Here is a 70701-nt window from a genome sequence, read left to right as displayed (position 1 = left end):
CGAATGTTAGCTGTGGCCCTAGCGAATCTAGTGACGACGTTAAGGTGGACATTGTGGTCGGCGGTAGGCAGCATCCACCGCAACAGCAGCAGCAACAGCATGCTTCACATCATCTGCACCAGCAACAACGATCCCCATCGGGTTCGTCGATTTCCCTGCCAAGCCAATCGGGTAAGGCAGGCGCCGGTGCCGGTGGTGTGTTGAATGGCAATAAGTTTAACGGCACTGAGTTCCATCAGAGCCGCGAGGATGTTAATATCATAGTGAATAAGCGGAAGATCGAGAAGTCGCGGATTTCCCCGGACAGCAGTGTCGGTTCGCTCGAAGGCGGTGGATCGGTACGTTCGGCTAGCACGCCAATCCATCAGAATTATCATATGCATCAGCACGGTGCTGGCGGTGTTGTGGTCACGGGCGGATATCAACACCACCAGCGTACCGGAAGCAGCGGCGTTGCGCCAGCAGCCACGAAGCATCTGCACGATCGTAGCGATGCGGAGAGTATTGCAACCACCACTAGTCACGATAGTCGCGAGCAGGCAGCAGCCGATCTGGAAGATGAGGTTACCTTGCGACGGAAGCCACTACCCTCGCTGGATCTTCATGATGAGAAAGTACCCACCGTCCCGGTTGGAACGACAACCTCCGGCACGTCCAACCTGGCTAATGCGGGTGGTGCTGGTGCGACAACAACACCGGCGGGTGCTACGACGGCCGGAACTGGTCCAGCCGCCGGAACTGCCGCTGTCGGTGGTAACGGTGCGGCGGGTATCAAAAAGGCGAACCGCAACTTCACCAAGGAGGAACTGCACCTGCAGAATCTGAAGAAGAAAACACGCAAACGAACGCGCAAGTTCGAAATCGATGGCGTGCAGGTGACAACCACCACGAGTAAGGTGATTTATAGCGATGAGGACAGCAACACGCTGTACGACGACCACCTGTTCCGTAAGCAGGAGCTCCGTGAGCTGAAAATGCTCCAGAAGCAAGAAAAGAAGCAGTTTTACGATCTGCAGGGTAAGGAAGCGATCGCCAAAGAGCAGCAGGAGAAAAAATTCGAACAGGAGCGCCTACAGCTGGAGCGAACCTTCGAGGCGGACATGGACGTGTTGGCACGGCAACATCGGCAGACGGTGGAGAAGTTCGAGCAGCAGCAGGAAGCAGAGCTGCGCAACACCTCCAAAAAGATTCGTGCCGAACAGGAGCGAGATCTTAAGCTGGTACGTAGTGAAGCCCTCCCATCGTCAATTCTAATGTGTTTAAATAATAATGCTTTCGTTTCATTCGACAGTTCCGCGACAGCTTAAAGCAAGAAATACGACTGCTAAAGCAGGAGGTGGACCTGCTGCCAAAGGAAAAGCGAAAAGATGAATTCCGCAAGCGAAAAACGCAGATGGAATTCGAGCACGAGGAGCGGGAAAAGGCGTTCCTGTCGTCGCTGTCGGAAAATCATGAACTGGCCCTGCGAAGGATCAGCGAGATCTATCGCGAAAAACTGTCGGCCACCGACAAGGGCTACTTGCAGCAGAAACAAACGGTAAGAAGCAATCGTGGTCTATGCATTCGAATAATGCTCACAAAGGAAAGCACTGATCGACATGTTTTTCTCCCAAAAGGCATTGAGAACACGCGAAGCGATGCTGTGGGAGCTGGAGGAGAAACATATCCACGATAAACACCAGCTGGCAAAACGTCACGTAAAGGACATTTGCTTTATGCAGCGCCACCAGATGATTATACGGCACGAGAAGGAATTGGATCAAATCAAACGGTATGTTGGGGAGGAGTACATGCTGACAATTGCAACGAACACAATGCCAATAATATGTTTTGATTTTCTTTTTCCTAAACAGCATGATCACCCGAAAGGAGGAGGAACTGCTGAAGCGACAGACGATCGAGAGGCGAGCACTGCCAAAGAGAATCCGCGCCGAGCGGAAGGCTCGCGACATGATGTTCCGTGAGTCGTTGCGCATTTCGATGACCACCGATCCAGAAGTTGAACGGGAAAAGTTGAAAAAGGTAACGAATTGCAGCTCGTTTAGAAGCGTATTACTTTCTCGTGTACTTGTTATTTAACATTTTCCATCGTTCATCCGTTTTTCTTCACAGTTCCAAGAGCAAGAGAAGAAACGGTACAACCAGGAGCAACTGCGGTTTGAAACCAAGCACAGTAAACAGCTTGAAGAGCTGAGAGCTACCTCAGACGGTTCGATTAAGTGCGTATCATGGAATCTCCATAAGAATTCCAAGGCATAAAATTACTGATTTTATTTATCTTCTTTCGTTTGCAGAGAGCTGGAGCAGCTACAGAACGAAAAGCGAAAGCAGCTTCTAGAGCACGAAACGGCGAAGCTTCGCGAATGCGACGAAGGATTGCAAAAGGAGCTGCGTGAGTGGAAGGCCCAACTAATGCCCCGCAAACAGGTAGGTGACCGATAGCGGAATGGACATGCTGGAGGACATTTTAGTGGTCTCAACAGCTGATTGAGACATTACAACGATGATGCAGAATCATTACAACATCGTTACCTCCGTAAATTTTTCACCAGAAACGCAAACGACTCTTTCAATTAGCATTAGTGATTCCGCGAACTATTTCGCGTTTAAATTCGCAACACTCGTGACTGTTAGCTATAAATCATTAACAAGTTGCAAAACAACATTCTGAAAAACGATTGCCGAAGGATAAAGAAGCTTCCTTTGTCAATCGTATCAATGTTTAAATGGCATATAAAAGATGCAATGCTCTGTACATTGAATGTAGCATGTTGTACGGGTGCGATGTGAGCAGTGAAACTAATTGGCTTCTTTAACAGGATAACCCCGTTTTTCCAGCGTATGGATAGTATTTTAACGTTTGCTGTACAGTGAAGCTATTTGAACTAACCGTAACCGAATGTATTTTTCTGCTCCCTCTTCTTTTTTTTCTCTTACGCCTGCCAAATACACGTACACGAATACACAAACTTACACGACATGTATCCTTGGATGGATACACGGTGCGACGAAAAACCGATCCGCTTTTGCCCCCTGTACCTTCCCGCTCCTTCCCCTTCCCAACCAACCTCGACCAATTCCTCCGGGCTGACGGGGATAGGCCATTGAGAAGGACCTGAGCCGCATGGTGGACGTGCTCGAGGACCGCTGGGGTCCGGTGGATCGGCGCGAGTTCGATGGCGAATTTATCGTGCCGCCGGAGCTGCGCAATCGCACCAACTCGCTCAATACGCTCTCGCTCCGGTTGCTGAACATCACGCGCTCCCGTACGTTCCTAACGCTTCCCACAATGGCGAACGGTGGTGCGTTCGGTGTTGGACCCGGTGGTGCAGGTGGTGGTGGTGGTGGTGGCACTAACCGGAACAGTATACACAACTCGGTGCCGGATCTGACCCGGTCCATGCCGAACACGCCCAACTCGGGCCACAAACTTTCGCTCGCCTCATCGTACGATTCGGTGCTGGAAGAGAACGAGGGCGAAAATCAGCCACCGACGATGGTGAGCGGACGGAATGGTGCGGCTGGTGGCAAGGCGGGTTCTGCTTACCAGAATTCGTCCGCAATACGGTACATCCACACCAACGATCCGGTGGTCAGTGGTAACGTTCACGTGCGACGTAAATCCGAGGATATACTGTCCGGGAAATCACGAACCACGCGCATTCCAATCAAATCGTTCCTTCACTCGAACGTTGGAGCGGCTCGGGAAGAGTATGGCGGTGGTACGTCGTCCTCGTACTACACCGGAAATGGTTACCGCAGTGGACCGCCAATGTCGTACTACGCCGACTCGAAGGATCGCGTTGTTTCGATACGCGTTAACAACCAGGCGGTCAACCGAAAGCCAGCGAACGTGTTCGAGGGCATGACCAACCGGACAAACGCACCGACCGGTGGGACAATGCCACGCCGGACGTCCGCTGGTTGGGGATCGACCCGGTTAGGCGAGAACACCTTTGCCACTGCGTCCGACGCTAACATCAACCGGTTGACGACATTTAGCTCCGCTCGTGGAGGACTTCCGCTCCCAACCACGAACGGGAATGACGGAAGTCGAAAATCCGGCATGCCGGGTTTGAAATTGTCACCCTCCACACCGGTGTTGCTAACACCGAGTAGAGAGGACGATACGGTTGTCTAAAATCAAGTCAAAACACCAAATGATCTTTTGTTTGTTCTCTTCATCGTGCCAAATGTATCGTACGAAGAAGCACATTGTCCGTTTCCAGATAACGGATCCGGTTGTGTACAGCTGTTCCGGTTTCTAGTATTGGAAAATTCCGTTTCTACCACCGCTCGTCATTATCCCTACCATCCTTGCAATCCTCGAATCCCGCTCTCGGGCGCACACACACATACACCCAGACACACACTAGCATCGAGAAGCACGTTTTTCAGCGTGGAAAGGACACTAGCTCCGTGGAGTTCACTATCAATACTTCTGCTATGCTAATCTAACTACTAACCGCTTAACCGACGGATATCTACTAACCACTCGTGTGCGATGGGAAAGGATACGCGGCACCTCCTTCTCTTACACCGCACCCACTTGCACGGCAGCTGCTGGTTGAGCAGGAATAGTTTGAGAGTGTTTGGAAGAGTTTGAAGGGTGAAATTAGCTTCCAACTTACTCCCGACGCGTGTATGTAATGTGTAAGACTTCCCAGCCGAAATTCTGGACCACAGCGATTCTAGCAGTGCAGCGATCAAGCGAACATGAATGTCCTTCGTAGCATGCATCCTTCTCCACTGTGCAAACACCGCTCCTATGACTTCTCCTTTCGACACGCTCGATCGTGAAGACACTACAATAACAGCGATCTCTGGACAAGGATACGCCGATCACCGGCGATGATTTCTTCCTTTCTCCACCCGCATACACACATACATCTCTCTTTACCTTCTTGCTGCTTTACTTCCGCTCTTCTAATGCGTGCCGTCCGTTTGCTATACGCCTTCGAATGTCGAATCAGGTTGGTGCAATTTTTTCTCCTTTTTTTGTTGTTGCACTTGAACAAAGCTGTTCCACCTTTCACTAGGCGTTTTTGTTCGTTTGTCGTTACTTTTTTTTACGTTTCTTCATCTGTGGTTTTGTATGATCGCGAGCTCTAGCGTGTTTGTTCGTTTCAGAAATGTTTTCTGTTATTATGTTGTTGCATTAACGCTCATCCAAAGGCTAGAATTTGTGTGCTAATTTATTGTTGTGTTGTTTGAAACATTACGTTTAGCTGTTGATGGTTGATCATGTTTTTTTTTTGTTAAATGTAAATCGTAAGCGGTAACGTGCAATTTCCGTAAGTGCGTATCAGCGGGATCAAGGATATTGTGGTTGCAAAAAAAAATAAAAACAAACACGCAATTCTCTTCATCGGTGACAAATCATTGCTTCGACGTGCTGCAATCGTCGTTAATTGTTGTCGTCGTACCCAGCGTGTCTGGGGAATCATCATCATTCTCGCTGCAGGTGGAAGCCTAACCCATTGCTCATTTGTGCTGATTTATTTTCATTGTTCACACCTCGTACGCCTCATGTACGCACGTGCGCGCGCAACCTACGTATGCCTTAAAACGTGCGGATAGCTGATGCAGTTGCATTGCTGGTGCACTTGCACCACGTGCTGTATTGGGGTAACGGTCGGTGCGTTCAGAGTACGTGAGAGTGTTTTTCACACCTTCCACGCCACTGCAAAATTGATTGCATTACGTTTCTTTAAGGTTGTCATCTCTGAGCTAAAAGACATACATCACACATGCGAAAGTAGATTAAATGTTAGAAAATTTTGTTTTACATTATTCGGCTAAAGATAAGTTAAGGACGGGGAGCTATGAAGCACCTGTCTGTACGTTCAGTTATCGTAAGAAACCTTGCCGTAAGTGAGCTAAACCTCTTGAAACTCAGTCGTCTTCCGCTCGATTTCGAGTATCCTTTTGAACCAGTCCGATGGTTAATTTTGTGGCCGATGGCAAAGACACCGATACGGGTCGCTTCTGCACCCGTACTTGCATTTACTGCAGCGTCTACCTTTCCGATAGACGGGTCGCTCGTACAGGTTACCCTCGGAGTAGTTGCACACGAGATAGTACTGCGTTACAGACGTTCCCTGTCGGTTACCGTGGAAGCGAACCATCGCACATCCCACGTACTGCGTGTCGGCGTGTATCATCTGCGTGAAGTGACCGATTCCGGCCCGGATCGAGTGTTCGTTGTAGCGATCGAGCTGTTTCTGGTGGCCCTTGCTGTACTCCAGGTACCAGTGGCGTTGAAATATGTCCAGTGCTTGCGACACTGTGATGTTCACTCCGTAGAACCAGTTGATGGCGAGATTCTGGCCGACTGTGCGGAATTTGCGTGTATTCCTACACTCATCGTGCTCAAACACGCACGTGCGTGCATTGTATTCGGCTATCCGCGCAAGCTTATTGTCCCAGTGCTGTGAGATTAATGAGATAGAGTTAGAAAGGATGCGCCCCGGAGGCTGCCAACTTACCAACTGTTCCATAGAGCTAGCTTCCGCGAATCGACGAAAGTATCCGCACGCCAGGTTGTTTCGAAGCCTGTTGTGGAACTCCAGTATTTGCTCCCGATAGTTGAGCTTCATCTTGATCAACTTTGGATCGGTACAGGTTGCCGAAAACTGTCGTCCATTGCATGCAACATGGCGTGTACCGGGAGTCGGACAGAGATCCTTTGAGGCGGCACAATGATCAAACGCTTCTACCACCATGCTACCGGTGGTTGTAAGCAGTAGCGCCCAAACAGCTAAGATAAATCGCATCGCGCTTGTTTTGTGAACGTCTAGGCTGGAAAAGCCCTCCCAGGAGTGAACCGTTCTGGACGGGTTCTGTCACCGTACTGACAGCTTTGCTGTCGCACCGCTTCGTCCTCGAGTGATGGAAATTGCGCGTGAGATACTCGCTATTTCGCGACAGGGACAGCACTTATGGCAACCTTTTGGATTATAAGCGCCCTCCGCTCGATGGTGCTATCGTCATTGGGGCACAACCGCGGCGGTTGTCGATAAGATTGATAGTGGCGACGCGTGGTGCAACTCGAGAAGCGATGCCGCGTTTTGTCAGATCTCCGAAGGATATGGTACACGATCACGGACAGCGAAGAGAGAGAGAGAAACAGACAGAGAGAGAGAGAGAGAGAGACTAGACAGCATAGAGAATAGCACGGCACTTAAAATTCAAGATCAGTGATTGGTATGTACCGCGTATGAGCACGATGGAGATATCGGGTGGCAGAAAAAATGGCACTCCTTCAGGGCTCGTCAAATTAATTCCAATCATTTCCGTCGTAATTACATCCACACGCCAGTTTATTCATATTGGGGTAATTACAATATGTTATAGCTGTTAGCGAGTTTGACAAATATGCTACAATGAGGCAGATCGTATAAAATAGTAACACTGAGCAGTTCAATTGTGAAAATTAAAGAGAAAGATTAGGTTTTTCTCTGACTTGTGCCAAAGATGCAATTAATCAAAATTCAAAAAGCAATTCAATTAATAATTCATAAACATGTGCCACGAAAGCATGCACGTAATTTATTTGCGTGTTTTTTTTTATTATCAATCGATCCAAGAGACGATGAGCCAGCCGGTATGATCGTGTGATCATGTACACACTTTTTTGATCGCTATGATGATTGCGGAGCATATATGCCCTTTTTGACTTGACGTGCATGAAATTAACATTCGTCTTGCTGACACCACTTCGTAGGACAGGTTTCAGGGATTTTGAAATACGTACGGTAACGCTGGTAAATACCTATCATTAGATTTGGAGGTCTTCCGATCGATCCCATGTCTAGGGCTGGTAAGACTGCTTGTTGACGTAAGCGTCTGGTTTGGAATAAACATTAGTCAATAGACATTTATTGAGATCTATCATAACGAAAAATCGTGTGTTTGCTGCTGATATCTTTTTTTTCTTTCTTCTATCTTCCATTTTATCATGACCTTGTTTTTCCTATTACAAATATGTTTTAATCATGTTCTCATGTCCATCTAAAAATCATATCTCCGCAGTGTGCTCTTATCGGTAGATGGTAAAGATAGTGTGTATATGTGATGAGATTGTAGTCGCCAAAGCATAACTGGTGGTTGGTGAAAGTGTATTTAATTACTAATTTTATACATGTTTTTTTTTTCATGTTTAGCACTTGCTAAATCACGCCAACATTTTTTATTTGCACTTTTGCCGTTACTTATGTTGTTTATTCGTTTTTTGGACTGTAGGAGGGTTGCGTTTCCAATGTTAATGTTTGGTTCTGGAGGCAAAAAAAAACAATAATCATCAATCTTTTCGTTTGTGTAATTTTTAATTAATTTAATTTTTGTGTGTCTCACCGTCCATCTGCAGCGTCTCGAGGAAACGTTCGCTCAACAGATAGAAGAGATGGAACAGCTGTACGGCAACAGTCTGGTACCGATGCCACCGCAATCACCCCAGTCGCACGATCCGCATCAACATCCGCATCCGCACGCCCACCATCATCATCTGCTGCAGGTCGGGGGCTCCACGCGGAGCAGCATTTCTTCGTATTCCGATGGATTGGGTGCATGACAGGGAGCGGCGGGCTTCAGGGCACGGTACAACAGTATCAGCGGCAGCGGTACCGGAACGAGTGGCGGTGCGAGCAGCATCGGCAACAGCTACCGGAACAGCAGCAGCTCGTAGTGTGGTCAATCGAGGAGGGCAACTGCCCGCTTCCTTTATGTTGATGCTGGGCGAAAGATCCTGTGAAAGCTCAATACACTGATAGGGAAGTGGTGGCGGCGGTTCCTGTATGCATCGATTCCGAATCCTGAAGTTCTGCCACCCATCAACTGCGTGGTGCATTACAATTAACTGGAGTGAAGGAGCAAAGGTAGCATTTCAGTGCAGAAAACAGCACACGAACCTTGATCATTCAAATCCCATGGAACAGCGGTGTTTGAGTAGGGTTAGGTATTCTCTACGATTTTTTTTAATTTACGGAGAATCGAACTAGCAAAAGAAGTGTTGGCAGCCAAGACTGTGGTATGATAAGTCGGCGTTTCGAATTTCTTCGATCAACGGAGAAATGTGTGTAACGGCAGCGATTGGTTGGTAGAAAATTCAACTTTGTTAAACATTGTACATTTTTATTGTCTAGTGTTAATTGTTTACAGCTAAGTAGTCACACATCCATACACGTGCATACGTACTTGGAGAGTATGTTTGGTGAATGTTTGCAGATATGCAGCGCATGGTTTTGGGAGGATTTGTTTTTATTTAACATCCTTATCATAGGCCTGGCAAGGGGCCACCATAAGGGCGTAGAATGTGTATTAAATTAACAAAAAATCTAACCTATTTGCACCGAAACAAGTAATCAAAATGGATAGGATTGTTGTGTCATCAATACTGTCTATTAGCTTCAACCATGCCGTACCAGGAATCAAATGGTTCCAGTGTTAACGCAATAATACCACACCACGAACGGGCGCTGTTGTTTGCCAAAATGTTTTATATTTTAACCCATGAGTTCTGATGGTATGCTTCGTTTCAACGTGTGATGGATACCGTGTTGGCAAGTTTTCAATTTCCACGTGCTCGCACTGCATTGGATGTGGAGTGCGATTTCTTCTTCCAGTAGATGTTAAGGAGTGGAAGCACTGCAAAATGAAATACGTTTCAAACCGACATCGGCCACATGTCGAACAAAGGGTGGTTTTGAAAACACCAACAGCAAGAGGGTTGTCATTTCAGTGAAAATCACTGGTCCGAACAGCATTATTAGCGTGAGTTGTAAATTTTTCCTTTTTGCAAATTCGTTACATTAACATCAGCGCAGTAGAGCATGTGAGCTAAAATGCATGCGTGTAATTAATTTCGCCCTTTAGTTTAGTAATAAACATGCGTACACTAACCCGTGGGTCAGGATATAAGTGCAGTGTATGCTTGCAAGAGTTGTTCGGTTGCAATTGCACATGGTAGATGCCTGCACTAGCACATCAACGGATGAATGAGTTTTATTGAAAAAAAATCTAGAAACATCAAAATTGTTGCTATAGAGAATAAGCAAATACCATCACGGATGAAATGCGTTTGCATATATTTTTTATCAAAGTATCGCGATAGGAAATACTAGATGCCTCTGTAGATATGCTCAGATCAAATGACAATTCTACGTCATTACGCTTTATGAACAATTTATGATTTTGTCCTTCGTTCCATTTCAATAGGCGTCGTGGGATACACCACCATACAAAGCAATAAGTAAATCATCTTTGTAAAGCGTGTTTGTGCCCATTCAGCTAGAATTTAATTTCATTTTCCGCTGTTTCGAGGGAATTTCTTTTAACTATAAGTAGTCACTATTGTACAAAATGTTACACATAAACACGTGCATACTTTCCGTTCGGGATTATGTTGCCCGAAGTGTTTGCGGAATCCTAGTATAGTATTTAATCCGGAACCGCCAAAAGAAGAACCCCAAACAATCTCGGATGATCGAAACATGTGTTACGTTCTATCGGTATCCCGATATTTGCCCGGAAAGCAAAATCAACCCTCCACGGCTTAAAATCCGGCGTGGTAAGCCAATATTAAACTGAGTGATACAACCTTGTAGGACTTTCCGTGATGCTATACGCGTATAGGCAAAAAAAAGTGTAAGAGTTACAAAAAAGATAGATAGTTTCATCAGGATAGGATTGGCGATGGAAATGGAAAAAAGATGATTAGTGGAATGCGAATGGTTGAAGTTTAGCAACCTTGCACAATGATGGTTGTGCACCAAGTGCTGGCGCGAAATATAATGCTGAAAAATGTATTGTAACTACCAGATATGCATAAAGATTAAGGATTATAATAAAATGTCTTATTTTTACTTTAATGTACACCCACGTGACGGCTTTTCTTTTATTTGTCCTATAACTCATATTAAGCGATGTATGTTGATAACAGTGGAAGTAGTCACCGATTTTAACAATGAATAATGAATATTGCATATAAAAATTATAACGGCTTAGAATTCGATGATTATAAAATTTAACCCTCTTGTTCCATGTGTCATTGTTTGACGTCTGTCAAAACGTGCAATGTGCGCGATTGTTTTGGTTGGTAATAACTATATCGTAGATCAACTGGAGTCTTTATTTTACGGATATGAGTACCAATCCGTACTTTTTCTTTAAAACACACTTATAAGAGCACTGCAAATTGCACATTTTTTGCAAATATGCGGGGATACCTCCCGATGACAATAGGAATCTTGAGTGTTATTTTCGGTTGTTCGGTGATAAGGATTGAGCATTTACGACAGTTCAGTCAATACTTTAGATTAATTGATTAAATCTAGCGATACAGGGCACAGCTATCTTTTGAGGGTTGTTAAATCATTGTTGAAGATAAGTTGAACCGTTCATGTGCCCACGTTGCAGTTTGCCGATATAAATTCACGGATGCAAATAGGCGTTTCGATCTGCAGGTGTACTGTTTGTTGTAAACAAACTGGATGCGTGGATTCTGTAACTTCCACGTTGTGAATTACCGGAGTTTGGTTTGCGAGTTTGATAATAACGTGCTTGCTGCTTGATTCCTACTGTGCCAAAAGAAGTTAACGACCTAAAAGAACAAGGTGCGAGTTGGGTGCATTATCAAAAAGAGTACTACGCATAAACATAAGACATTCGTTATCTTTCGGCTTTCAATACGTGGAATCCGTGACATTTGGGCGGAACAACGATCTGAGTTGATGCTGTTGTTTTGATCAGAGCGCGTCACATTAGCGACGAGAATAGTTTGAGCGGTGCACCACGGGAACCATCGAAAAGCCAGTAATGGTGCAGCGCACATTAATATCAATCGTATTTAGAAATTGGCGGCGGCAGATAGTGCTAAACGTCGGGGTTAGCACCCTTTTATGGCTTAGTTTGATTTCGTTCGTCTGGAGTGGAGGTATGGTATTTCAGAACTTGTGAGTTCAATCAAAAAATTACTATTTTACTACTATCCACCGCTAGTATCTTTACTCCATTGATTACTATTGTGCTTCTTTTGCATCTTTTTGCAGCCAATAACCTTCACATGAACGATGGCGTGCGGACGCAGGACATTATCGCAGGGGACGTGTTTTTTGAAATTCTAGAACCTTCGGCACTCGAGTACACGTACCGTGTGCGGCCAGCGAAAGACTTTGGTGGAACGTTTGGAGTATCGTTCAAAACGGCACGAGGCAAACTGGTGCCAGCGATGCCGGCTGATGCATGCTCTTCGGATTTCGTAAACGCCGATGAACTAGTTGGCAACATTGCACTCGTTGAGCGCGGGTATGTAATCAAAATCATGTATGTTTTAAGGATTGTACTAATTTGTGTACTAGAATTTGATAAGAATCTTGCATGGTGTAGTTTGTATTCAATTTGATTTTAATGATTGTTGTCAGCTTTATATATTTTCTGATATCGCATTTTGAATTAAATTCTCTTTTCTTTTAGTCATTGTTCGTTCCTAACTAAGGCTATCAACGTAGAGAAAATAGGAGGTACAGCAATAATAGTAACAGAGTACGATACAGAAATCGATGATTTCGACTACTACATTGAGATGGTGCATGATAATACGGAGCGAGATACGGACATCCCGGCCGCCTTTTTGCACGGAAAGAATGGAATAATTATACGGCGAACGTTGCAAAGGTTGAACCTTCCGTATGCGATAGTCAATATTCCTGTAAACCTTACATTTATACAGCCACATCAGATAAACCAGCCACCTTGGTTGCCTTGGTGAATGGAAGACACACCCCCGACGTAATAAGCACTTGTGACATGCGAATGCGAAAACTAAGGGAAATAATCATAATCGAGTAAATGAGGAACAAAACTGTACCAAGAATACTTAGGAAAATGGCGGATACAGAATTAAAGGTGGTGCAATTGCTGGTACAAATCATGTGTTACTTAGCGATACCTATAACGACGAGCAATCCAGTTTTGAACGATTTTGTTCCAACGGACACTGTAAGGCTACACCAATCAGCTATGTTTTGGGAAAATTTAGCTACTCCCCGACCAATGCAACCATTCTGGGCCAGTACCGGATTGTGTCCACCAGAACCACGTAATGCCAGTGGAGGATTTTTATTGTCGCGAGATTCTCAAATGAACTTGGACCTGATAGCATCACTCACGAATCGGAGTGTTAGCCATGTACGAATTCATTGGCTGCTAGAGCTTGTCGAAGCGTAAGTTATTTGAAGTTATTTAATTTTTTTGCTATGATTTGAAACGTACCACAAGGTGTAATATAGATCATTCCATTCTTTAAAAACTTTTTTGGAATTTTCTAACACTAACCCTCTGGAATTATAACCCTAAACTGTGTTCAGTAGTTGTGTTGTAGTCTTTTATGTTGTTTGTACCGAAGGACTAGCAAAATAGTTTAAATTGTGTCTTCTAGTGTGAATCGCGACTATGATTTATGTACATTTCCCTTCTTAGTCAATGCAACAAAACACCATCATGCCCCAGATGCGTCATAATAGACAGAAACAAAAGATTGTGATAACTTTGTTGTAAAATATAATCTTTTACTGAAAATTAGTTGATTAATTTAGAGAAATAGTTTGAAAGAAAGCATGCACTTGCTTTTGTAAAGCTAGAAACAAGTAATCTTTTTCATTTAATACTAAGTGCTATTTTCTATATTATATATTAACTTCCTTCCTTGCAGTTCGTTTAAGAATGATCATTATCAGTATAATTTTACCACATTAGACATGTTTATGGATAACCTGTATAATATCGGGCTATATCCTGGGTTTGAGCTAATGGGCATGCCACAGGGTTCAATACATCAGCCGTATCCGGATGCTTTTTGGAAGAGTTTAGTGCAACAGTTGCTTCGTAGATATTCAGGTAATGTCGGATAATTGTGAATAATTTTTGTTGTCTAATCTCTCGAAATTTGCATCAATCCAGGTCGTTATGGGATACATTATGTTGCCAATTGGAGGTTTGAAACGTGGAATGAGCCGGACCTGAGAAATTATAACATGCTGAACTTCACCGTCAATGGTACGTGATAATACATATTTTTTATATTCAAGAATATTGTTAAACCTTACAGTACTTTGATTATGATTTATTTCAGACTATTTGTCGTATGTAACTGCTATTCGATCGGGCTTGGACGCAATGGGAAAAACGCTTTTCTCTGCTGAATCTGTGAACGGAGCTAGGATTCAACGTTTCCCTTTATACGGTCCCGCGGGCCTTTTCAAGTCCGAGTTACAGCATCCTTTTTGCTGGACAGCAATGGCGCTCTGCAATACGCAGGATGAACGTCGATGTCCTTTCGACACCGTCACGTTCCATCGAAAGGGAAGCGGCCGATGGGCATCGGAAGTTGAAAGTAGTGGTCGGCAACTGGTTGAAGAGCTGCTGCATCGTTTCCCGAATGCAAGACATCTTAAGTTTGCTAATGAGTAGGTTGATTGAGTCTGAGAGTATGTCGAGTGATGCAAAGTAACTAATGTCAGATTATTTCTTTATAAACCCTTCTAGTGAAGCGGATCCCATTGCCAGCTGGTCGACTGCCCGCCCATTTCAAGCAGATGTACGCTACGCAGCTATGCTTTTCTCTATCGTCATTCAACACTGGTCAGCGATTGCCAAGGGAAATGTATTTGGACGTTATCTACGGTTCATCTCCCATGATAACGCATTTCTGAGCTATTATCCGTATGTGTTCGAGCAACGTACGTTGCTTGCTCGATTTCAGATGAACCTCACCGACCCGCCGCATGTACAATATATTGTGAAGCCAGTGTTTTCCGCGCTAGGAATGCTAGCAAAGCTAGGACCATTTGCTTTGCCCACCAGGACGCTGGAAGGAAATGTGTCTTATGTGGCGTCGTTCGATAAGCGTATGAAATATCTTTGCCTCTTAGCATCACGCTCGAACGATAGCTCACCGATGTGGGTGAAACGATCGTATTTCAATTTGTCAATTGCATTGGATATGATTGACGATAATCGGCCTCTTTTTTCGGACACCTCAAAAATAAGTTATCTGGTAGAAGTGCTCCAGCAAGGATGGAATGATCCTTTTCGATTGTGGCGATTGCAGGGTAAACCGGCTTATCCTTCTGCATTGCAGTTGGCCGCCATGCGTGCGGTTCAACTTCCCAGTGTTTTCCTAGGAGGACCTCGGATTGTCCAACAGTATAAGGAGAGAAACATATCTCTATCCTTGAATTTACGAGGCCCATGGATTGTCAGTGTAAGAGTATGCAGTAAAGATCATCAACGCATCGGACCAGTTGAAGGACTACGCGTGAAAATAGTATACAAGGACGAAGCATTAGTACTTTGGAAATCACCGCTATTAGGAGAAACTAGGTGGATAATAGTTATCAATTGCTCAAATCTTGTTTGATGTATAATATTATTAACTAAAGTGTATTGCTTTGTTTCGCTACAGGTGCATTCACCAGTATGAAGTGTGGTTTAAACCTATTGTTTCTTCATTTGACCACCCGCCGACGATGCAATGTAAATGGCATCAAATCAACGTTAGAACCCATACTCCATTTATGTTTTATCAGCATACCAGCAACATGAGTATATTTAAAGATCGCTTGATTGCGCATCGTCAAGGTGTGTTCTAAATTAACTCTACTAAAAGGCCGCATAATTGAGAAAGTCAATTTAATAAATTTTAGATAACAATTTTACTAATGATAACTTTGTTTTACCATTCATGCAGGTTGTTCTGGCGGTGCAGGATATTACAAAGTACGCAGCATCGATTTCTTTGGTCGACGGAGTCCATTTTCAACAACAGTGTACCACAACCCAGAGGATACTACTTGAATCGTATTGTCGATGAATACAAGGATATTGTCCAAGTATCCATTTCTTGAGGAAGACGGAGGAAAAACGTTGAATTTTCCGGAGGGGTGCCATGAGCTGTAAATGCGTTTGCTGCATAAGTCGTATGCTTCGAACAATGGCGAAACTATTTGTGCGTTCACGGATTATTAAAGTTACAATTATTTAACAAATTGTCAAATGAAAAGCGCACGTTGAAAGGGAAAGTCACGATGAAAATGAAATAGTTTATTCATTACTAGAGTTGTAATTAGTAATAGAAGAGCGTTATACATATAAAAAATTATAGAAAGATAGCGAGAGGAAAATTTTGGTTCAGCTATTCACGAAAAAATTAATTTTTCAGAACGTTCCGAATGTGTAAATAATGAATCCCAGTTTGTAAATACGATAACTAGAAGACTTATATAAAAGATTTAGGACTAGAATAGGCAACCAGGAAAATGCCAATGTAAAATGTAATATAAAACAAGAGAAACTGTATATAAATAAAATTACCATCTTTACGGATGGATTGCACGTATAGCTGTGTGAATTGAAAAGCAAACTCGTCGTTTATTAAACTGAAAGAAAGAAAAAAATTCAAAATATCCATAATTTAATTGGTTTTACATCCCTAATACAAAACAGCTAGTTAAATACAAATAAAAGTCCTATTTAGCTTTAATTTTACAAGAAAATCTTTTCCTGCTTGATACAAAGGGTGGAAAATGTAACTTTTCCGGTGAGTGGTATAACATGTTACAAAATGCTGCTTAAACTGAATTTTTACACATTTATTTATTCTTACTTATCAAAAAAATATATATATAAAATTACCTAAACTACCGAAAACACGGAATTAGCTTTGTATGATACCGTCCATTCGTTATTTTTCACTCACGACGCACGAAACCCAGATTCTCCCAGATTCGCTAAAAAACGTCTCAAAACGAAAATTTTCGAAATCAGCTTTGCTAACCAAAACCGAAATTTGGTACCAGGAGAGCATGCCTCGAAGAGGTTGCTACCAGCTAGGTTCCCCAGCGCAATCAGTGATCTCGTTCCTATGCATAAACAAATATATTGCCATCTCTCTCTAGTGTTATCGACACATATCGCCGCTCTCTCCAGCGCGTGAGTATCCGTCTTCTATCTCTAACGCCTACGATCGCCCGGTATTGTACGTTCACTACGGGATGTAGTTATGTCTTGGTGGTCATAAATTATGAGATTACAATCGGATTTAAATTACCTGTAAACATAAATTTGAACATAAAACAGCACAGAAAGCTGTGTGAGATAAATGTTTGTGGCGCAAAACAATGTTTACAAAACCATTGAGTATGTCTATTGCACGAAATCAAATGAAAAACAAATGGAGCTTAAAACTAGTATCTTTTTATTATGCATTGGACCATAGTGCATCGATGATCGATTAGTCCAATCACGTTGCTTCCCTAGAACGAGAGATATATAAGGCGATAACGTAATTTTTGGGACGATCTTATTCCCCCCACGCCCACATAATATTGACTTCCGCCATTTCTAAAATTAATATATACATAAATAAAAGCCCTGCGCGCTTTTATTCTGGGCAATTATGCAAATATTCTAAAAAGCCACCGCATGCAATCGAGATTTTGAGAATGCAGCGGACAATGGTAGAAGAAGGAGATCATACAGAAAAGAAGCTGCATTCGTTAGAGCTTAGCGATATTTGCTTAACCTGATCCTTTATCGATCAGCTCATCCTCATCCCTCAGCGCACTGATAAGTCGAATGGTTATAAAACTTTAGCTCAATGTCGGAGTATTCTAAATAGCTGTTAATTGACTTTATCTGACAAAGACTGGAATGTTGTTTTAATTTTGTTTGCATTCTATTTCATACACTGTAGAATATGTGATGGGTTCAAAAATGGATGGCGCTTGTTAGTTCGCCACCGGGCTCGTTAGTTCGAAACAAGGTAGTACCTTCAATAGGTAGTAGCATTAGTATATGCGAAAATATAGATCAGCAAAGTTCCAAACAAATTAAATCTAAAGTTTTAACGACAATCGATTAAACGAGCCTGTGATTTCAATAAACAAAATAAGCCACATGCATGAACTCATCTGACCGTAATTTTTGATATGTGCTTAAACGGCCTCTTAGTATAGTATAGTAAAATAAGGTATTTAGTAAATGTTTATAACTATACTATCTGCTCAAATTGACACGATATTGTTTTTGATTATACTTTCATCAATGCACCTACCCGCAACCATAATCTTGTATCAATGTAAGCACGGCGGTTAGTCTAGTGCACTTTCCTTGCGGTTGGTTGAAAACCACCGAGTATCCATTTCGCGGAAAACGGAACTCATGCAACCACCGTTTTCCATCCATCGGAGCACGAACAAGAGACAGTTCCACACACGCCATCGTAACGCATCGTTTCGTGATCACGGTGAAACACGACACTGAAACACCGGCGATGACTCATCGAGGCTGTTGTTGTTATCCTCGCTAATTATTATTTGCTCGCGGCATCGTGGTGCGCCGGTGTCGTATGAAATTCTGCAATATGGCCCCCTCCCCTTTGGCAGAATGTCCTGTTTTGCGTTCTTTCTATCGAACAGCATGACCCGGAAAAGGGAGCTGGTGGCAAGGAGCTTTTAATGAAACCAAAGGTTGGGGCTAGGGAAGGTCCTGTTACAGCTTTGGATTGACAATAACCACAATTAGGAGGCTAATTATTGCGATCTATTCGGCAATAACCCGCTTTAAAGTTACCAAAGGCTTCCCTGTGCTGTATGCTTCAGCGTTGGTGCTAACAATTAGCATCGTTTTCATTTTTTTACCTATTGATTTGTGCAGTACAAAAGCTCTCTAGATTTTGTTTATATTTCAATTTTATTCCACACAACAATAGCTTGGAATTATAGACTCCTGAGTATCTATTCCTTTTGTTTTTCAGAGATCATAATGAATGGAGAGCAATGGAACAAATGATCGGAGATGAGTTACAGAAGAAAAAAGAAATCAAATTTCATATAATCGATAAATTATGCTTGCTATATAAAGCTGAATAATACCATCAAATGAAAAAAATATGATAAATATTTTCCGGTTTCGTCGATTCGCTGAGCTGAAAGTGAATTGGTTCGCATAATCACAAAATGATGCACTTATTCTTAGTGCTGTGCTTTATATTGCAACGGTAATGCAACAGGATGCAGTAAGGTTGTAAAGTGAACGAAGTGCATACGCTTCGTACAAACAGACGGTGTTAATGCAGACGTCGTCGAGTCTGGAATTTCCTCTGCAGGTACGAGCAAACAGTGCAAGCAAAAAAAAATGGAGAACAAACCGTGGGATTAAACATCGATAAAAGCACGGTTAAAAACCGCCAGATAGCATCGAACGCCAAAGGGCATCGTATTCGTGCCGAAGTCGCGTGAATGGACAGAAAATACCCGTCAGAAAGGATGGAAACAAATAAGCCCATGCTCGTGCCAAGCCAATTTCATGCACTTTCCGGTCGTTCCGTGCGAAAGATGGCGTGCGTGGATGGTTGTGTCTGCGCGTAAAAAAAAAGGGATGATGGCGAAGGGTTGAACGCGTTAGCATAATACATTAAACCGATAAAAAGGCGTACGCGCACTGGCCTCGTTGGCACCATCGCTTTGCGTGTTCATCTCTGATGTTCTGGTGTGGCACTGGAAGCTTCGTGATGAGTGTCCTTTTATTGTACGACCGTGTTTGAACTGCCACCAGAGCCTTGTGGCCTTTTTATGTGGCCTAAAGCTGGCTTATCTAAACCAACAATGAAACTGTTTTAATGCTGTTGTCTGATTATATTTTCTTGCTATGACGCATCGGTCACACGAATAATAGTTCGTTGAGCCAGTTAATCCTGATAATTTTACTTAGGCAAAGTTTTAAAGAAAGTTAGGTTAGAAATCAAAATAATATAAAATGGTAAATAAATGATTTAGCTGCCATGTTAGCATGAAATCAATAAATAGTATGGATTTGAGACAGATAGTTCAATACGGACTATGCTATTCAGGCTTAGATTTTTATCAGTTTTTAATCATCAGGCTTGTGTTTAGGTTATTTGTGCAAATTAATGTTTGCTTGGTATGAACTATTCACACATTGTCACCGAACACGTGCGCAAGGACTCCGCTGGGCTCGAAAATTTGTTCTTCCACTTGCTTCGATTTTCAACTGCGTTCATTTTCAATCTATGAGGGATCGATGCATTTCCTTTTTCATCTCTGTTTTTCGGAGTAATCAACATAAGAACAAAAAAAAAAGGAATTAGTATATGCGAGAAAAACCGAACAGACATGCAGCATTTGCTCGCGTGCTGCCATGTTGATGCCCTCTCGCTCATAAACGGTAGGCAAAAGGTAGTACTTTTGGTCTTTTTTCTGCTTGCCTTCGGGGAAAGGACATACTGCAAAAAGGGGAGGTTGTTGACGGGTTTTCAATCGAAGCCAACCGATTCGCGCTCGAGGGCGATAGGGTTGATAGATTTTTCGTGCAACAGAGTGGAAGAATTGCGATCAAAAAATGACCGACGGGATTGATGTTGAACTCAGTTAGCTATAATTGTGTGTGCATGCATCAGCAATCTGTTCGTGTAGTACACCCAATGAAACATCTCTTCAATATAATGATTTTAGGGCCATTAGCGTTTTAGTTAGACGAATTAAGTTACTTTAGAATTTGTCTCATTTCAATGATTTTAAGGTGCGTTTATTCAACAAGTTTTAATTTATGATGATACTCGCTACATCTTTGTGCATTGCGATATTTACTAGAAAATACTGTATACATTGATTGATGGGTGGTATTTCCATTCCCTGGAAAAAACAGTCCCAAGGAGCAGCATGGATATTTCACAGGAATCACCGTGACGTAGGATGAGCCAGATCAAAGCTACTCACTTGGTGTCACCTACTTCAACTTTAAGTGCACCCTTACAGCTATTTCTCCGTATGTTAGCCTCGTTCACGGTTCACTGCCGGAATGCAAATGCACTCAACGATTGCAGTGTGCAGTGGCAGTGAGTGAACGGTCATGTGGAGTGTGTGTTTCTTTAATATAAATATATTTAACACCTTCTCTGGCACTCCATATTTGACCATTCTCGAGTGTGTGCCATTAAAAGTTGTTTGTGCGGTATGTCGACTAACTTCCAGAAATGACCAAATTTTTACTATCAAAGCAACTAATGTTCATGCTAGCATCCTAACACTATACTGTACAGGATTTTTGCTAATATTTGTCTTAGTTAAACAACTCTAAAGTATTAATTGCAATGAAAGGAGGCTTTTGTGATATTATATTAATTCATTTACCCGCAAATAATGTAGCTAATGACAAGCATATGATAAGGAACATGAGCACTAGAGAAACAACCCAATGAAAATTTGTGATAAATATTATGATATATTATTTCTATTACACCTCCAAATACATCGATAAAGCTATCAAATTGAACCCCAATGTCTACAAATACTATAATCAATTAGCCTCAGAAATGCAAAAATATAAAACGATGCTCTTTATCGCGGAAAAGTCAGTCAAGTTCCGTTAATTTAGAGCACGAACCAACCGACAACCGCTAACCAGCGGGTCGGTACGTACTAGTAGAGGCAGTAAATTAAGAGCCCGTTGTTGAGGTTTAATCCGCTCCTCGGGGTGAACCCGATGAGTGGCACAAAACGGTGCGCATCCATCCATCCTGACCATCCTGAATGCACTGCAAAACGTCCAGCTCTAACCCAGTTCCGGTTCCGGGCGCGGTGCACACGTGCGGTGCGCTTATCATCTTCCTCCGCTGGGTTCTGACCTCCAAAAAAGGGACATTGACGTGGCCCTTTTTTTTTTTTGGCTGTTAGTGTGCGTGCGCGCTTCAGCTCACCATTGTGGCCAGGTCGCCTATTTGATGCGCTCGCCTGCGTTTGCAATAACTTACGGTCGAATGCGCGTCGAGTCCGGTGGGAAAAGCGATGAATTTTCCTAACCTCCCCGGCCCGGGCCACGGAAGGCGTGCGCTGCAAAAAAGGGAAAAGCTGCACCGCGGGAAGTTTACCATTTTATGCACCACTTATTGATGAATTTCGTGAATGGTCGCTGGTTAACGGAGGTACAGCGGTCATTGCGATTGCCGAGGCCCCAGGAGGGTGGGCGTGAAGGCGGATTTAATGAAAGATCACCGTGATTTATGTTCTATTTCTGCATTCGCAATTTGTCCCCACCCGTTGGAGCTGACCCGTTAAAAACTGGCCAGAAATTAGAGCATTGTATATTTTGTGAGTTTAGCCTCGTGCCCGTGGAAGGGAAACCCGAGATTGTTGAGCCAAAAATAAACAAAGAAATTATGTTTACTACCTTGTGGAGCGTTACTTTAGGTTTTTGACCATCAACTGTGCCTGTTTGACATTACATTTTTCGTTTGCTTTCGTATATGCAATGATTTTAAAATATTCTATTTCTCGTTAAAATGTTTGAATTACATCAAGCTTTATTTATTACGTAGAATAAACAACTAATTTCATTGAGTTTAAACGATTATTTTTATTTGTTTAATGTCTTTAACTCAAGAACAATCCGATCTGTAGTAGGTCAAACTTTTGAAAAATATTTACCTTTTGTAATGAGTGGCTCAACGAAATTCTAGCCCTTCAGTTAAGCTGTTTCCGGACAATTTTCTGTTTTTGTGATTTACTGACATCCAGCCCCAAGCTTTCATCTTTTAATTTTTCTCACTTTTTTACGCCTTAGCTGTTGTAAAATGAAGACCAGGCATCAAAGTTTGAAAGATTGTGCTTTCGTTGCGCAACGCGCAGCCCTCACATTATTTTTGTAAACAATTCGCACAAATGCTACCAAAATCGTTTACCGTGATTTCACACCTTCGCCCTTGAGCCGTTTTTTCGGAGGCTTTCACTTCCGCATAGGGATGCCACAACGCGGAGGTACACAAAATGAAGTTTTTCCGGCTAACAATCCTTCCGATGTCGAACTTTGTGCACTAAACTTTCGCTTGGAAAACGTAACAATTTTAGGCTTTTGCATGTTTCTTTTTCTTCTCTCTCTCTCTCGCTCTCTCTCTCTCTCTCTCTCTCGCTTTTCATCCAAACTTTCCAACCCCCCACACAAGGGCCGAACTAACGAGAAGGTGGAAATTTTTCCATCACGCCCCGGCAGCCTTCTGGCCGGTAAAATATTCGTCTTAAAAATGATCCTGTCCGAAACGGGCTTTCGTCTTTTTTTCGGCTCTCCCACTCAATGTCCTTCTGGATGGGAGGATGATTTGGTTACAAGTTGCGGGGGGGGGGGGGGGGGAGGGGGGGAGTCCTCCCTCTCGCCGGATACAATGTAGAGCGTTAGCGGAAAGTGTTCGTCCGATCAAAGCCCGGATGAGCGAAGACCCCAAACAAAGAAACTACCGTTTTTCCGAGTTGAAAGTGGGTTGAGGGATCGGTATATCCTTCATGCCCGATTCCCGCCTCCCCCCAAATGTCCTCTCGATCACCTGTGGGGTGGTGGGAACAGCGCAAGTGAGAAAGAAAGTGTGTGTGAGTTGGAAAAATAAACGTGGGAAAATAAATTGTTTAGATATAATCACGTTCGGGGATGCCGCTTGGAAACTCGTTTCGAACAAATTTCGCTTCATCCTGTCGTCCTGTTTCTTTTTAAACCGATGGATTTGTTTTTTTTTTCATTGAGCTTAGTAGAGGTTGGGTTTCATTTTCCGGTACAGGATTTTCCATCACCATCACCATGTATGAGCTGACCGACTATGAGGCGATGGGTTGATCGAAGCACAAAACGGATGTTATCACGTTTATTTGCGGTGTTTGTGATTGTCATGAGATGGTCCTCTACAGACTCGTCTAGGATGGTGTTCGAATTTGAACGATTGGTCATTATTCAGTGTTCATTTGAACTGCTAAACTGTATACTTTTGTTGTAATGACAAGAAAGATAAAGAAGAAAACTTTGTTTTTGACAAATTTACTAATTTAATGACGAAAACGGTTTAATGTTTGATAAATTAGGTTTAAAGTATTGTAGTAACATGTTAAATTAGGCTTTTTATAGACTTTTTTCAGGACCCAATCTAGTTTTAAAGCGTTGTTTCGTACAGTTTAGATACGATTCTATGCTGAAATAGCTTTTGTTTGCAGTTGAATGAGTTTATTAAAAAAACATTACTCACTATTTGCCATGTATCTTGTTTTTCGTTCTACGTATACTTCTCTACTGTTGCTAGCGCAACGGATAGGTTTAAAATAATGTATGGCCGTTGAGACTGAAAACAAGCGCGTCAGCCATAGGTCGGGTTTACAAGAAATAGCAGAGCGGCAGCTGACACCTCTGCAAGACCTCTGACCGGCCAAATTGTAAGGCCGAACCAAAACGAACAAACCGTGGGAAAGACCTGCATGATCATTAGTATATAAGCTAAAATGTGTGGCAAATAAAGTAGTGTCGATCTAGAGCACGAAAAGAAAGGGCCCTCTTATTTTATTTCAAGGAAAGAACGGAACTCTCCTCTCGGCTAAGACTGGCACTCGTCAGGGTACTCTGCCCAACACAATCCAAAAGTTCTGCTGAATTCGGAACCCCCCTTTGTGGCAAAGGCTTTCCAGAAAGGCGAGGAGCAACTAGCGGGAAGGTATTAGGGATCCAGCGAATTCTGCAGACGATTGATCTCGGGCGGAGAGACCCCTTTAAAAAAAATAGCCACGACCAGGGAGTAGCTTCGAACAGCTGGGCCATACCTTAGCGTGGCCCGTTCGGACGCCCCGTTCGTAACATCTACATAAGTAAGCAACAAAAAAAAATTAATCCCTACAAAGCTAGTGGATGGAACAGATAGAAGATTTAAGCCGGCGCCAAACTTCTCTGAACCCATCGCACAGGTAGAAACCAGCTTACGACCCGAACACAGGTAGAACCCGTGCAGAAGAAGAGATGCGATGAAACAGCAAAGGTCACTGACCGAAACGAAATCCGATGTCAACGTCGCAGTGCGCAGTGAACGTAAGTTGCTCCGAGTGGAGATCTTCGCACGGTTCAACGATTACCGTTACAGTTATACTCGTGCCGAAAGAACACCCAAAACAGATCGTAATCGCTCCCGCACTCGCTCGATCGTTTGCATTCGCTCGCACACTAGCGCACAGAGTTCACACAGTGTAGTTTGAAGCTGGCGAGACGCGCCCGATCAGCTTAGTGGTTGTGGGCTGGAATCTTGCGTTTTACTCACCGTATTTGAGGAATTTATTAGATTTTAAAATATCAAATTGATAAATTAACCTATTTTCTGCTTTTACAAAAGCCTTATAAATTGTGTTGCATATGAAGAACGCTTATGAGAATAAATTAATATTGATTTAACCTTTTTTTTTAATCCGAAGGTCTGATTGAATTAATTCAATTACAGCTTATGAGTGGTTTGTAGAGCTCGTCAAATAACCTCGTTGTATGGAATTGATTCTTGCGGAATGTATGTACAATCAATTTACGAGTCGAATCGAATTCCACGCCGGGTTTTGTTCGAACTTTTTACCCCAAAAAAAAGCGAGAGAATGAACGAAGGTGTTGCTTTTACTGCCACCTGTGATTCATGGTGTTATAATTTATGCTTCTTTCAAATCCACCGGCACCAGTTACACCGGCCAACACCATCTTGAAGAGTGTATCACTTACAGCTTGGAAAACTTGCACTTGGGTGCCGCAGCAACACCCATGTTCGCTGTTGGAGCAATTTTGAAAACTTCGTCTAACTGGACCAGCCTGCCGCGTGGCCATTAGGGGAAAGTTGGCCAGCGTTTGGTGCGAATGCTGCCCAAGCTGGAGGCGAACTTCGACCGACAAGGTGTGAAACATCGCTGGCCCAATGTGTGTGATTATTTATCATTCCCTGACGGGTTTTCGTCCTGACGAACCGTGGGACACGGGCAGGGTTGGAGCTGGAAAACTGGGGGAGGGGTTTTCAATTAATAATTTTCTTCCACCGCTAGCTTACGGAATGCGCGGGCATCTCTACGTTAATGATAGCACAATACTGAGGTCGTGTCAGAATAGCTCAGGTGGAAATAAATCACTCGCCAGCCACAATAGCTGATGGTCGGAACTGGTTTATGTGAGTGAGGTTGGGAGTTGAAAAGTTTGCGTTCAATTTCCCGCGTTTTAGCGAGTCTTTCGATGTCTAGTGTATGTTTTCTTTGCAGTTTAAATGCTTCTTGTTACTACAGGTGAATAAAACTGACTAATATTGTGTACATTACTCGTGTGCAGTTAACGCTGAGTGAATGATTTTTTAACCCTCTATGAAGATTTGTCGAAAGGACTATCGAGTGTTTTTATAGTAACTCAAATACTTTTCGTATGATAATTGTTCAAATGCTGTTTTGATTTCGATGTAGCATACCAAAACTGGATAAAAATAAACATATCCTGTTGGATGCAAAAATACTACTATGCCACTATAATGGACTACTATAGCTTCAAGACTTGAAGTATCTCTTTTTTATATGTTTTTCTTCAAACTAACATGCACACATCGCACAACGAAATGCTTAGGCCGTGGTTGTGTACATACTCAAATTGAATCTCCAAAAATAGAGCCTCCATTCTTTGCACATCCTGAGAAAAGTAGGCGTGGAAACCTCAAAAAAACGATCACCTCTTCCCATCGAAAATTAGGTCAACTAAACCGACTCGTTACTTGCTTGCAACCAAACTAAAGCCTTCACGTCGAACGGGAACGCTTTCGAGGCTTCAGGCTTTCATTTTTCATCTCCTAACGAGCTAGCGGCTCGTCAGAAAGTGGATCGAAACCGAGGCTCAGTGCGCCTGATAAAAAAATCCCCTATTTTGGGAAAGGGAAAACCTCCTCCTCAGATGGTCGCCAGGGCCGAAATCGATTTTCAGCCCAAATTGACGTTAATAAAATGCAGACAAACGCCAAAGTCAATCACGAAATCACAGCCGGGTAGATGTGATGCGGCGTGGAAATGCAGAAAACGCCGAAAGATCGGGATAAACTGGGGCAAATGCTCGCTGTGCCACGGTGTCTTTGGGCGATGGAGGGAACGACAACAAAAAATCGGCGAGTTTATAGTGCCAAGGGTGGAAGAGTCGGTCAATGTTTGAGCCCAGATGCAGAAGCAAACGAAAAAGAAACGACGTTCAAACCTTATCAAATGAAAGGGGAAAAGAAAGCTCGTGGCCTATGCGTTCGCGTACATTGCAGTTCGAATTGTGGTGCTGTGGTGTGTATGTATTTTTAGCAAGGACACCACACTGACTAGTTGCAACGCCTAGAGTGCATGAACCCACAAAAATACTGACAAAACTCAAACATCAACGACACAGCTTCAAGTGGGTGTTTTTTAGGCTGAAATTGGACAAACAGCTCGAGTTCTAGTTCCTTTCAGAAGCTCAGCAAAGCACACACGATAGATATCGCCGTGGTCACAAACACTCGACTGTATGAGACTATCCAAAACCCATTCAAAGGTTTTAAGCCTTAAAGTTCCGCTGAATGATTATGCGTTGGTTTTAAGAGGAGCGCATTTTCTTCGCCCACTGTTTGCCAGCTCCGTATCCTGGCTGCCAAACGTGCCGTCCGATGTGATACGCTTAAACGACGGCATTGAACGGGAGCATGTCGCCATTTGCAGGAGATGGAGCTCCATTTTGTGGGCTATATAGAGAAAGTGCCACATCGCCGTGACATACGAATCGGACGTACGCGCGATCGTCCCATCCCAGGACACACGTCGTGCGGCTGAGGCTCGTTCAAATTGACACTTATCGACATGAACGGCTTCCCAAAAACCCCTGAAGCGCTCCAGCCGAATCGCCTTCACACAAATTATGCTCGTTTATGCCGAATTTCTTGGCGCTCGTCTCCGGTGGATTTGGGGCAAATGGCGCTAGTGCCGTCGTCTTTCGAACGCTGACGATTTCCGTACCGTGAAAATAGGTGAAGCATTGCCGGTGAAAGCGCACTGAACCGGATCGGGGGTGTGCTTGGTGTCGAACGGAAAGGGATTTGAGTGTTACCATTGCGTTTCGCTTGGTCTATGGGGATATGGCCGACATTTGCGGGCATTCCTAGCGCTTCTTGTGATTGCTTGACATGTTTTGAATCAAACCAATGTCTGGCAATGTGTTCACGATCTGCTGTTGAAAGAGGTTTTTAGTACAAGTGAGATAAACTTGAGTGTAATATAATACTTCATACTTGTGGCTTATCATGGTAACAGTGATTATTGTCCTAATACTAGGTTATATGATTCAATGTGAAATATACTCTGTAATGGCAGTGTATTGAATAAAACAGATGTATTTCAATAAGTTTAAATTACTCTGTTGTTTAGTCTGTTTATGAATTTGTGTTTATGAATGTTTGTCTGTTTATGAATGAATCCCTCGAAAAGGACTGCTTGCACAAAACAAGCGAATGGAAAATTATCAATCTCGAATGACTGACCTGAGTGACAGGACCTCATTTAATCGAAGGGAAGATATGTTCTTTTCACAATTAACACTATTTCTTCGCTGGTGACGATTTTGCCATCAATTTCAAAGCAAAGCGACTCAAAAGTTTGTTTTCGTTTGCAATAAGATGCAAAAGCGCGTGCCTGCTCGCAAGGACGAAGGCTCCGGCTGGGTGAATGACATTTAAAAAAACTCCCAGTCGCGCAGCAAGCTGTTTATGTTTGTTGATCCAAATTTGATCAACAGCGTAAGGAGGGTAAAGAAGGCGGAGCCAGGGCTTGTTTGGGCTGAAATGATCAATCTAAACTGTCAACATAAGAACAAGAAAAAAAAGAAACAAACACAAGGATATAAGGCGAGTTATACGAAATCGCTAGCTGGAGATGCATTGGAGCTTATTTTTCTCATCCAAAAATACTGGGGAGAAAATGAAAAATGGAAGAAGAAAGTAAATCATTTTTGCATGAATAACTTTGAAGCTATTTAAGAGCATTTATAATCATCACAGCACTCCAGTCTACCCGTGGAATGTACCGTTTCTATTTTTCTTTTTCAGAGAAGTAGGCGATGATTGAAGTTGGTGTTTTCGTAAAGCGTCGCAAACCAAGCAAGGATCGCATGTTCAGGGTATTCTGAGAACTGTAAGGAGCTATGCGTGCTATTCTTGCAAACAGATTTGTACACATTATTTTTTCTGTTTCGTTTTGTTATGTAAGTACACACTTTAGCCGTTGCTTTTTCACGTTAAATTCTTGTGCATTTTGCACAAATAAATCGAAAATGACGGTTAACAGCCGTGTTTTTTTTTCTTCACTCACCCTAACCCAACAGCACCTTTGAAAGCGAAGCATTTGAACATCAGACGCACCTAGGCAAATGGCACCGAGACACTGAAAGGAAAAAAATATTCCTAGAATCTACCGACTAATGAACGCAAACGCAAACAGGTGGCCCTATTGAAGGGTTTCCGATTGCGGTGCCGACCTGAAATTACGATAATTAATAGAGGGAGGTTTGTGTTTCTGTTTGGGCACAAATTACAGCAATCAGCATCTCGGATTGATTATTTTACGAGCACGAAGTAAAATGGCACAAAAACGAGTCCATTTTCCCATGCACGGAGGCTCGACTGCAGGACCTGTTGCGTGCCGTTCGATTGCACCGGGCCGGAGCAGAAAACGAGGGAGCAAAATTCCAGGTACGGTTTCATTTACCATCGTCAAAGATATGGCAGGTGCCGTTCTTTGGGGGGGTTTTTCTCGTGCCATCTCGTTTTTGTAATTAAGAAAATTTCCCATCCCTCTAGCGAACCGGCCCTTATTCGTGGGAAAGGCGTTGATTGTTTTACCTCTTGGAGCTCAGCTTTTCAACCACCCTTCGTATTGGAAGCAAACATTGGTCCGGTCTGCGTGTTTGACTTTGGAACGGCCACACTTGGTGCGGTGTCTAGTAGCGTATTTTACGCATTCGCAAACCAGTCCGGTGAATCTGGGAGTTGATTCGTTTCGATGGACGTGATATGGCAGTTTACATACGTTTCGTTCGAAAAAGCCGATTCCTTTACATCGGAAAGCCGTACGGGCCGGAAAGATAAACATGATATAAATAATTTTCTGTTCGTTTTGTGTGCTCTGAACACATTTGATCTGTGATAACGATTCTTTATGGGTAGGAATTGCTGGTTTTTAGTTTCTAGGTAACATTTCGAATTGAAACCATTCCGGAACAGAGACATGTGGTGGAAATTTGCTCACTACACACTCCCTTAATAAAGTTGTTTCCTAAATTAGCATTTATGACAATGCAATTAATTACATTTTAAATTTTGGGAAATTAAGTGTTTCCGTGCAAGAATGAGTTCTGTCACTTTTACATGTGAAGCCATTTTCATAATAATCGATTGAAAATTCCCGTAACTTTTGTATTTTAAACCCGTAGCATACCTATTTTTATATATATAAATAGTAACGTTGTTGAGAACTTGCTGAGAGATATATGAATAAGTTTGTCTAAATCCTTGACATACAGCTATTTATGTTGTGCTCTAACGAGTCCTTGTTGAGCATTTTTTTTATGTGAAACATCTTCTCCAAGCACACCCGAGTTGAAACGTGATACTCGCCTCGCCTTTTGGAATGCAATTTGCGTATTCGTGAGCATCGAGGCGTGTGATTTCAGTGCTCGGATATCCCACGAATACACCGTGGCGTGTTTCGTCCTTGCATCGATGCGTACGCCTTCGCCGTAGATTCGCGCTCGCCAGAGAAACCTCGTATCAATGATGGATGGGGCAAGTTGAGCAAGAAGATGCTCGTGCGGGCGTGCTTTCAAAGGCGAACAGTGATGATACGCGTCTGATTCATGGTCATCCCGTTTCCATGGGAAAAATGCCAAGCGGTTGCTTCCCTTTCGAAGGCTCATCTCGTTGCGTTTGGTGAAGAAAGTTACTAAGCAGCTTTTTGGCCGTGGCTCATTATGCTTTCATTTGGATTAGGTTATCTGCCTCTTTCATAGTCGGTAACCTTGGAAGGATTCATTACGCATTGCTACATTGGAGTAACCTTCGTAATTTTCAACCGTAAATAAACAACAACTCTCCCATTTTTGAAACAACCTTGAGGACTACGTTCCGGAGCAAACGGAGTGAAAATCTGCTAAAAAGCTAACAAGTCTGTATCGCAAAAAGAGAGAGTTTAACAGACGGTAGGGATGAGCAATAGGGTCGTACGACGAATGATTTCATTAGGAGCTGGCGGGCAAATCGATGAATAATGGAAGCAGCTATCGATTTCCGCCAGACAGTCGCATTAGGACAGTAATTTTTGTTCAATTTAAGAAAGCTTGCACCGTTCGTCCCAAGTGGTGTTTATATTCATAATATATGTTCTTGGCCGCTTGATATATGGAGCTTGGTCTCTTGAAACGCTCTACATTTCTTGCATATTTGTTGGGATAAGAGAAGCCATGAAGGCACCCCATCCTGTAGCGTTCAATTGGAACGCATGGCCGACAAAAAAGATGCTAAAAACACGCATCGATGAGCGCACATGAAAGTGCCGTTGGGTGGATTTTGTATGGGTAAAAATGTTTGCCGAAGGTTTCATACAACCCTGCTGGCAGCCGAGCGTGTGGGTCTAAGAAATGGAGGAATTCTCCGGAACTGGAGAAACTTCGAGCCGGGTTTTCGAGCTATACATCCTCGGTGCGTGAGTTCCATGGATACGGTATGACGACATGGTTTAGTGACTTTAATATGTTTCCAAACCAACGTCCACTCTCGGCTTGACTAACCGAGAACGGGTATTTGACAGATGAAAGTGTACCCGGTTGCGAGGATCGATGAGACCGTAGGCGTATAAAGATGAATAGATTATTTTCGTGTTTAGGTATGTTTACGACGACCAGAATGTGGAGCGGTTATTCGATTATTGTGCGCTTTTCAAGCAGCATGTTGTGCAAAATGGGTCATTGGATTGGAAGGGTTTGACCGTTTCGTAGGAGCGCATAAAAGAGATTTTAATATTTTATTTTACAAGAAATTATCTATGATTTTTTCTCAGCTACGTTGCTTTCGCATTAATCGAATTGCAGGACTTCAGATACATATTTGTTTCATAATGCACGAGGTATCTTTACGATATCGAGTTAGTTATTTTTATTCAGGGATGTCTTTGTGCCCTTTAATATATACGTCCGTTTCCTTTAAGAGCACTTATTGCGACTTGTCTTCGACAGCTGTGATCAACACTCAGCCGGAATCTACATATTTACGCCATCGCGGAATGATTTTAAAATGATAGTCTCTCCTTCTGTCACGCTCTAATGCGCTAGGTCGGGAAACCCCGGTGAACCAAACGGCGAAGCTGAATTAATGCCGACAAACAATATTGAAGACGATCTTTCCGTTCGATGATGGCCGGCTTCGTTATTCCCCAGCCGCGGGAATGGAAGGTTCGCAAATGGAGCGCCCGAGTCGAGTCCGGCGAAGTGTCACGATTTATTCAATCTGACGCGGCTGCTCGTTCTGCTGCTCAGCACGCGATCGCTTTACTCAGCACTCTTTGCATATTCATTGGAGATGGATCGGAAAATGGACTAGCATCCATTCTGCTTTTGTCCTAACCGTGGGCTTGTATGGGCGATGTTTTAGGTTTATAGAATATAATATATGGAATGGATTTTATGAGCATGATTGTATAACAAACAAATAGTGTTAAAAGACTACATTGACTATCTAAATAATGTGATTTACTAAGTATATTAGAAGGGTTGAAATAAATTTTGATTAGCAATAAGCTGAATATTATTCGGTACTTATATTTAGTATGGTGCAATTGAGCGAATGTAATATATTAGTCCTTTCAATTAAATCACAAGTTTAACAATCCCTTTGTTACGTTCTCATGAAAATCATTCAGCACACGCTGAGCTACGTCGATAAGGAGCTGCAGTGGCACAAACCATACCATAGAGCCATTCGGATTGATTTGCATTTGCTCACGTTCATTCAGCTGCACTGGCACTTCGTGATATAGAAAGCTTGTTCAAATGGAGCTGCTGTTTTGTACCTATTCCATTCCACCCGCTACCAACGGATGGGTGGCAATCAAGGAAATCAACGCCAACCATCATTTGCCAACGCTTGCGTTCGTGTTGAAGTGACTATCTTATAGATGCAGCGTATCCTTGGCTAAGGATGTTCATCTACGTGATATTATGAGGCGTTACACGAGACAAAGACAAAGCTTTGGGTTTCATCAGTGATTGGAAACTGTCGATATCGGGTGTGTCAAGTCGACGGAAAGCGAGAACAAGGATCCGGAAATGAGGAAAATTTCACACAGCCGTGGGCTAGTTTTAAAGCAAATCAATAATCTTCGTGTATCGTACAAAATTATATGCGGCCTTTTAGTCATTTACAGTTTCTACAAGGATACCAATGTAAATAATCTTCAGGAGCTCGAGAAAAGCTATTGAATGAACCTTTTCTTATCTTATTTTTGCAACCTCTGCAACCCGTAACGACCTAATGCACTACCGAAATCACTCACAGCAAATGCAGCGGCCTAGCCTGGCTGTTTGCTATTCATTGCCCCGAGCCTGGCGACTTGCCTTTCGACGGAAGCAACCCGGCGCTGATGGCATCCGTTGCAATCCGTGCCGTCATTCCAATCCCGAATTCCCTAGCCCGCGGGCGAAACCGTGATTGTATCGTTGCCATCCCGAGACACCCGGCCATAAACTATAATAAACAGATATTCAATCTCAAACCCTGTCTTCCCCAACGAGGGTGGCTTTCTCGGGCGCAAAACCACCGCGTAATGGAGAAAGGCGTCCCCGGTGGCCCAGGGTGGCCCCGGGCGCAAATGGAAATGAGATACCGCCACGGGTTTCGGTTCGGGGATTTGCCGGTGGCCAATGTGTTGAGCGCGGTTGTATTGTTGCATTCCGCGGGTGTTGAGGGAGAGAAAAGATGTCGCTGATTCGCCGATCGCTGGCGCATCCATTTCGGGGAGGATTTCCATTCCGATCCTGGGCACCCGGGAGCACGGAGGAAAAGAAAATGGTTTGAAATAAAACAGCGCGAACAGGCTGAGCTGGGATGATGTTTATAGTGCTTCGGTTTATAGCGCCGAGGTTTGTTTCTTTAGCGGTGCTTTACAAGCGCGAATCTGTTTTCTTTTGCCTCGTCGGGGTGCGATTTTCTTCCGGACCGTCGTCGAGCTCAATCACAGCTGCCTCGTGTGGAAGACCTTAACGATGGACAAAACAAAAAAAAAACAGGAAGATCGGCAACCAAATCCACCCTCCATTCGTTTTGCATTTCTGCAACGGGTAGGCCTCGGCTCTGATATCGGTGCCGCAAACGCTTGTCCCTTTGGTTCCCTGCGAGGATTCCACACGGACGTGATCCACATTCGTGAGCCAGACGTTGGTCAGGAGAGTATGGTTCGGGCTCGATGTAGCTCTGTATGTGTGTGGGAAAATCCTTTGGCAAACGATGGGTGCGAGATTCGTTTGGTGAACTATGTTTAGCTGGTAAAATTGTTCGTTTTTCCATTAGCAGTTATTTTCTCGAATATTTGTGCAATGTTCACAACTGTGTATAGTTTTTTTAAACACATGCAACTAGATAAAAAAATAAATAAGAACTATTTGTTGATTTCGCAAGTTCATTCTTTGCGTTTTGATTCGTTTAATAATTGCAACAATCTCAATTGTATTCAACAAAATGAGTTGTTTAACTATTAAATACCCCCAATAAAGCCGCGGAGTTGTAACGCAGCATTCCGAAACATGTTCAAAACTCCACCCCAATTCAAATCGCCCATCTAGAGAAGCACTAGCTTTGCCGAGCTTAATCCGCAACCGTAAGCAGCCGGACCTTTTATTGCCGTTTTGGGCCTCCCGAGTGTGCGCAAATGCCAGAGAAGCTGTCGCTGCAAAGGGCCTTTAAATGAGCCTCTCTTAAACCCGTTTGGAGCGATCGTCCACACACCGTTCGAGCCGTCGTAATGATTCGAAAGAGAACGTGTGCCAGTGTCCCACGAGCTGCAGAAATCCTCGAAACAACGACCAGAGTGGAGGCTTAGTGTGAGCGTGAAATGAGCCCACATTCGGGCAGGCTGCACACGTTAGGCAACTGGAACAATTTCCACAGTCTAGAAGGCATTCCAGCAGGGCGAAAGAGACCCGCATTTCCGTGTCCCCCTGGCGTATCCAGCATTGGAGAATGGAATATTCAAATATTGAAAGACATCGAAGACACCCCCGGAAGAACGAGAGGACATTCGGCGCATGGATGGTCCCATTCCGGCGCCAGCATTGCACTGATTGTCTGACGGGTGGTTTTGCAAATCGAGATGCCACAACGCAAAGGGCCCGAAATATGGAGCATAAAATTTTACCGTCGCTTTTTTTCCTCCCCACCCACACCAGCGCTTTAATTCTGACGTAAATTTAACGCACCATCATTGCGCAATAGATATTCCCGATTCGTGGAAAAACTGCAAGCAAGGACGAAGCTGGAAATGTCCTTACGATTGTGTTGGCGCATAATTTCACGCCTACATTAACGTGTTCGGTGCTGGCCGAGTGGTGTGTGGGTGGTAGTGTAAGGTTTTTGTAATCAAATCAGTTGAAAATGGGCTGTCCCGTGATTGGGCCGGTTTCGATGATGGGTCCGGTCATGAGTCACGCTGAGTGGGTGGGTGGGTGTTGATTGAAGTCCTCTTCCGTGTGGGTTCGTGCTGAAACGAAGCGTACCGAGTTAGATTGTTATTGGAAGGCAATATATGCATTAGAATGATAATGTAGTCTCAACACAGGTGAGATGGAATGTGTGTGGCAATACGGGATAACAAATAGTTTGCCCTGCAGTAGCTGCACCAGCATTTGTACCGTTGTAACGCTTGTTTATGGTATAGAAAATGTTTGGCATAACATTGACATGTATGCTGGTGTTTGATTGAATATTTTATCTGCAGGTCAGCGAGTTGGAGTGAAAACTAAAATGATTGCAAATGCCCGCTGTGAATAGCTGCTTTTCAAGTAGTGTACCCGAGAGGATGTTTGTTCATTGTTTCTAATTTTCATGAAGCTTTGTAACATACATTGCATGTAAAAAATCGGAATTAAATAGTTAAATATAAAAATACTCAAAGTGAAATATTCAATTATTCCATAGAAATAATAAAGCAATGTTCATTCAATGCATTTTTTTTCCTTCATGCTACATTTGGCGTTTGAATACAACTACAATATTGAAAAGCTCATCACTCTAATCATTGGTAATAACTCCGCTACAGTTTCGTATCCACCCGTGCTTCAGGTAGAGAGAATCAACCCAAAATTCAACGACTCTATCGTCTCGATGGGAGCGTTGGCTTGATAAACAGCATACCATCAGCACGATAAAACATACCACCATTTCACGGGTGGTTACGAATGCAGCAGTGCACGTTCTAATGTTAGGTATCTTCCCGGAACTCGTTGGGACCGGGAGCTGGCGCAATTGCGAGGAAAACTTGCACCGCGTCATTACGAAAACGGTTCTACGAGTTCACTACTATTTTCCATTTTACCTATTTGGAGGTTTGCCGTTTTCAACTCGTCAGAGAGAAAGGGAAAGAGTGGGAAAAGCAACAAAAAAAACGCAATCCACATCGCAAAATGGCACCGTTACAACGCGCTCGCATACCGCTTGGCGGAAGATGAAAAGTTCCACAACCCACCGTGGTGCAGAATTCAATTGAAGCTTCAGTTGGCTCATTCGTGCAATGAAGCGTTCTTTAAGTGGCGTCATTCTTCACCTGAAGTACCATCTTGTGCGCGTTGTAAATCTTCCTTTCTGCGCGAGTTAACACTTCCACTTGGTGTAAGGGTTTTTGAGAGTTCGGATTCCTCGGACAGAGTAACGTTGTAGTTATGAGCTAAACTGAGAGTGTCTTTATTTTTACATTTTTGTCTTTTTATATGCTAAAATGTTTCTATATTACAATGTGTGGGAACGGGATGGATGGTTGAGGACATGTTGTTTTGTTGGTTGATTTATGGTGGTCTGGAATACCTGAAGTTTTGGCGGGTGCATATGTTTATTCGGATTCCAGGGGAATTCCAGTACGGGTTGGCGGATGCATATGTTCATTCAGGTGCAAGGGTACAGGTGATTAGTTTTTATGTCGCTGATCAGGTAAGCGGTTGCTTATTCGTCTCAGGCCTTTCCATTATGGTAGATATTGTAAAAAATAGAGGGTACGTGACGATGGATGATAACTCGCCCCTCCTTAAATTTTAAGGCTCCGTCCGAAAAACTACCATCATCGTCGGCGGTTTAATGGTATCGGTCTGGATTTCTTGTTCGGGTTGCTACAAAATCACATGCTGCTTGCTGTCCTCGTAGAAGGGCTGGGATACATTCGCCGTTATCTTCTTGCAATTCTTTTAAATCATAGATATACTTGTTGCCGTTTGGTATGATGAAGAGTTGGGAGTTTAGGGATAGGTAAAATTGTTTGGGTACATGAATTTTCTTATTCCTATTTGTTATACCGTGCAATTCTATTTTCTTATATACATCGTTTGTTGTTTTTGGACAGCAGATTATGAATAACATTTCGTCTTTTTTAGTGGCTATTTTTGTGCTCGTGTATGATAACGCATCCGAAATTGTTTCGACAGGAAGATTTTGTTTTCTTATATCACTAATTAATAAATCTATTTCGCTTTTACTTAGTATGCGAGGATAAATTTATGAAGATTTTATTTTTAAATCACTCTTGTGGATCCTTTTTCCTTCTTTAGTTAAAACAGTGGTTCTATTAACCTTCTCTATCTCTACCTTCCTATACGGTTTGGCTTGCTTAAGCCTTCGTTTTGTTTTCATATACGCCTGGGAATTTACAGTTATAGTTTTGGGTTTTCGTGTTTTGTTGTGGTACTTTATATCCTTGTCCTGCTTTATTTTTAATTTAGTTTGAACTTTTTGTAAGATTTTAGGAGTGCTTTCGGTAGGTGTTATGATTTCGATAGGACTAAAGTTAGTACAGGAATGTATGGAATGGTTGTATTTATGAATTGCCATTGTTACCAAATCTAAAACGGATTTGTAAGGATGTTCAGTTTTTGTTATACGATATATTTCTAGTAAAGTTGAATGGAACCTTTCAACTACACCATTCATTTCACTCCTTCCAGTAGCTGTCAAATAAGGAGTAATTCCATAGCTATTAAAAAAATCTGTGATTTCCCGTGAATTAAATGATTTTTCTCCGTCTATAACAATAATGTCTGGAGGTCTATGTTTTAGTATTACATCTTGTAAAGCAGGTAATACATCAACAATGGCTCTAGAGCCTATTTTTACTGCTTGTGCATATTTTGAAAATTTATCGACACAAGTTAAAAAGTAATGGTTTTCCAAGAAAAGGATGTCGATATGCAATATATCAAAAGGTGTTTTTGGTAAAGGGGTTTTTTGCATTGGTGGGTTTATTGGGTTTCTGTCATACTTGCATTCGTTGCATGTGCGGCAATTGCGTATGAAATATTTAATTTGTGCTGACATTCTTGGAAAATAATACTGCTTGAGGATTTGAGTTCTGTTTTCTTCGTATCCTCTATGTGCCCTACTATGTTCTTTACTTATTATATCTTGCTGATCGTTCTGGTTTTCTACATCTTGCAGTAATTTTTGTGTAAAACGAATTTTTAGCATATTTTGTCTTCCAAAATTTTCTTTATATACCTCCTGTATTTTTCCCATCAAATGTTCACTGGTGGATATTCCATTCAATTTTGAAAAATCAAAATGTGTTTTCAAAACATTCAGTAAGCTTTGATCATTAGTGTTAGAGATCGTGATATGCTTTCGAATGATGTTTGGGAATGGTTGAGTAGTAGAAATTTTATCGCATCCTTCGTTTAAAATAACTTGATGTCTGAATGCATTTAAAGGGGCTTCGGTTGATGGAATGTAAAAATTATCGCTTTCGTTTGCAGAGTGCTGAGTGGCGGTCATAGAATAAACCATGCGACTCAAAGCATCTGCTACTACGTTAGTTTTCCCTGGCTTATAAATAATTTCGTAGTCGTGTTCTTCCAAATATGCTTTCCATCGTTTTAGTTTGGCGTTAGTATTTTTTTGAGACAGTGTAAACGTGAGGGGTTGATGGTCTGTTAGGATTTTGAATTTAGCACCATATAGATAATTACGGAAGATTTTTAATGCCCAAATTATTGCAAGCATTTCTTTCTCTGGTACTGAATAAGATTCTTCTGTTTTAGTAAGTGAACGCGAACCGAAATGAATGGGTTTGTCCTTCCCTAACTCTCCTTGCGAGAGAACAGCTCCAATGGCAAAATCAGAAGCATCTGTTGTTAAAATGAAGGGTTGACTATAATCTGGGTAGATTAAAATATCTGACGATGATAAAATTGTTTTCATTTTTTCAAAACATTCAACCTGTGCCAATGATAAAGTTATCTTTTTATTCGAGGTGCAATTCTTTTCGCCTCTTAGAGAGCTGGTTAATGGTTTCGCTATTTTAGCAAAATCTCGAATGAATCTTCTATAGTACCCCATCAGTCCTAAGAACGATCGAAGTTGTTTTATTGTTTTTGGAACAGGAAACGTTCTTATCGATTCTATTTTGTTGTTGTTCGGTTTTATACCCTCACTCGAGACTATATGTCCAAGAAATTCAATTTCCTTATGTAGAAATTCTGATTTATCTAACTGGACTTTCAGATTTGCTTTATTTAGCGTATCGAGAATAATGCTTAAGTTGTGCAGATGCTCTTTTACGGATTTCCCAAATACGATAACATCGTCCATATAAATATAGCAAATTTTTCCTATAAATTCTCTAAGGACATCGTCTAAAGCACGTTGGAAAATTGCTGGAGCATTTTTTAGTCCAAATGGCATACGGATGAACTCGTATTTTCCATTATTTATCGAGAACGCTGTTTTTTCGATATCAGCAGGTTTCATCTTAATTTGATGGAATCCTGATGCAAGATCCAAAGATGAGAAAAATTGTTGCCCTTTCAATTGATCCAATACATAGGATATTTCTGGCATTGGGTACCGATCACTTATTGTTTTCTCATTTAGTTTCCTATAGTCGATCACCATTCTAAATTTTTTTTGTCCTGAAGCATCATTCTTTTTTGGTACTATCCAGACAGGAGAAGTCCAAGCCGATCTGGATGGTCTAATTATACCTGAATCCAAGAGGTTTTTTATTTGATCGTTTACTTCGGCTGTATACGCTGCGGGATACGGGTACACTTTCTGATGTACGGGAATATCGTCAGTAGTATTTATTGTACACTCTACGTTAGTTGTACATGACAAAGCCAAGTCTGGTTTGTGGAAAACATTATTATTTTTGCTCAATACTTCTTTTAGCATATCCTGTTGTGGTGAATCAAGATGATCTACCCGAAAATCCACAAGATGATTTTCTCTCACAGCTTGATAGGAGTGTAAAGGGATGGTAAATGGCAATCCACTGTCGGTGATAATTGTAAGGATATTATTCTTAAAGCATAATTGAGCTTCAAGCGTTTTTAAAATTGACGTACCAAGAATTCCAAAGAAGAATGAATGAAAATCGTGCATAATAAATTGAAATTTTATGCTAGATCTAGGGTTAAAAAATGCAATGTCAATGGCCGAAGTAGCGTTAAATTTGCCTGTGGCACTTTTTATACTACAAGAAGAATGCTCGTATGGTTTTGAGTGCATGTAGGCATGTGCGAGTTTGGGCGATATTAGATTAACATTAGACCCACTATCTATTAAAAATGGAAATTCTCCCTGTGTTGTCCGCAAAAAGATGTATGGGAGGAATGGCTTCACCATTTTGCGGCCCAATCTAAAAAATGATTCTCTTCTTGGTACATGTTATTAGTTGGTTCATAAGTTGGTCTTAAATTTCCATTAATTTCCGTTTCGTTTAATGGTGGTGCTCCTGCAACATAGTCTAACGGAGCATCTACTGCATATGTTTGCCTTTGTTGTCCTGTTCCCTTACGTTCCTGACTTCTATTTGCATAATTAAGGGATTTCGATCGTATGGATGGATCTACTTCCATAGGCACTGGATAGCCGTTAATAATTTGCTCAGCTGGATTTTTTCTAATGTTATAATTATTTGGTATATTCATATTTTGGCCATATTGATTGGCTGGACCAATATATTCTCGATTTGTATGATTCCTAGTGTGACTATACTGAGGGGTGGGAAAATTATTCCTTGGATGGAAATTTTGGCCCTGATTCGAAAAATTTCTAGGCGGCAAGGGTGGTTCTGGGTAGTTTTGGCTATAATAACCAGTCCTCCTAGAAGGTGGTGTATAAAGGTCTCGAGGTTTGGGAATGTGGTTAAAACGAGGTTCAGATTTGAATGGTGCTGACCTCAAATTTATATTGCAGTATTCTAAACAATAATTATAAGCCGCGTTTAAATTTGACGGATTATTATTTTTTAGCAAAAAACAGAGAGGATTATCCAAACCTCTTATAAAGCAATCCAAAGCTTTCTCTCGGAAATATGTTGAATAGGCTTCGAAATTAGCAGCGTATTTCGGATCGGTTTGAGCTTGAGTGATTATAGCGTTCTGTAGATCGTTTACTCTACTGAAATAACTGCTCAGACTTTCACCCTGTTTCTTGCTGATCGCGCTGAGTTCGTGATCCAGCGTTTTCAATTCCCTTTTATCCTTATAGTAGAGGAGTAGGGTTGATTTAATAAGTGACCAACCACTTGTAACACAGTTAGAGTTTAATACGTCAGCTGCTTCGCCCTTAATTTTCCGCCTTATTGTACCTTCGATCACGTGGTAGGCTGCGGAATCCCTCGGAAGTTTAGCGTACATTTGTAGTATGTGTTCTACTTCCATCACCCATCTCATTAATTCACTAGCTTTACCATCAAAAACTGGTAACTCTTTGACAAAATCTGGGATTTTACCCACTTGGATATACTCCTCATAGGACATGGTGTTTTCTGTGACCATTCTGTTTTTAAAATATGCTTCCTGTCTTTTCTTTTTCCTATCAAAATTTTTAGTCATACACCTTGGAATGCACTTTTTTGAATTGATTCGTGTGATTACTATCAGGTTTAAGATTCTAATTTTTTTAAATCCCTGGGAAATTTCTTGAATTGTTTTCTTCACTTTTTTATCGTTCACTAATCTAGCTTAAAAAAAAAATAAGGTGACTCACAGTAAAATCAATGTAAAACTGATGAAGCTCATGCTCTGTCGTTCTTCGAGGCTGCTTGATGCTTCGGGTGGTCCTTTTTGGATGGTGGTCCTACTACGGGTCCTCGGCTTCTTTCGGAAGAAATGTTCGCGAATTGCAGTATCCGGTGATCTTGTTAGGTGGTGGTCCTTCGTCGTTTGTGCAGGGTTTATATTTTCAAATCACCTCACTTTGATTTCAGGTCCCTATTCGGGCGCCAGTTAACACTTCCACTTGGTGTAAGGGTTTTTGAGAGTTCGGATTCCTCGGACAGAGTAACGTTGTAGTTATGAGCTAAACTGAGAGTGTCTTTATTTTTACATTTTTGTCTTTTTATATGCTAAAATGTTTCTATATTACAATGTGTGGGAACGGGATGGATGGTTGAGGACATGTTGTTTTGTTGGTTGATTTATGGTGGTCTGGAATACCTGAAGTTTTGGCGGGTGCATATGTTTATTCGGATTCCAGGGGAATTCCAGTACGGGTTGGCGGATGCATATGTTCATTCAGGTGCAAGGGTACAGGTGATTAGTTTTTATGTCGCTGATCAGGTAAGCGGTTGCTTATTCGTCTCAGGCCTTTCCATTATGGTAGATATTGTAAAAAATAGAGGGTACGTGACGATGGATGATAACTCGCGCAACCTTCACGTCGCACCGGCGTGCCGCTGAAGCATAAACATTCCGTTAAACGATGAAACGCAGGGAAAAATAAATAAACCCACCAACCCCCTAAAGGCAGGCGGCGTGCCTCGTAAAGCTTTCGGTAGCAAGCCGTTGAATCAATTATGCCGATGATTTGGAACCGTGCGCTTGTCTAGCATGGTTTTGCACGCACGCCGCTCGACCTGCCGGTGAGATTACGCCGGCTAAGTCGGGCGTTTTTACACCGGTTTGCTTCTCCCGGGGCGATGGTGCAGACGGTGTCACTTCCCAGGTGTGTCGTTTCGTTGTTGAAATCTGCCGCCGGTGGCTGTGGCGTGACCTTCGCGTGCCGTGCCGGCGGGTGCAACGCGTGAACGTTGGGCCGGATTCACGAATTTTGCACCTTATTGCCATAATCGCATAATAAAGTAATCCCGGGGAACTAATTATTTGCGTACCGACGGTGGTCCGGAGATCGCAGCAGCCCGGTTCGGGAGGATATTGTTTTCGCTTTTTTTTTGTGTGTGTCTTTTTGAGCCTACTTAGATCTTTAGGGTGCCTTTGATCTTGGGATCGAGGTCAAGTTTTTGTCACCATTCTTGCATGGCATGGCTGGCTGAAAAGTACTTTCTGCTTCCGAACGGTTGTTTGTTTTGGGGTTCTTTACGGAAACTGCTCGTGTTTTGTAACCACTCACGCTTGAAAACCATGCTGTTTGGGATTTTTGTACATATTTTTGCAACTGTTTTCATAGTTTAGTTGTTTCAATTTGCCTGAACTTTCCATCAAGGGACTTCAATCGTTTCTTAAGTTTTCGTTTCCGTTTTTATCATACTATTGTTTTCATTTATTTTTCATACCTATTGTTAGCTAAAAGGCATTCTAATATCGCATTTCCTGTTTAGATTGTTTTTTCTTCAGCTTTTCTTTCTCTCAAGCCTCGGTATCACGTTTCCTGGATCCGTTCTCTCTAGCCCGATTCAATCGGCCAGCTTCCTTAGCACCAAATGGTACCATTTAAGGCACACAACTGCGTCCTTATCCTCTCTCTCTCTCTCTCCCCCTCCCTCTTCCCACACCTGCCAGCAGGAGGATCAAACCCAGCTTAGCACCCGCTGACATCTCCGATCCCCTTGTCATTTGCCGTCGTCCCGTACTCGCACCCATTTCGGCGTTTGTGCATTAAAAAATCTCGCATTTCACTCGGTAGGTAGGGGTTCTTTTTTTTTTCTTTTTTTTGGGGTACCAAGGCCCCCGGGCGATGTAAAGTAAGACCGGCCGACCGACCGAAAAACCGGCCCGAGTGTAACGAGCTGTGGCTCCCACCGGCAGTATGCCTGCAGCTGGCAGCACTGACATCTGACGCCGGCCTTGCGGTATTCATGCCGTTTTGGGAACCTTGGCCCTAAAATGTCACTTCCTTTTTCACCCGTCGCTCCCGTTCCACCGCCCACGGATGTCGGCACTTTTACACGCCTCTTTTGGGTTGGCAGGATGGGTAGCTTTTCTACGCGTTTTTCCACCTTTTCTTCTGTTCTTGTTTCTCCTTCACCCACTATGTCTACCTTCATGGGATGGTCTCTTCACATCTGGAGAATCGTACCACCGGCCATCGTACCAGAGGCCGTTCTGGTTATTTTATCTGTTCTTTGCGCTTTTTTTTTCCACCCCGTCGTTTTCTTCTCTGCAACGCACCACAGCTTCAGTGTGGTGCGTGGGTGCGAATGAACGCAGAATGTCTGCGATATTTTAATTTGTTTTCTACGATTTGCTTATCGTGCCGCTGGATTTGCGTACCGTTCACCGGCGAAAGCTCCACGGGGGATGGTTTGCCAGTGCGATGGCTTTAAGGGAAGTTGCCGTGTGATCGTGTCGCCATTTCTTCACCCGATTCGACCCGAGCCCGGCGATGTAGCGCCGCGCGTGAAGAGGAATTTCTTCTCCGAAAGCAATTTATTTTGCAATAGCGTTAACGATATTTTTTTTTTCACGTCTGCTGTCGGAATGGGCTGGTGTGTTTTTTTTTTTGCGTGTTGTTTTGTTTCGCGTTCGAGCGGAATATGCCGCACGTCTGGTGTTTGCGTAGCCGGCAGGTTTAAAGCGTTGTCTAGGAGCGCACGTGTCCGTCGACGGACAGGGGCTTTTGCACTGGTCCGGGATCAACGGCTGAAAGTGATATTGTTTCGTTTCACTGAAAAGTATGCATTCGACGGCTTCGAGCTGTCTAGGGCGAAGCGGATGATTGAAGAACGATCGTATGGGTGGATTTAAATTTCACGAGGTATTTCGTTTTGAGCATGCAGAATGCCGTCGCATGGAGTACTGATAAACAAGCGTTTGATTACGATGCGTAGTGTCATTTAAGGCTTACTTCTTTATGCTTTGAAGGCTTTGAAAAATGAAACTGTCTATGGTTCTTAATGTAATTTACACTTTTACATGTTTATATTATTAGCTACCTTTACGTTTCATAGCAATCTTAAACGCATTTTGTAGCTTATATTGTATTCATTTGTTTAAAGCTTTGCAACCACTGCCGAACAATCTTCTCTACGCACCATTCTTGACTGTGATGTCCATTTTCGCATGATGAAAATACACGCGTGAACAATCGTTCCGGCCTGTTTCACTCGCTAGACGTTCTCATGTGCTCAATGGCGTGCAATAACTTCCATCATTATTGTTCCCACCAGAAAACTATTCGTTCGCATCTTTAGACAGCATCACTCGATGTCACATCATCAGCCATCACTTTTCGCTTTCCAATTTTGGGCTTTGTGCAGGTCGTGCAAACCTCCGAAATGGTCGCGGAGACGATCTTCGTCTGGGTTGTTGATGAAAATGTAAGAAAAAAAAGTTGAACGAAAAACCTAGCTAACGGCACGACCAGCCAAACGGATGTCGCACATGTACCGTCCCGATGGCAGTCCATAAAAGCAAAGTATGGCCATAAATTTCGGATCAAAATGAAAAGCACATAATGCTTAATTTATACTTTTGTTTTGATCAGATTCGAGTGATGTTTTTTTTTGTTTGTTGGCTCTTCTTTTCTTATTTCATTCCAGCTCAAGTGGCAGGCTTAGCTTGAACGGGGCAAAGAACGCTTCAAAGGGTGCGCCAAAGATTTTTCTTCTATTTTTTTGCTGTTATCTTCTCCAACGGACAGCGGTGGTGGGAGCTACGGCAGCTTTGAAAAGTCGACGTAGGAGGCATTTTCCACTCGGAAGGAAGACATATTCATCCTAATGATGGAATATTGCGCCATAGCTGATGATGAGCCGCCAGCCTTGGCTCCGGCCAGCCCCGCTTACGTTTGCTCTCTTTCTGCTTCATTGTTTAAGCGTGCTATTTCTTACAGCATTCCCGAAAACGGAGGAACTTTCTCTAAGCTCCTGCATCCTCCGCTTGTTCCAACAAATTTATCGCGTTCCCGGAAACACGCTCGAGATTGGGATGATATCGAGAGGGGGTTAAGTAAATTATTGTTATGATCATGATGGAATGGCATTAAAAGAGAGCGGGAAAACTGCTGAAGCTAAGGCGCCCTGGTTCCGGTAGCAATGTCCGCGATGCGCTACGGATTGCCGCGCGTGCCTTTGTTTTCTGATTTTTTTTGCACTTGTTTTCTTCTAGGCGTGTCAAATAAAGCATCGGGGTGCGTGTGAGACGAGCTGGTGAAAAGGAAGGAAAAGCGCAAAAAAAAATTGAAAGCATTTTTTTGCCATAGCTTGTTTGCTATGATTTGATAAAGACGAGCGCAATGATGAAGTAAACAGCTCAACGAGCATGGGAATAGGGAACAATATATACGAAAATGGAAAATTGTTTTTCCATCGCAACGAGAAATTTAAGGAAAACCAATGTGTCAACGAATGTTGAACAAAAACACAAAAGAGTCATTTAACGAATAAAATCTAAGAACATTAATTTGATTATATAAAAGTGCTGGAAAGTATACGTATATTCTTTTGCAGCAAATATTTTTGTTCATTTGACAAATTATCTTTATTCCTTTCCTCATTTCAAACAAGCAATTTAATATCTTGTGTAGTGTTCTACAGTTATACTTTTTTTCATAATCTGTCACTCTTTCAGCATAGTCTAGCTTATGAAGAGCGAATAATAAAAAAAACCCCTGCTAACGATATCAATTATAGGATTATGGCCGGCAACGTCTACCGAGAGTTGTTAAAATTAAGCATCAGTTATTTTATCACCACCTACCACCGAAGCCTGGTGTGGCTCGTACCAACGCCTCGTCTGTTGTGATAGTAAGCCGCAGACGTTGGGCGCTTATTTCCCGTTGAATAAAATATGAAAAAAAAGTTGGCTCAAGGACACAGCATTAATCGTAACGGAATTGACTTATCCGCCAGTGCATTGCGTTTCTTTTTCTACTCGTAAAAAAATGTCCCAGTGCTTTTGGTGGCGAAAAAATCAGGATTCCCTTGGATAGAGAATAGCGGGTGTTCAGGAAGGTGCATAGAGAGAGAGAAAGCGTCTGGCCATGCGGTTGCTCCATGCGGTTGCCACTGTCAATTATCGTAAAAAAGGCTAGTTTCACTCATGGTTACGTGCTTCGGTGCGAAACCAATCTTATGGCTGCCCTTGGTAGCTATGGTGAAACCGATAAGGATATCAGGAATGGTTCCTGGGTGTCCCAGACGTCGTCTGATCTTGGCGAAGTGACCAAACATTTGGGGATGGATGTTTTTTTTTTCTTCGTCTGTTTCTTTTGCGTGATACTTTCATAAGCTACTTTTGCGTTCGTAATGTACTGTTATGAAAACAATAAGAAAATTAGTTGACGTTTGTACTCGAATGACTATAATCATATAACGTATTATAAGTTTCTGTGCGTGTGATGGAGACGCCTGGTAGTTCATGGAAATTTCGATTTTCAAATATTTGGCTTTATTTATTTTTTGCTATTTTTAATTGGAGTTTAAAAATTTTGGATGATAGAGTTAAAAGTAGATTGAATTGGTTTTACCACAAGATTTTTTTTGATAAGTCACATGGTATAAGTATAAGTATAAAATACGTCATGGTAGTTTTCGTTAAGGGCATATTTTTTTTCTTATCATAAATATTATTGGAAAACGTGATTAAACTATCACTATTTGGCAAAGATTTTCAAATAAGAGTGTGTAACTTGCTGGTCACAAGAATCGCTCGACCCGGCGAACTCAAATCTTAATGAGCACCATTTACCAGGCGCCTCCACCAACGAGGAAGCGCACTGTGGTTTCGGCTTGTCATTTTTCTTTTTTTTTTACTTCGCCCCGAACGAGAATCCTTAGCGATGAATGGAAACAGTTGTCGTGGAATGAAATAAAGCCAAATTTGCATAAAATGCGAGCAGAGCTTGTTTCCATCCGGTGGTTGCCAACGTGACTGCGGTTCACCATTGGTATCCATCGGAATGGCGGTTTATTTCATCGCCTCCATCGACCAGAGCTATATAGGCTTGTCTGGTGGCCAGCAGATTCTTTGCAAGCTTCCTTGGGAAGGGAATAGTGTGAAAAAAAACATACCAATAGCATAGAGAACTGATATCTCGATGGAAATGGGACGAAATAAATAAAAACAAGATATTATATGCTCCCGAAGGTCACACTGAAGTCGTGGGAATTGTTAACCGAATGTCTCTTGAGAAGAGACAAGGATAGAGTGAGAAAGATGTTGCAAGGAAGGACATCCGCTGTGGGTTGGGAAAGATGTATCAAGATTTTTATCTTACGCGCCTCGCCTTGTTCCGGTCGCAGCGAATGTCGCTTCGCTTCGATCGACTTCCGTCTGTCCATTTTCGGCGATTTCGCAGGAAGGCCTCGTTTAGGCTTATTTTCTTTTCGCAATCCGAACGCAGACAATGCCACCCGGCAGATGCCACCGTTCGAGCGATGATATTCTCACGTTTTGCGAAATGATTATGCTGGTGCTGCGGCCTGGGCGGCACAACAGTGATAAACTCTGGCGATGAAAACTTCAAGCTGCTTTTAAAAACTCTGCCCACAGCAATGCCATATTGTCGGGGCGGACGTGTAGTGCGTGAGCGCTGCTTACGCCTGCGGTCGAAATTTGTTGAATCGTTGTGAACGCGGTTAGGCGTTTCCAACGAAAGGAATGAAATATTTACTGGTCGTTTAGATTTACGACCGTTTGAAGCGGATCAGTGCTGGGCTCAATTGAATTGACAGATGCCTCTTCATCGATATAGCCTGGAAGTGGTTGTAGAAGGAGCTGAATTTGTATTGATAATTACAATTTCATATGCCGGGTAGGGTTTTACAATGGTGTACATTTTTGGTTCTTTAAACATTTATTGTTACAATGTTGTAGGAAAGTTTAATCCATCAGAGGTTATTTTGAATTTGGAAAACAAATTGATCGACAAAATCATCTACAATGTAGAGATTCAAAATATTTGTTTCCATTTTTTCATTTAATTCAAGCGCGTGTGGCTTAAAGGCTTTTGAGCGTGTAATAAACATTTTATTAAGCTCAAAACATCCGATTAAACTCTCTTGAACCACTCATCAGCGCTATTTAATCATGCTTGAGATGTGGCGTGGTAAATATGTATGCACGGAAAAGCTATTAATTAAAATTATATTCATGCCCTCTTGCATTTTGTAAGCTGACGAGGAATAATTAATTTATTGCTATTGAATGCAAACAAAAAATATAGTATACATGGTTGACAAGTATGTTTTAAGGTAAAATGTTCATGAGCAAACAAAATAAGTGTACAAACACCGAATTATGTTAGTTTTAAGGCTTGTTTGTTTTTTTGGCGTGGGAAATTATTTGAACGGGTTGTTTTTTTAATTAAAAGGCAATTTTTTCTGCAACATTATCCTTTAAAGTTCACATATCAATAATCCGGTATTATAAAACTTTGTGAAACGATATAGGCTTTGAGTTGTGGCAGAAATTTCTTGCACTGTGGATGCTCTTACATCATATTCATATACCTCCCGTGTTTTGTAGTTGCACGGGACCCGTGCTGCAAATGGAACGCATTCAATTTGAACCGCCAGCTGAAGTTCGTCTCGCGCTTGCCTGCATTATATCACCCAACGCCCCTGAACGGCCATTCGAGGCGGAAATAAGCTTAACGTAAATTTCGCCCAAAATTATCGTGATTCTCCTACACGCCCATGGACTCTGCTTGGGGTTTTGATGTATGTTTCGCCGGTTGGCGCACCATAGCGTGCAGGTTGGAAGCCAAAAAGGGTCCATAATTGAGGCAGCCAGCGTGGAACTTGACGCTTACCCGTTCGCTTCAAAGAAATCCTTCACGCGTGCGATGTGTATCGCTGTTTGTGCGACGCTGCACACCGGTTTCTGCCCTCGGTCAAGCGAACCACGATGCGCGGACGCTTTCTCTATCGGAGATAGAGGCACGCCCTTCCGTAAGCCTGCAGCATAAATCAAGCATAACTAGCATAATCTCCTGGGTCAGGTTTCACCGTGCGAACGAGCGAGGAAGCTCTCGCACAAACCGTCAGGCATCGAGTTTCGAGCGCAGTGGGGGCATGTCGAGTTTTTAAGGGTGCTTCCTGTTCGCCCTACATCCGGGGGTGCTGGTTGGAGTATGGTCACTGATGGAACGATTCGGTGAAATCCGTTGCAGCTCGTTGTGGGGCCCATTCGAATGGAAGCCGCACTGCCGGCAAACGATCACGATAAGCAGGGGTAAAAGATGGTACAAATTTGCTCGGGATTCCTTCGGCACCGCCTGCGGATTGTGTCAAACGGTTGACCGGGGCTCGGTTTGACGCTGCCGGTTGGTCGGTAACTCTACGGGGTTGCTTCTTAGGCGTGGATTTTTCACCAGAAGGACTCACAGTTCTCTGAGCCGTTTCAAATACAAATTTGCTCGACAAATTCACGTTGTACGACTTCTAGGAGAAGCACTGTAAATGTTTAAAAGCAATGATGATTTTTGCTCATTCAAAAAAGAAAAACATTGCTACTTTTTTCCGTGATATTGTAGCTAAAAATAGCGTATAAATTAAAATAAAAAAAATCTACTAGTTTGATAGAAACTTACGCAAACATACGTTGCTTTATGAGACACTTGGTGCTGTTATATGTAAGCAGTGCTCCACGGCGGATCGATATCGGCTTCCGTTTAGCGGTCAATAATTTATGTCGTACATGCATCGATAATAGCAGAACAAATTTTCATAACATCCATCGATCGCCCCTTCTACCCCGTGCTCTACTGTGGCGGTGGCTTCTCCTCACACAAACAGCACGAAAATGGTGCCCCTGGGCGTTTCTTAGCGTCGGTTTTCCCAACGTCTCCCGACGAGCCCGCCAAGTGAGTGGTTATGTTTGTTTGCCCTATCTTGATGATGCACGGAAACCGTACAGGAAGGCCGGCAAACGGTGCAACGAAATGCACCGGACGAAATGCGCTCTCCCGCGGTCGCCGCGCGCGCCCACGCACCAAACACTTTTCCCTCAATGGGTCGTTTGGGGGTGCTTCTTTTCTCTTTTTGTGCTTAGCATTGCGTCGCGTGCCACCGCGCTCCAGGCATCCGATAACGACTTACTCCGAAAGCCACATTTCTCGCACAGATGAACGAGTTTTCCAATAAACGAGACCTGAATTCAGCACTTCCGGTTCGGTCTTGGTGTAATATCTCGCTACTCCGTCGTCTACGCGCGGTGCGCTAGTGCACGAGGAGCCGGCTTTGGAAGTGAGCGAAAGAAAACGCTCCCCCAAGGAGCTTTAAGCCTTTCTTGTGCGCATGCAAATGGATCGAAGCGAAGAAGTGTGGCAGCGGGCAGTAAGAAATAATGGCATTGTGTGCAAGTATTGAACCAATGAAGGAGTTGTGCGACCGGTTAGGAATGGCCGCACACGGTCGGTACGTGCCACGTGCAGGATAACGCCCCGGTCGTATCCTTTTTAATGGGCGATTGTTTCGGTTCACTTTTCATGCGGCTCGCTTTCCCGTTGCATCGGGGTTGTCATTTCTTCAGCTTTAGCGTGTGCAATGGCGCGTGAGTGCAATGGCCATCTGCGAAACAGCGCGTGTATGCACTTTGCATGTTTTTACCGATGTTGTGCGGGTGGTTGCGGATGCAGGGTGGGTTTGAGGGACGTCGGAAACAGACTCACTACGTTTACGGGTGCATCTCTCTGGTAGAGACTGTTTTCGTCATAGGATGGGAGGTTTTGTCTTCTTCTGGCATATTCTTTTAATTCCTTTGAATCGGCTTCGGTTGAAGCGAATGCTAGATGCAGACGAAGAATTCATTTTCCGGAAGGGGTTTTGACGGTGTCTCGAATACGATTGGTTGTAGTTATGCAGGTGTCTATACACTGAAGGAAATGTGTTTTACTGGTTGAAACTTGTATTTAAAGGTTGTATTCATAAGGTTCGTATTTTGTATAATTTTATCGTAACCTTACCATTCATTTGTTTAGGTAATTATAATTATTTATCAATGAAACAGAGTAGTAGATAAAAAATAGCAAAACCCGAATGTAAGTAACTAATATTTTTTTTGTAGATGTTTTGAAAGATCGGCTTTTCTTGAGATTATGATTATTTCTAACAAATACTGTATGCTTTGTCATGTTGCTGGCGTTAGTGAGTAGCTTCGGAAAATATCTATCCTTCATTTTAATTATTCATGTACATGAAATATTACTTTCGATGTGAATGGCGAAATGAATGCTCCGATTGAATCATGCTAATTTGATATGCAACAAAGGACACTGCTTACCAGCAGCTTTTAGAGTCGGGATGTTTCTATGCATCAACATTTTTGCTATGCCATTGGATGAACGTTGTCCTTTAACGTTGTTACTCCCCCACATCTCAGAAACACTTTAACGATGCAAAGAAACAATCGAAAAGAAAAATTATCATTATAAAACCAACCCAATCCCACGCGTTGAGCGAACTCTTTCGTCTCCGAGGTGCGGAAAATCATTTCCCTGCAGGCTTTTAATTTTCTGTCGCTATTTCCGTCGACTCGGTGCGAATCATTTCTGCCTGGCGAACACGCGAACGAAACGCAGAAACCGACGACGAATCGAACATATTCCGCATAAATTTCCTCACTTCGCTCGGGGAAGTAAAATAAAAATGTTTGCTTTATGTTAATGTACGGCAGCCACGAAGGAATGGCTGTTCTTTCCGTTGGCTTGTTTGTAATGTGGCACTTTGATATTTGGTTTGGTGAACTTTTTTTTGCTCTCCAATTTTCCCCGTGTTATCGTGCTCACTCGCTCTTACATAATTATTCGATCAAGGCAACGCTTGTGCAAATGCTATGCCGGGAAAACGGCTTCCTTCGCGTTTCACCAGGCGGCCATTTCAACCCTTGCGCTGACGCTTTACAGCAGCCAGCTGAAACGGGAGTGGATGGGTTCGCTGGTTACATAGTGTTTTATCACGATCCTGATGCCTCTAGCAACACGGCATCAATCGTCGTCGCGCTCCACACGATCGTGGAAGTCCCGATGTGCCGCAAGGGTTACGGTAGGGCCCTTTTTTCCACCTCGTCAACTGCCATCAAACATGTGATGAAGCACCGCCGGGTCTCGGGGCAGGATCATAGAAAATTAAACGATGGTACCGGTATCACCAGGCCGAGGTGAGAGCGAAAGGAAATAGGGTAAATAGATGAGTTGATTTGGCGCTCTGCCGTATAGGGAATGGTTGATACGGATGTGGCATGAAATCAGGCAATTTAAAACAGCGGTGTGGTTTTTTTTTCTATATAATCCTTTTCAACATGTTCGGGATGACATCGAAATAAATTCATTCAGGTTTAATAAGGACGAAAGCAGTATTTACTTATGTCGACATACCGTATGACATCTGTCACGAGCAACTGTGACAGCTAGCGCTTCGTTCAGAAAGCGTTTGAAATTACACAACTTTCATGAATAATCGAGCCGATTAGTAAACACAATGTAATCGATCATTTACATAAACTCCACAAACTTATCACTCCGCTTCTTAAAGCAGCCAGTTGGAAGCGTGAATCTACTTTTTTCCCCCTCCAATTGTCATTGATTGAGCAGGGCGTTTCGCAAAACCGACGTCCGTTCGGTGCACGGTGACTCACTTCCGTTGCCGATTCCACCGTCTGACCTTCTCCGTCAGCCATGGTTAATGTAAAAATAACACATTTGATGCTCACACCATACCCACAAAAGAACCAGCAACGGTCGGTCCTCGATGCACGCTGGTGCAGCAACAATGTGAGATGTGGTGTTGTTGTTATGCAGCTGAAAAAGCCGCAGGATAAGCGGCCATCCTTTGCCCTTCGGCAGCCGACCAATTGCACCGGGGTGGTTGGCATGGTGCACTTTCCCGCACGATCCCGATTCCAATCGTCACACGGTGACATTGTTTCTCCTGCTCGGGCAAAGAAAATAGGGTTTCCATCACACCGGCGCACCGGTAGGAAATGCACATCCGTTCGGCCACAATTCGGAGAGGCGCCGGCGTTGGTTTCGATTCATTTCCGATCGATTTAAGCATAATTGGCAATCAGGTGAATGTGCTTATTTCGGAAGCTGCGAAACGTGCTCGGAATTAATCTTCGTTTGATGAATCATCATCGGGCGTAAACGTACGGTGCCTGTTTACTTAAGCGAGCGTGATAAAGATGGTGAGATGGTAGTTCGTTGCCATGATGGAAGCACATCGTAGACGTATGCAATAAATCGATGGCTTTTAAATCGAAACCTTCGTTGCGTTTTGAAGGAATTTGTGAATAAATTGATATTGAAAACCTTGATGGGTCGCAATAGCAACAAAACAACGCTTCTAATTCACTATCAGCTGTCTTTGTAACGGGCTCTTTCAAGCTCCAGCTGCTAATCGGCTAATCTGTGGTGAATTAAACCCGTAAACGATCAGCCTCTGACTCAGCGAGGGAGTGTTATTGCAAAGCTCGATACAATGTAATAGCGTGGCGCCGTAAATCAGTAAGACGTTCTTTCTTCCGAGTGCAAGTGAGGGCTTCTTATCAGTTTACTAGCAGCCAACGTTGCGCCACAGAGAGCTGTATGATCGACTGCATATGATCAGTTGATCGTTGAATGTAGAGCCCAAAGGAGGTGGATGTTAGATTGATCCACCCTTCAATTTCATTATTTCAAGCGCTTTAAGCCATGAAAAGACGACCGGTGATGTTGTTCACTGGATTGTTCGTTTTGTACGCTCTCGCGTCAGTGGTGCACGCGGGATATTCCATTCCGGCATTTGGTAAGCATACATCGTGCATTCCGTATTCGAAAAGGTTTGTGAGATTAACCTCCCTCACTTCCCAGAATCGTCTGAGGAGGTCTCAGAGGAGTACGAACTCCCTCAGATGTTCAACGTGGAGGTGATTGAGGGTAGACGTATGAAGCTAAAGGCGCTCAACGACCAGAACCGCCCATTCTGCCGGGCTCGTTGGATGCACAACAATCGACCGATCGAGAGGACACGCTGCACGCCCAGTTACAGTGAGCTCGTGTGTCCTTCCATGACAAGCCAGGACGCCGGACGGTACGATCTGTGGGCAAGAGATGATTCCCATGGCCGCCAAACTCGGCTGCTGTTCTCAGCGAACGTGCACGTGACGAAGAACGTCGATCAGTTCCAGGTGGACACGGTTCCATCGAACACGATCGTACGTGAATCGGAACCACTCGGGGTGCAACAGTTTGAAGAAGAGGACTGTTTCTGCTCTGGGGTGACTGCCCGATGCTCGCTCGCGACGTATCTCTATCGCAAACGGGTGAGCAGCGTTATCACCGTGCGGGATCGCATTTCACGATCGCTAACTGACTCGTTTGTTGCAATTTTCAGGAGACTTACGATTTGTCGAAGGCAGAATCGGTACAGTTCGAATGGACAGGATGGAGTGAACCGGTGTCCTTCATGAAGGTGCCCCCTTCAGTTTGGTTCGGCAATATCATCACTGCCTACGGTGGATACCTTCGCTTTCCCGTGACGGAAGCTTGCTACACGAGCCGCAGCAAACCGTGCGTGTTGTTGACGGACAAACGAAATGTGACGCTCGGTTACAACCTTCCGCCACAACACGACCAGCGGCAGGTGCAGGTGTTGATGAAACCTTCCAGCTGGTACGTGGTTGCAGCACCAACTCACCTGCGTGAACATCTCGAGAGGGAGCTGAGCAAGTTCTCGTTCATGAGCGTGCTTTCCAACGTGAATACGGTGTTCGTGCGAGGTAGTGCGCCAGGTAGAACACGTGAGGAGAATCTGCTCACTCTCGACACGGCTTCGCTGGATGATGAAGGTTTGGGCAGGGTTAATACGGTCGAGGATTGCTCCTGCCATCCAGGGTACACCGGGATGTCCTGCGAGCGTTGCGAATCGGGATACGTGCGTGAGTCGAATCCGAACAACCCGAATGGTATCTGCATCAGCTTGTTGCAGCTGTGGCGTATACATCAACAAAAATATGGCTGGGTATAGGGTATTCCACAACCAACGTAGCGCGTACTTATCGAACGTACTTATACGTGAGCGATGCTTTGCAATTCTGCATCATCCTGCTGTACATGAGTCGATTTCATTCTGAAATTCTCACACATTCGGAAATAGAAAACTTTCAGCAAATAACTTTAACGTCTTTAATAGCATTCCATCGGCTTTGGGTTGTGAGCTGTGGTCGTAAGCTTTGACACCGTAGACATGCCATTGACACCTTTCGTAGACGTTGCTCCCTCCGCAGGTTCATGTGTCGATAAATCTACGGAAATGGCAGGTGTTTTCCCGAGGCTTGCGCTTTCTTTCCACACCCATCCCATCATGTCGTTGTGTGGTGATAAAAATTCCTCCTTCCCAAACGTTGTTGCCAACTTCCGCTAGCCGATTCGAGCGAGCGAGCGTGGATACGTTTCAATTACTGTCAGCGAAACTCGGCGCTGTAAACGATTCCGCTAATAAGTCGACACGTGATTGCTTTCAATCGCCTCGTGTCGGTCGATGTTCGAGAAGCATCACCGTGTGCCGTTTGTTCGCTGACTTTTATAGCATTCTCCGCGTGCCGAAACGCTCGGCACTCCCGCGTGTCTCGCGATTGACAAGTGAAAAGCTCGCTATGCTCCGTTACCTCGCACTGGTGTCATCGATTTTTCTACCACCGTCCTGTGCACGCTGCTGTTTTGTGAGAAGGTGTCACCGGTGGACCGTTGGGTGGAAAATTTATTCCCGTACGGTGGCGGTTCCTTGCACAGTGGTACGATAAGAGGATGTACCGGTTGTGGTGAACCGTGACGTAAAGCAGGTGGACTACCGGCGTACATGCTTGGAACTGGTTCGTCGCGGAGAATAATCAAACGCGACGAAACGATCATAGCGCAACTGCTTCGTGCGTTAATAATAAATGCAGGTGGAAAGCAGTTCTCTCTCTTGTGAAACGAATCCCTTTATGGATGACCAAGCACCGCTGATGCACGTGGTGATGGTCGGTACTGATAGTAGACTCAATGCATGTTTGCCTTCAAACGAAGCCAACTAAAACCTGAGGCTCGTGAAGCTTTGGTTCTGCTTTCCCATTCGAAAGGATACGTCGTATCGTGATCGTGAAGGATCTTGAAAAGAATGCAACTCGTTCGGAATTTACTGGATGGTAGCTACATAAAGTTGTAATATTTTACGTACAAAATATTTTATGACAAACATAAAAACCCTATTGAAGCTATGAGTCGCAGCTAAGTCTCTTACCATGTAGTGCCATCATTAAGAAACACCACACGCGTTTTCTGATTAAAAAAAACCAAGCGTATGAAAAACCACGAAAAGGTGTATTAAAATGAAGTGCTCTGATTATGATACCCTCACAAACAGACACCGGTTTTCGACCTTCGAGCACGTTTAAATGAGGTGTGGCTTTCTTTGAATAAAGCCTCCTCAGCTATGCAGCGTGCACCCGACGATGGTAATGAGATCACCCGGGCGAAGTGAGGCCACATGTTTGCCCCGCTACCGGCACAATTTGTCGACCATTCACCATCAAATCAACATTGTATTCACCAACTGCCGCTTTCATACTACCATCGCACGGCTAAGTGCCGCTTGGAAGCGTAAAGTTGTGTCTTCTTTCTACAGCGCTGGGGCGGGCTTAATCACTTATCCTTTCGATGGCTGCCGTCTCGAAGCATCCCAAGGCGATTTCACGTCTTTATGCAAACTTTGAGGCGTCACGATTGCTATGATGATCCTGTTTCAGTTCTCATGTGCAGGGAATGTTTACTTTACTGGGAAATTTGTGCCCGATGACGTGGCGGGCGACATTGTAGAGTGCATACAGCGGGAATAAGGAGGCGTTCGGTCGGTTTCTGTTCATGACAAGCTGGATAGATGTCCCGGGAAAATTTCCGTATTTCTGCAGTGCAAAGTGATATGGCTGATGGTTCCAGGATATGCAGCACACGGGTGGTGTAGTATGAAAAAGAAGTAACAATTTATTTGAATACACCATAGCGATGAAATTATGATCATAAGTTTCTGATTATTTGTTTCAGTTATGGTTATATGCTTCTACGTTAGCCATTATTGAGCATTGAATGAATTTGTATGCGTTTTACGACGACTAGTGAACTCGGTTCAATTCCGCATCGATTAGTATTCTTTTCCGATCACAATCAATCGTGCACGTTTATTTGTTTTGTGATTATGCTGAACATGCGTATGCTTGTAGCAATAAGGGACGTACCAAGCTCGAAAGGTGAGAAAAAAGGCAGCTGATTTATTTATGCCAAAGCAGAATGTAGGTGCGAGGATTTGCTTTCCATAAATTCGGCATCAGTTCCAGCACGTTTAAATGGTGCCGTTTTGATGGGCGTTTAAAAATACCTGCGCTAACGTAATCCCCTATACATCCCCACCATAGCGAGTGTTTGGGTTTAATTGGCCTCTAGCAACCACCCCCGTCTCGCGGGGAGTTCTTGTAATGAGTTCCGTATTTCGGAGAGCCGCTTCCATCACTAATGAAGTGATTCGTAGCGATTGGTTCACGGATTGCTTTCGTTCCGTTGCTACTTCTGCTTTGTTCATTCGCTTTTTCCGGTTTCGTTTTCTCGGTAAGCTTCGCAAAAGCTTGCCCGGGTGGTATTTCCGGTGGGTTTTAGCTGAAAGCCCCGTTCAAAGCTAGCAACATAAAAATCAGTACCATTCGCGCCACCGCAAAGCCGCGGATCGAATGCAAAACTGGCGAGTCGGGCAGGTGCCGCTGGTCAGCGCTCGAGTACGATTGCGGACTTTAGCTTTCCGCGTATTCCCTGCTGGCAGTGCATGTGAAACAACCGTTGCATATTCATGTAGCATGGATTCATAAATAAACATTCACCCAACATTGTGCCGGTTGGTTACATAATTTCCGATATTTTCATGTTCAACGCCCGGCGTCTCCGTGGCTCCGAATTGCCACCGAATTCCCAGGACAACGATCCGCAAGCACACCGTTTGTGGGGTGGCGCGAAACGATGGTACCGATCGCAACAAGCGCGTGAATCGGTAAACATCCAGGTCAGCCGTTTGGTACCGGCCGGTGAGTGCTGCTTTAATAACCGCGGCTCATTCGGCTTAATTTGGATCTCTACGGTCGGTGACTTCAAACAAAAGGTGGGAAAAAACGGAAACGTGTAAGCTTACGGGCATGTGAGAAGTAGCAAGTTTCATTTCCGGTAAGTGAGAATCATTTCCGCAGTTTTGCATACGGTGCTGTTTGTCTTTTGAATTTTCAAAATGCGTTCCGGTTAAGCTGTTTGAAGTGCATGTTTTGTATCTGGTAACATATTAGAAAGACTTGCCCATGAGGCTTTCCCTCCGCGTTCGCAGAAACTTTCATTGCCGTTTTCTGGAAATCTAGAATTGATTGCTTTATCAGCGGATATTAATGTATTTTTTTGTGTTCATTCAAATTGTCCATCAGACAAATGAAAGTTTGTATTTGTTTCATGAAGCATGATTCTGAGAAGCAATAAAGCACGCTAGAATGAATGTGTAATGAAAGGTAAGCTCATTTCAAATAGATCACAATTGGTTGGTCAGTTGGATGATACTCGAACGAAACCAAACGATTTAGCTTTAATCTGTTGGTGGAAACCATAATATAAGCTGTAGATTACAAAAAAAAGAAAAAGTAATTAAAATAGCGGTTACTCTCGAGCGAATTGTTTTGTTTAAATAAATCAGAAATATTAGATAGACCAAAGCTTAGCACAGAGATTACAAATAAAATAAAGCTCAATGTCTACATCTTCAGAGCAAAGTTTACTAATTGAGACCAAAGATCAAAGCAGGAAAGAGTTACGTTACAAGGAAGAAAAGAAACTGTTATACCGTCGCACGATATCAAAACAATCGTATAACAGTGAGCGCAACGGAAAATTCTCTACTAGCCATGCGACCTTCGAAAGAGCCAAGCATACGCAAGAAAGAAATACGTGCAGCTTTTCCAGTACACAAGAGATTATACGAGAGCGAGAATGAGCCTGAGGCAATCCGCGAGAGCCCGCAAGCATGTGTGAAATGTAGGTGAACATGGGCGCGTACCTTCGCACGAGTTTTCTTCGTTTGGTTTTAAGGTGATTTTCGCCAATATCAAAGTGTTTGTATATTACCATTTTACTCAAACAACAGTGAATAGCATTGTAAAGCTTCAGGCGTGATGGAAAAAGGATACCTTGCTCTAGAACCCACAAAAACTGGGTTAGAGTTCCAGCGATCAAATACACAGTGTAGTGGAAGGTTTTCCCGTGACCCGACTTCAGGACGTCCGGCAGTTGGCTAAGAAATAAGAGTAGAAGAAACGCTTCCGTTTGTTGTTTGCAAATACAGACACAGAGCGTAGAACAAGCTTGAGTTCGAGAGAGCAGCCTTAAAGCTGGGAAAGAAAAATCACGAATAATTCTGCAAAGGACGAGTGTGAGGCTTCATTTCTCAATCTCGTTGGAGGGGAAATTGTCATGCTATGAAACGAGAGCCTACTGGGCGCCCCGGTGCAGTACTAGAATGCCGGTGGAAAACGTCATTATTTGACGTTTGTCACTCTCTCTCTCTCTCTCTCTCTCGTGTACTAACTTTTCTCACTACTAAACCTAGAGAGTATACCCTTTTGTCAACACACGCAGGCTCTTGTTTTGTGTTGCCCTAGTAGCGAGCTATCTTGCGGGCGGCCATATGCTCTCGGAAAATTCCTGGATCGAGAGAGAGAGAGAGAGAGAATTTGGAAAATTCCTGACCAAGGGCATCTGTTTCCAGGCGATTTCCAAGACACGAGGTTCGTCTGGATCGGCCCGAAACTCGTCGACAGTTAGAAGTTCGTATCCGTTCGTGGCGTGTGCGTGCGTTGGCAGCTGAGGCTCATCTCGAGCCCCATCCGTTCGTAGCGATTTGTCGCGTGAACTGAACCATTTCATCTCCCCAAATCCGTGTGTCATTACAGTGAGTATCCAAACGGGAGAAGGAAAAGTAAATAACAATCACCACGAATGTCAATGTCACAGCAGTGTGCCTCGGTTTGGTGTGATGTGTTCCGTTCCGAAAGATAATCCCATAAATCCGAAAAGGACTCAACCCTGTGTTTTCCATCGTCGGAACGCGCCTTCCAGGTGACTCGGTATGCGTGTGCCGCAAGACCGCAAAACTTACGCGAAATTAACAAACTAAAGGAAACGGTAACCGCAGCGTGCCTCCGGGACCGGACGCGACCGACGGTGTCCCTGCGGTCGGTGTCGATTTTCCTCGTGGAAAAGTTTCGTTTCGTCGGCGCTTTCCACCGTGGCCTAGCCCGTGGCAGTGAATGGGAAAACTTGCCCGTACGCAGCGTTAACAGCGTCGAAATGTTGTGTTTGTGCGACGGATTGAAGCGTCACGTTGGAACACCACGCCAGGATCCGTTGTGCTGTAGTTGTGTAATGCTGAAAAGGAAAACATAAAACCCTCTCCCCACTGTTCGGTGCTCGTGATCGATTGGGTACAATTTGTGAATTCAGAATCGAAGACGGCACCGCACGGGCAGAAGTTTAAAGCCTTCGAGGGCAGATACAGGTTGGTGGGATAATCGAATCTGCTTTCGTTTCGGTTGCCTCCGGCTACGGTTTCACGTGTGCTCTGGCAGCTGTCTTAAGGCTGGGGCGTTGTTTGTTCCACCCACCGGGGCGTGAAATAAAAGGACAACAATACAACGCACCGGTCGGATCATTGTCGGCTCTCAGGTGGTTGTGTGGGTGTTGGTGACGGTGGGGGAGAAAAAAGTTTTTTAGAAAACGATGTAAAGAAAGCACAAAAAAGAAAACCTCGCGCTAAAACAGCACCGGTTGTTGCCTACGGAAGCGGAAATAAGGCACATCCGCGGGCCGCATCCGGAGGTGTATTGAGTTATCGTGGTGTGGATTTTCGTGCGACTCGTTAACGGAGGTGACCGGGTTTTTGTTTGTCTCAAGTTGGCGAAAATTTTCGGCGAATCTGCTAAACGGCAACCCTTACGAACGGATAACACGAAAAGGGCGGTTTAGTGTCTGTCAGTCGCCCGGGAAGTGTTTCGACCAATGGTGGTGTTTGGCAGAACCAACTAGTAGGATATTATGTTAAAACCCACGAGCTTCACGCTACCAGGTCCATTCGTTCGTGCATGAGTGTGTCCGTTGGATTTCAAAAAAAAAAACTGCTAGAGAGAAGAAAAACTGGCTTCGAATTATTACTTCAATTCGTACATGGATTCGCACACATGTGGTCAACTACCGGCGCTTTCTGGTGATGTAGTAATAATCCCTTCTTAGCACTAGCCGAAGAAGCTTTTCCGGGTGCGCATTCGTCCTTCCCAACCAGTGATGGGGTGGGATTCCGTAGTGATTCAACAAAAAATCTGTGCTCCACGATTCGGAAAATGGGGGCAAAAAGAGATAAAAAAAGGAATCAGACAACGGTGTAATGCTTAAAAAAAAGGCTCGAAACCTCTTCTAGTCGCACCGGAATAGACAGTGGAATAGCATGTGGAACGGAAAAACCGATCTAAGTTGGCCGTTCGTCCCGTGCAGTGTTTTATGTTTTCGCTATTTTGTGTTACTTTTTTTATTGTGCTTCTCGCATGCTTCGACCAGCTGGTCCGGTTCGGTCTGCTGAGCAATCGGTTCCGCTTTCACCGCGATAGCTGTAAGTTTTTGGGCAAACTTAAGCCGCATCCAGCGCCCAAATGCGCTCCTGCCGCTGTATGGAGCTTTTTTGTTTCGTCCGTTCGCAACCACGTTCAACCGCTTCAACCATAGCTCAGGCAGAAGGTCTGGATTGGGGGTTTCTTTTTTTTTATTCTTCTTCCTTCTCGCAAACACACAAAAGTTGATCCCATTTTCATCATCATCACCTTGGATGCGTTCCGGAAACGCACCAAAGTGAGGCTTGTTTGTTTGCCTTTTTTTGGCCACGGTTTGCTGTTAGGTTTTACTCCAAGCGCTTTTCGCGTGTGGTCGAGTGTGAAAGTGGTTTGCTACGAAACAGCAAAAAAAAACAAATGATAAAAAAAAAGACAAAAATCTTACCCGCCTGCTAGCGCGCTGATAAAAAAGCACTCCCACACGCCGAGAAAAGCCGCAACTTTTCGGAACCCCACTCCGGAGGCGGAAAAACTGGGCACACACTCACCGGTCGGGAATGTGAATGTTATCGTCCTTCCTGACCACTTCCACGCCAAAAGTTGCGCACAAATGCCGGAGGGATTACCGCGTTTGTGCCTTTTTTTTCTGGCCCCTGAAAAGGTAGAAAGGTTTGTGATTTTCACGCTGGCCACCCTGCTGCTCCTTTCCCACGGTCAAAGCCAGCAAGTCGGTGTCCCTTTCAGCGAGACTGATGGCAAGAAAACGGTGAATCTTTCCATCAATCATCATCCTGCTGGTGTGTGTGCGTGTGTGTGGATTTTGTCGCTATTCGCTCACTTCCGCATCAGCCGCGCGGGTTTCTCGAGACGTGCCGGGAAATGTTTTGCACCTCCAGTCCTCGAGGGGATTTTCCTAGCCAAACCCCCATCTCTTCCATATGTCCTACTGTGGGCAGGGCGTTGAATTGAATCGTGCCCAGGCCTCAACCGAGTGATCTTCGCTGTAATCCGGTGCCCTCTTGACGCGCCCTTTCGAGCCTTCGCCAATCGTGCGGAAGGAATGGGTGTGGAAAATTAATTCCCCACACGCAGCCCTCTTGATGCTCCTTGAAATGCCATCGCAAACATCGGAACCGCTCGATGTATCGGTATATTTACAGTTCCTCTCTTCGGGCTGTTCCCGGGTGGTATGGGACATCAAAATAATATCACAGCTCTCGAATCCCGAGGACCCGGTGGACGTGAACCGGAAGCTTGATGGAGCTTGTGACGGCCCCCCGACAGCATCCGTAAGTGCTTCCGGTGAAGTTGTTTGATGTTGGATGTCGGTTTGAGGAAGTCCCAATTCAGTCGGCTCGTTCGCGGACGTGTTGGTGTTGGATTTATGTGCGCGAGAGAGAGCTCGCGAGAGCCGTGGAACTTTCGTGTTTGCTCCTTCTAGTTTGCGGCTCGATGATGGTGTTCGGATAATTAAAACCAAACAGAAAATGGGCTTCCTCGTCCTTCGCATCGTACATGGTGCGTCGACGTGCCAGATGGCGTTTCCGGTTGGGTTTGTCCGTCGGGAAAACCGCCACAACGCTGCTCGGTTGGTGTCCCCGAAGAAGCTGATGCTTTTTTTTTACGACTCTTCCTTGCGAAAACCCACGTGGGGTGGATTGTAACGGTTGTTTCGCATATTGTGCGGCTAAAGCTCCACCCGAAGTGGCACATGTTCCTGCGGGAATCGTAATCGGAGGGACATATTTTTCCACGCTACCACCACTAGGTGCGCGCTTCCGTGGCTGATAAAATAATTAAAGACAGCTCGAGCGGGCCAGCTCAGTCCATGGCAGGTGCCTGGACTCGTGCCGTCCAGGGACTATAAATCTCGCCGTACCACCGTGCACGTGAAGGTCACAACAGTCTAACGAGATGGCTGGGAGCTACGCCGAGTCGACACCGAGTTCGTGTACCGAGCGAGGGTAAATGGTTTTGAATTATTTATCACCCCCCCGACTTGCTATCGGTGGGTGCGCTTAAACAGGAACTCCCCGATTGGGTCCACGCTTATGGCGGGTATTAATCATCGTTCCCACGCTAATCTGTCAGCGGACGAGGCTTTGAGGTATTAATTTCCCGTGCTGGTGCGGGATTTCGAGCACATTGCACGTACTTTGTTGTTAACCGAGGGGATGTATTCATTTTCTATTGGTTTTCAATGTGATCGTTTTAAGGGTTGAATAAAAAAAAAACGACAACAATCAACCCTTTAAACAAGGACATAAGAAACGTTCAAACCGGGATCCAACCTGTGTCTGCATGGTCACCGTGGGACAAACATATTCAGCACAACGAAACGCGCTTTCACATTCGAGCGGATCCATTTTTCTTTCCATAATCGCCCCACACATCGATCCTTGCTCTCGTTCCAGGAGACATGAAAAGCGGTGCCGAAAATATCCGTAATCCAGGCCCCATCAAGGACGCGCCTGACGAACGGCACGGCAGACGTTAGTGTTGGCAGCAGCGACGGAGTGTGCAGCATATTGATTCCCATACGCGGAAGATAAATAGAATTTGCCCACCGGCGCCGATTCGCAGCGGTTTCGGTCGAGATGTTCGAGCGTTAAAGCGCCAAATCGAATCCAAGGCGTGGCGCGTTTGTGTGTGCGAGTTTTTTTTTGCGATCGTTGCTGACCGCGTTTTGTTGCTCGAAGAAAACCCATATTCGAGTGTGTGGGTGTGTGACGTAGGTGTGTGACGTGGAAACTGTTCGTCCTGCGTAGTGTAGTGGAAACGTGGTCGGTGTTGTTCTTTCTTTCGCTGTGTTTAGCAAACCGGAAATCGATTGGAAGGCGCGCAACCCGAGGCAAGGTGAGTTTATGTTTCATTTATGTATTTTTCTTTCCCACGTTCGATGTGAATTTAAGCAGGCTTGAGAGCATCCGTTCGGAGACGAGCTGTACCCTTTTTCTGACCGTGTGGTGATATGTGGCCTTGAAAAACTTTCCCATCAGAAAGGTGGCCGGTGTTTTGTTGTATTTTGATTCCAACGCAAATCGAAACAAAATATTTGATCGAGTATATTTTAACGTTATACTCTTGTGTAAAAAAAAGGGGTGCTGTTAGCTCACTCCCCAAGACAAAAAGACTCCATTTTTCTAAAATGATAAAAAAGGATCACGTTTTAAACAACGGTATCGTTGCAAATGCAAATCATTTTTCACGCGTGGATAATCTCCAAACGAATGACGATCCACTTTATTATGTTTGATGGAGCACCGGTGCGGTAAAATTTGAAGGTATCGGTTTCTTTCAGCTCTAAACTGTAGCCGCGCTAGCTTGCGTGTGGCGAAGCTAACTAATGGTTTCAAATTTTCCACAAACTCCGACAACGGCTACTGTTTGCCGCTTGAATTGATCGCCGCAATCAAGAAATCACCGGCGGGCAAATACGGGTAGAGTTCTGAAGGAAAAAAAAACGAAAAACAACCAACCCTCATCCATTTTTGGGGCTCCTGAAGCAATGCCAACCCGACACAGCTGGGAGGGTTTTTGGAAGGTATCATCGAAATGATTAAGTCAGCATTCCTTACCGACAGGCGAAAGTCAACAGGATCATCGCGAACGTGTGCTGGAGAGGAAGCACATTATCGAAGCTTATCTAAACACCGCACCGAGAGATGTGCCACGTGAACGATCGGAACCATTATTCCACCCTGTCCAGGAGATCGGTTCGATGTCCTGCTCAATTGACTTCGAGTCGGTATCTCATCGGGAGGCTGATTCCGAGACCACACCGGGTGAGATTGGTCGGTTCGGTACCAATCAATCACGCCGCACGAGTGCCGTATTCGGTTGTGTACGAGGCTTCAGGCAGTTCTCAATCTTTTGGCCAACCTGTCGTTTATTCGCTTCCATCTTGAGGTTACTCACTGCCACTACCACATTACCCTCATTTTTAAAGCATCGCAAACGGGGGCGTTTTCTATTTGGTTTACCTTTTTGAAAGGGCAAAGGAAAAGGACTCCTTTTCGCTTTTGCAACTGGGGAACAACACAGCTCAGCTCGAGCACCTGAAGCCACCCGGTGTGCTTTTCAACGGTTCGACCGCTCGATTTTTCCGTACATCGTTCACACGTCGACACTTTGGAAAGCCCAAACACACATATGGATCCTCTCAGCGTGCTGGTTTGGGGGGGGATTTCCCAGGTCAGAACGAAGTCGATACCAGCCAATGAGTGGAATCAAATTTTGTTTGGGGTAAAGAAGCACACAACAACAACAACAAAAAAAAGCGGATACAAAACACACCGGAAACAGATTTCGTAAACTACCCCCGGGGTCTGTTTGCTGGCGTCATCAATCGTGTTATGGATTATCAGCCGGTACCTTTTGCTGCGTCCTTCCGGCCATCACGTCCTTTGACCGTGAGGATTCACCCTGGTAGTGATACCTCACACGAGCTGACCGGAGCCGGATCGATCGAGAGATTGACCCTTGAAGCATGATTATTCTTTCCCTTTTTCTGCTAGACCCCAAATAAACATGTCACCCGTGGTGGGTTTCATGCAATTGCGAGCAAATGTCGTCAGCTTAAATCAAGCGGTGAGCTCGTTCGGTGCAGAACCGTATGTAAATATCGGTGTGATGTGAAATGTTAACATTGTATTTCACGCACGCCAACAAGGTCCTGCTCGAGGACGGTAAACGTTGAGTATCCTTTTCAGATGGTGCCTGTCGTTGGCTGCCTGTACATCCGTTACCATCCAGTGTCGATGGCTTTCTGCACTTATTAAGATCCTCACAATTTATGACCCAACCACGGTAAACTATTCAGTGCTTTCACGTAAATGAGTCAAATTAACTCTCGCCCGGTTCGGCACAGAACCAATGCCTGGGGCTGATTTCCTCGCCCGGAGTTGACGGGTTCATCAGTTTTCATACAACGAACGCCTAGCCGAGCTGGTCTTGATTGAGAAAATGAAATACACCGATTCCGGTGGCGACACGGAATAACCCGTAATCGTAACCACCCATCCAATTCCGGGCGGATCGTGCGTGGCATTAGAATGCGGCGCAAGTAGTCGGATCGCGCTCGGTAACGGGTCCGAGAAGTTGCTGCCACGTGCGACATGGCTGCTCGGAACCGCGTTTTGCTTGCAGCAGTAGCGCGAAACGAATCGAAACGGCAAGCCAACGGAGCTGCTGGATTGAAGATTGAAGAAGCAAGCTGTAGTTATTCGCTGCGAGTGCGTATTTTCGCCACGCAAAATTTCCCCCATTTTTTGCAGCAGGTGGAACTGAAGCGAAACGAGAGCAGGGATGTGTTTTTCTGCCGTCTCAAGTCCACGTGGGGGAAACGAAACCCTTGGTGTTTCGTGGGAGGTAAGAAGAAAAAAATAGCGAAAAACAGGATGGAAAACGGTCCCTACCTCACGGGCATGGAGGTGTATCGAATTGTTGCGTTCATCGGACGGACCGTACGGAGGCACTTGTCCCGGGGTTGGACAACCGGAAGGAGCAAATTTGACGACTTCGTCCTTCGGGGTGCGTCTTTTACCCTCTCTCATGGGTTGCGCAAGTAAAGGGGTGGGTTTGATAGGAAACAAACAACCATTCCTAGAAGCCCCAGTGGGTTCGGAAGAAAGCTATAGGGCACCCATGCCATAGGACGTTGTTTTTTCCTCGGGGCAGTTTCAGTTACAAGTAGTTTCGGTTTTGTTTTCGTTTCGGTTGCGTTCCAGTTCATTAGGTTGCCTCGTCTGATGAGGTGGTAAGTTGTGAGTGGCTAGTGACTCGTTAGGGCGGACACCGAAACCGTTCGGTTTCGATTATGTTGAGCGACGGCGTTTGGTGAATCGATAAGTACGCAGTTAGTAGCCTGATGCTGGGTCATTATGCCGTATCGGCGAATCATGCTTCGAATATAGCGAATCTTGTATCATCTCTGCTGGCTGGCGTTAGCCGAGGATAAGGCTAATCGGGCGCACATTGTTTCGCAATCGAAGCGCCCATATTTGGCCCCATTCGGGTGGTTTGGGGCTGGTGGGAAAACTCTGCATCGAGCATCGAAACCCAACCGTATCAACAAGTTCGCTAGACTGTCGATAAGTGATAAGTGAACCGCAATACGAGCAGCATCAAACTTCCGGCTCCGTTTCGAGCATCGACCATCGACCGATGTGCAAAGAACGCAAGGGGTTGGTTTGTTAGTCTTGCGGTTGAGAGATTTGTTCGTCGAGTGGACCGCTCCATGTTCGATGTTGGTTAGTAGTTCACATTTTAAGTTTTCCTCGGGCAGCTAGGTTTCCACGAATGGGGAAAACTTGCACCGGTACCACTTTCAGCCGGGTGCGGTTGAATTAGTATGCGGTGCAACTTTTTGTACACATTGCATAGGAATCTTTCTTCCCGTTTTGTGTACTTGCGTTTGTAAAGAAAGGTGAAGAACATTGTGCATTTTCTGCAAGAGGAGTGGGCTCGCATTTATAAGGTTGAGTTTCTGGGATCCTTCAGCGAGCAAGAGCGATAGTTTCGTGGAAACAAATTGTTTGCAAAAGCTCGAGTTTCAGTTAACTACGATTGCCGTTTGCAAGAGCTACATTTATTTAACAAAACTATAATAAACAAAATAACAGCTAATTTGTTTCAATAACCATAACATACTATTTATGAAGCATATGAACCATTGCTCCGAAGGAAATACATCGTACATGATGATAATTTAATGCTTTTATCAAATTAATTCAATTATTTGTTTTAACGGATTAAAAAAAAGGACTCAATCTTTTTGTTATGTGGCTATCAATAGATGGACAGAAGATAAACGGTATTTGGGGATTGAAAAGTGATTCTCTCTTTTAGGCTAGGAAATCTAGTTAATGAATTGAATTAAAAATCTGTATAAAAGCGAGAGAAAATGAAACTGTTTTTTATTTATTCCATTGCACCTTGTTTAAAATCATTTGTATATTTATGCAACATAACGGTGCTGATATTTCTTGTAGTGTTTTTTCGAACTTTTGAATTCGAATTCGAACTTTTGAATAATATTTTACAAAAACATAGCTTATTGTCAGTTTTAAATAACAAATTCGTTATTACATACAGTTCATTTTATGGCTTTATGTGTGTTAATTTTCACGCATTGTTCCAGCATGGAATGCCCTTAAATTGATAACGAATGTTCATACGCGTACACCGTACACTTTATAAAAGAATTGTCTATCCCACACGGTGGCACCTTTGCGATGTTTGCACTACTGCACCTTCCCATTACTTGTTAATAGTTTTGCTTATGGGGCAGTTTCATTAGCACAAATGACGTTAGCATATGAACGTCAGCAAACCGCACGCACCCAACCTCGCTTCGGGTTGCTTTTGCTGACCATAAATAAGTGCACTATTTTAAACCAACGCAGCAGCGTCAACGGGAAAGCGTTCCCCCCAGCGAGCACTTTCCGATACCGATCGTACCACGTGGTACGGGCGGAACAGAGCATTTTGCCGTAAATTAGAACCCCGGACTGGTCGCGGCGGTCGGCTCGGTGAGCTATTTTCATTTTTCTTCCCATTTGCCAGTGTGCCGCAGAGTCGCCGGCACGGACCGAAGCGCACCAGATCGGTGGTGCATTTCTCGCTGCGGACACAATGCGTTACCGCGCAAATGAGACCGGGTTCAATAATTTCTCCCTTCATTCCGCGTTTGGCACGCAGTTTGGCCGGTTGCATAGGAGTCCCGGTTCGATCGGTACGGGTGAATCCTTACTGTTTGGATTTCGATTTGCGCCCGCGGTGGCTCGGGTCGGGCAGTGCTTATGTGCACTGTTTTCATCCCGTCCC

The 70701-nt window shown here is 43.9% G+C and overlaps 5 protein-coding genes across 5 annotated transcripts in view; 4 read left to right on the top strand and 1 right to left on the bottom strand.

The window, feature by feature from the left end:
• The window catches only part of LOC128721737 (STE20-like serine/threonine-protein kinase), a 9520-nt gene extending 5379 nt beyond the window's left edge, over window positions 1-4141 (top strand). Inside the window, exons 6-12 of the mRNA XM_053815519.1 lie at window positions 1-1220; window positions 1292-1537; window positions 1617-1771; window positions 1854-2022; window positions 2113-2219; window positions 2295-2427; window positions 3101-4141. The exon at window positions 1-1220 is cut by the window's left edge and continues 1749 nt beyond it. Coding sequence (XP_053671494.1) covers window positions 1-1220; window positions 1292-1537; window positions 1617-1771; window positions 1854-2022; window positions 2113-2219; window positions 2295-2427; window positions 3101-4141 — 3071 coding nt within the window. The remainder of the gene's footprint in view (window positions 1221-1291; window positions 1538-1616; window positions 1772-1853; window positions 2023-2112; window positions 2220-2294; window positions 2428-3100) is intronic.
• Window positions 4142-5945: 1804 nt separating this feature from the next.
• LOC128728625 (antigen 5 like allergen Cul n 1-like) lies at window positions 5946-6776 on the bottom strand. The gene is made up of 2 exons (XM_053822257.1): window positions 6489-6776; window positions 5946-6431 (listed from the first exon to the last, which is right to left on the bottom strand). The coding sequence occupies exons 1-2, from the start codon at window positions 6774-6776 to the stop codon at window positions 5946-5948; spliced, it is 774 nt and encodes a 257-aa protein (XP_053678232.1).
• A 5038-nt stretch (window positions 6777-11814) lies between these two features.
• Window positions 11815-12776, top strand: LOC128728614 (PRADC1-like protein). Its single transcript, XM_053822247.1, has 3 exons — window positions 11815-11932; window positions 12048-12303; window positions 12472-12776. The coding sequence occupies exons 1-3, from the start codon at window positions 11815-11817 to the stop codon at window positions 12764-12766; spliced, it is 669 nt and encodes a 222-aa protein (XP_053678222.1). The 3' UTR covers window positions 12767-12776.
• A 70-nt stretch (window positions 12777-12846) lies between these two features.
• Window positions 12847-15852, top strand: LOC128728603 (alpha-L-iduronidase). Its single transcript, XM_053822234.1, has 7 exons — window positions 12847-13220; window positions 13709-13893; window positions 13957-14052; window positions 14129-14462; window positions 14542-15378; window positions 15461-15636; window positions 15746-15852. Exons 1-7 carry the CDS (start codon window positions 12847-12849, stop codon window positions 15850-15852), a joined length of 2109 nt encoding a protein of 702 aa, XP_053678209.1.
• A 39023-nt stretch (window positions 15853-54875) lies between these two features.
• On the top strand, window positions 54876-56360 carry LOC128720452 (laminin subunit alpha-1-like). The gene is made up of 3 exons (XM_053814121.1): window positions 54876-55028; window positions 55094-55545; window positions 55617-56360. The coding sequence occupies exons 1-3, from the start codon at window positions 54935-54937 to the stop codon at window positions 56247-56249; spliced, it is 1179 nt and encodes a 392-aa protein (XP_053670096.1). The 5' UTR covers window positions 54876-54934; the 3' UTR covers window positions 56250-56360.
• Window positions 56361-70701: the final 14341 nt, after the last annotated feature.

Source organism: Anopheles nili, chromosome 2 (assembly GCF_943737925.1).
Source record: "Anopheles nili chromosome 2, idAnoNiliSN_F5_01, whole genome shotgun sequence".
Classification (NCBI taxonomy): domain Eukaryota; kingdom Metazoa; phylum Arthropoda; class Insecta; order Diptera; family Culicidae; genus Anopheles; species Anopheles nili.
The sequence above is the reverse complement of the archived record's forward strand: the minus strand, read 5'-3'. Positions and strand labels throughout refer to the sequence as shown.

Bases quoted from the DNA above. Each gene is read 5' to 3' on its own strand.
- LOC128728614 (XM_053822247.1), top strand. From the start codon at position 11,815: ATGGTGCAGCGCACATTAATATCAATCGTATTTAGAAATTGGCGGCGG. The intron at 11,933-12,047 runs GTATGGTATTTC...ATCTTTTTGCAG, and splicing joins TTCGTTCGTCTGGAGTGGAG to CCAATAACCTTCACATGAAC. The intron at 12,304-12,471 runs GTATGTAATCAA...CTTTTCTTTTAG, and splicing joins ATTGCACTCGTTGAGCGCGG to TCATTGTTCGTTCCTAACTA.
- LOC128728603 (XM_053822234.1), top strand. From the start codon at position 12,847: ATGAGGAACAAAACTGTACCAAGAATACTTAGGAAAATGGCGGATACA. The intron at 13,894-13,956 runs GTAATGTCGGAT...GCATCAATCCAG, and splicing joins GTTGCTTCGTAGATATTCAG to GTCGTTATGGGATACATTAT. The intron at 14,053-14,128 runs GTACGTGATAAT...GATTTATTTCAG, and splicing joins GCTGAACTTCACCGTCAATG to ACTATTTGTCGTATGTAACT.
- LOC128720452 (XM_053814121.1), top strand. From the start codon at position 54,935: ATGAAAAGACGACCGGTGATGTTGTTCACTGGATTGTTCGTTTTGTAC. The intron at 55,029-55,093 runs GTAAGCATACAT...CTCACTTCCCAG, and splicing joins ATATTCCATTCCGGCATTTG to AATCGTCTGAGGAGGTCTCA. The intron at 55,546-55,616 runs GTGAGCAGCGTT...TGCAATTTTCAG, and splicing joins CGTATCTCTATCGCAAACGG to GAGACTTACGATTTGTCGAA.
- LOC128728625 (XM_053822257.1), bottom strand. From the start codon at position 6,776: ATGCGATTTATCTTAGCTGTTTGGGCGCTACTGCTTACAACCACCGGT. The intron at 6,432-6,488 runs GTAAGTTGGCAG...TTAATCTCACAG, and splicing joins CTAGCTCTATGGAACAGTTG to CACTGGGACAATAAGCTTGC.